This window comes from Artibeus jamaicensis, unplaced genomic scaffold, assembly GCF_021234435.1.
Source record: "Artibeus jamaicensis isolate MK-2021 breed Jamaican fruit bat unplaced genomic scaffold, CSHL_Jam_final contig_786, whole genome shotgun sequence".
NCBI lineage: Eukaryota > Metazoa > Chordata > Mammalia > Chiroptera > Phyllostomidae > Artibeus > Artibeus jamaicensis.
The window spans coordinates 3,296,164-3,365,669 of NW_026521971.1; the positions used below are offsets into that span (position 1 = coordinate 3,296,164).

Below are 69,506 nucleotides of genomic sequence, written 5' to 3' on the forward strand. Positions count from 1 at the left end.
AGTAGAAGTTAGCGCGGCCAGCTCCGAAGAGCTGGGAGCAGGGGCAGGCCACCCCTCCTGCCGGTCGGGCTCCTGTCCCCGCTGCCCATCTCCCACCCTTCCTCATGTCCGGGCCCCGCCGGCTCCTGCGCCTGAGCTTGTTCCCCGGGCCGCTGAGCCCTCCTCTCACCTACCCGAGCTTTCCCAGACCCCAGGATCTTTTCTCCTTGTCCATGAACTCTGCCTGGGAGGCTGGCTCGGAGCCCTGCTGACGTCCTGCCCCCCAGGCGCCTGGCATTCCTCCTCCCCCCACTCCGAACCACACCAATTAGCCCTGATTACAGAATGCACGCATTGTTCTCTAAGGGCCCCACATGTGCCAACCCCAAATCCTCAGCTGGGGAATGGGGACGGGCTGGGGGTGGGGGTGGGGAGGGGCCTCTGTGTTCCCATCTCTGAGAAAAGGAGATGGAGCCACCCCCCACCCCAGCCCCTCCTCGGCCCTGAAGTGTAGGGCCTGGGGGCTCTGGTCACCAGGAAAGAGAAGTGAAGACAGACTCTTCCCTACCAGCTTCCTCTCTTGGGCCCTCACGCCCGCCCCCACCCCGGAAACCCACTCCCACCAACCCCGGAGGGAGGTCGCAGCCCTAGGCTTCCAGCCCCAGCCCACCCCCTGCCACTGAAAGGCAGTGCTGGGCAAACATCCTAAACCACGGAGTGCTTCTAAAAATACGGTGTTTTTGTCAGCGAGCAGCCTCTACTTCCTTCAGACTTTTATCTCCACGCAGCCCACGGAGGAGGAGACACGGTGACAATAACAGCTGAAAGCCCTCGTCTTCCTTTGGGGGCTACCTCTCGAGGCCTTTGAAGCCCCAGTGGTGGGGTGGTACCCCGTGGTCCTTCTGAGCATGCTCAGATGGTGGGAGCCACCCCTGGGCAGATCTGTCGCCAGGGAGAAAAATCCAGGACAGAGAGGCCACCAGGACACAAACTGGCCACTGTTTATGAGGCCCTTAACTGTCTCAGATTTAGAGAGTAATTAATGCTACAGGACAGGGTGGAACAAATCAGCACTCAAGGACAGAAGCGGGCTGGGAAACAAGAAGGGAGAGGCAAACCCCCGTGCGGGGCTCGGACAGAGGAGACGCTGTGGGAGTAAACACTTGTCGAACTGGCTGTGAATGTTTCTGACTGGTGCCCAGGGCCCTGGAAGGGTGCTGGCGGGCGGCGATGGGGAACTGAGGGATTTCCTGGCAAAGGAACAGCACGGGCAGAGGCTCAGCCACATACTGCACAAGAAACGCACACAGTCACACCATATTTGGCAGAAACAGGGCTCTGGAAACTCTCCCGCCAGCTCGGCAGAAGCATGAGCTGCCGCCACCCTGCCGGAAACGCGGGCATGGGCAGAAAGGACGGGGACGGTGATAACAGGATCCTCCCGAGCACCAGTCGCACGCCAGGTGCCATTCTAAGGACATGCAGGTCCTCCCACCGTTGCCGCCGTCATCGGCGCTGACTTTTTCCCTGCAGGAAAACAGTCTCAGACAGGGGAGGTCTGTTAGCCCAGATCACTGACGGAGCTGGATTCGAACCCACGAAGCCCAGCTCCTGGGCTGAGCAGCCTCTGGTCTGATGTCTCTACTCAGGCAGATTTTGTGCTCTCCCAGTGAGAGCTGGCCTTCCTGCCTGGTCGGGTGCCCACCCACTCAGGCCTCTGAGGGGCCGAGTGCTCTCTGCTTGTTACCTCCTGCAGCCCCCAGCGACCTTTGAACTAAGTGCTGGTGTTGGTTACCAAACCCAGATGAGGAAGGCAAGCCTTGGGGCAGCAAGGGATTTGAACCCAGATTCAGCTGACCCCAACTCCTATGCCCCGAACTTCCTCAGCAGCCTCTCTGGGTCTCGCCCCCTGCCTGGGAATTCCAGACTATGAGTAATTCAAACATGTCTGAAAAAAAATCAAAATCACTATAATTTCCTAAAGACTTTAATAGAGGCAGATCTTACTTCAAAACAAAAAAAATCTATCAGCAAAACTGCCGAGGGGCTCTGAGTCACTGTCTCGGGCTTCTCCCTGTTTGGAAGAGGGACTGTGTGGGAGACGACTCCCAGGCAGGGCCGGGGCCTGGAGTCCAAGGCTGGGTCCTGGCTTGGCCCCTCACGTGCTGTTCAATCTCGGGGCCGTGTCTTCACCTTTCCGGCCCATCTCCTCATCCAGAAGATAGGCGGGTTTCTCTGGGGGAGCGCCAACGCTGACTTCAGGTCTCTCTGGTCCGGGTTCCCCTCGCCGACCCCACTGCCCCCGCCCCCAGGGCTGCAGGCCTGTACCGGTAACACAGGCAAACAGTCCGGTACAGCCACTACCGGGCTCGGGTTAGCACAGGTTTCCATTCGAGTCTCCTTCCTCGGTCGCAGCCCTCGCCTCTCCTCAGGGACCAGTAGAACTGCTGGAAGTCCCTCGTCTGATGGTTCTCAGCTCCGACCAGGGTTTGCCGAAGACTCCAGCTGAGACCTCTTTGGAGTGAATGCATCGTCATCTTTCCCAGGGATAAAGGCGGTTTATGGATTCCTGACCCTGAGTCATAAATCCGCCAGAGACCTGCCGTGGCCGGGAGCAGCCACTCCCCCAGCCCGTGGCCGGCCTGCATGTGCTCGTGAATCATCGGCGCGCAGGTGCAGCTCACCTGATAGAGCTGGACCAGGCCCTGAAGAGTTAGGCGTACACGGTGCCCGTTTCACATGCCCTGGGGGAAGCCACTGGCTCCTGTGCTGGGCAAGATCACCGCTTATTTTTAATCAGGCCTGAGGTTCTGTATTGGGAGCACGGAGGCATAGTGACGATGACACACTTGTGGCGGCAAGACTGACACACTTGTGTGTGTGTGTGTGTGTCCTTAGCACGACCATGCATGTCCCATGGAGCCGTGTGCCCACAGCGGTGCTCCGGTAGCCCTGCGGGTAGGCGCTGTGTGTCCACAGGAACACCGGCCAGGCCTCGGGACTCTGGGCTGAGCGGGCTGTTTCTACACGAGGCAGAGCCAGGAAGCCCACCCCAGCCCAAGCCCATCGGACCCGTCGCTGCGCAGCTGGCTGGCGCTGCCTCTTCGCAGGGCCTGACCGGGCCTCCCAGGAGTGACTTCAGATTTCCGGAGGTGGGAGAAGGAAGCGTTCCAGATTCCCACCAGCATCCCTCGTGTGAGACTCGAAGCAGTGGGCCGGGGAGGAGAGCACAGGCCCGCACACAAGGCAGAGAGTTCTGGGAGGAGCCGGGGTGAGAGCACTCCTTCCTGCCGTCCAGAGGGGACTGAGCCTTCCCCCGAGGGGAGGCACTGCTGGGCCGCAACCCCCCAGAGGGGGACAGAAAGCACAGCCCTCTCCCTCTGGCCATTCCTTTTCTGGGGAGTGCCGCGAGACAACTCTGCAAGGCCCACCCGCCGGAATTCCCTGCCCATCTGGAGAGTAACTGTCACCTTCCCGACACCCACAGCTCAAAGCCCATTGTGGTGCCCCATAGGCTGTGTGACCCAGGACTGGCCGGGTCAGCAGCCTGAGGGTGGACCGTAGCTGCCCCACCACTTGGGTTAAGGCCAAGGTGGACAGGGCTGAGCGCTGCCTCCTGCTATCAAGCACAAATCTTGCTGGTTGGAGCTCTTGGATCCTGCTGCAGGGCAGCAAGTCCCAGCCGACTCTGGGCCTTGACCTCCAAACTGGCCACCTGGACAGGCGGAAGGGGCACCTGACAGATACCTGCCCTGCCTCCCGCCGCCCTCCACAGCAGGGTCCAGCTCAGACACTGGAGTGACAGCAGACCTTCTCCCAGGCCATCCTCAGTGGGGGGTCAACACCGTGAAGCCTGAAAAGACGTGAAAAGGGGCAGCTGCCTCTGTACTCTCCCCCAAGTGGCCCATGTCCCCATGTCCTAAGGCCAATGGGCAGAGCAGGGTGGAGCTGCCATGTCCGGGGCAGAGTACACAGTGATGAGGCCCCAAAGGCCCCTGACTCGGGGCTCCCGCCCAGGCCGGGGAGGGCTGGGCCACCGCAAGCCCATGCTCTGGGCCAGGCAGCCCTGGGCCTAGGTGACTTTTTGTAAGTGGTGCACTCGTGTGAGTGTGAGGCAGTCCCCATGGCGCACCACCTTCGGGTGAACGGCCACATCGACCCCTGGACCCCTGGTACCGGAGGTAAAAGCCTGGTGAGCAGCCCTGGCTGGTGCAGCTCAGTGGATTGAGTGCGGGCCTGGCCTGCGGACCAGAGGATCGATCGAGGTTCGGTTCCCAGTCAGGGCACAGGCCTGGGTTGCAGGCCGGTTCCCTGCAGGCCAGTTCCCAGCAGGGGACGCATGAGAGGCAACCATACATTGATATTTCTCTCCCTCTCTCCTTCCCTTCCCCTCTAAAGATAAATAAATGAAATCTTAAAAAAAGAGTTTAAAAAATGCATATATGGCTCTGGCTGAGTAGCTCAGTTGGTCAGAGTGTCACCCCGATGCACCAAGGTTGCAGGTTCAATCCCCAGTCAGGGCACATACAAGAATCAACCAATGAGTGCATAGATTAAGTGGAACAACAAATTGATGTTCCTCTCTCTCTCTCAAATCAATAAATAGAAAAAAATTTTTAAACCCTCCCTCTAGAGAAAAAATGCATATATGCAGGAAAAAGGTCTGGAAAGAAGTCCTCCAAATATTTATCAGGATTTACTCTGGATCCAGGAATTAGAGATTATTTTTGTCTTGTTTTCTACAATGAATATGTATTGTGTTTTAATTCAGCGGTTCTCCACCGGGGGTAATTCATCCCCAAGGAGACATTAGGTGACACCTGTGGTGTTGGGGGGGTGGAGGCATGCAAATGTTACCTGCCTCAGGTGGGTGGGGGATCGAGGTCGGCGACCTTGCCAGACATCCGACAGTGCGCAGGGCAGCCTCCATGACGAAAAGTCACCCAGCTAAAAACGTCCACAGTTGCCAAGATAGAGAAACCTGGAGAAAAACATCAAAACCCGTTCTGATGGGGAGACGGGACTGGGGAGGTGGCGGGCCCTGCAGGCAGAGGTGCCTGTTCCTTGGCTTAAGAGACAAGCCCTTCCCACCCACACCTGGATGGAGGTTTACGGGTTCACCAGCAGGCACACGGAGGTCTGGCCAAGGGGCCTGCAGCCCCCTCTCAGGAGGACCCAGCCCATCACTGAGGTTCACGGTCCCCAGCACACACCCCAAAACACATCACCGTCTGAGAACAAGACACTGACCCAGACTGGTGCTGGCTGTCAGGCCACCATCGCTGCCGCGGTGAGAGCCCCCAGGTCCCCAAACACCATGTCCCCAGCACTTTGACAATGGCACCCTCTTTTCTTTCAGAAAGAAACACGGATCAGAATGATTAAGAAATACAGTCATGATTTGACCTCAAAACTTGGTTTCAAAATTAATTTACAATAAAAGAAAAAGTCCATGCTAAATAATCTAATTACAAGTTCAGGGCCCAGAATGGAAAACATTTGGGAACACAAAAGGCCCACCGAGAGCTTCCTTAGCTCTGTTTTGCCTCCGAAGCGTCTCTATGGCAACTCACTGAAGGGGGGGAGGGGCTGCTTTTAAAATCAGATCATCAGGAACTTCACCCAGAATTGCCACAACACAAAACTCTTTTAAATAAAACTTCAGATGAGGAAATGGGGAGCACTTGCTTCCAGCCGCAGGTGAGCCAGATTCTTACTCCACGGGCTTTCCAGGGCCTGCCATTCAGGCCGCCAGGCAAAGCCAGCCTCTGGCTGGGCCTGGCCTGCTCTCTGGTCACCATAGAATGACCCCTGGATGAGAGGGGCCCTTGAACTTCTCAGAAGTTAAGCCCTCCGCTTCTCAGGGATGTGGTGAGGGGGCTGGGGCCCATGGCGTCCCTCTCATCCCCTTTCTCCCCATTGGCTCCTCTTCTCACCTGCACAGCCTGGCACAGCCTGGCACAGGAGGGCATCCTGTCTGCAGTCTCTAGGGCCCCTGCCAGGTGTGAAACAGCCCCCACACTCTCTCCAGAGTCAGCTATTCCCAGTCCCCTTCCTGGTCTCTCCAGAATCCGTGGTCCAGGCCCAGGGTTGAGGCTGAGGGGGAGGGGAGCCACTTATATCTCCCAGGCTCTGCTGGTACCTACAGCCCAGCCCTGAGGCGGACCCTCGGTCCATGCAGCAGGCCCTGTGTGCCCAGCCCTGCACAGAGGGCACAAGTGGGGAAAACATAAGTAGCTGAATGCTTTTTATTTGTCAGTTTAGACTTTCCTCCATACCCACTTGTTAAGGCCTTTTGAGGCCACTTGTGGAGTCAGGGAGTTCTAAGCGCCTGGGGTGTAGACCCTGCCGGAGGCCCAGCATGTCTCCAGGAGGAGAAAATGGGTCTGCCTGAGGTCAGGGCTCTCCCCAGGGGGTGAGCTGGGTGGAACACTTTCTGCAAGGCACAGAGCCAAGTCCCCTGCACATCGTACCCACCCACTGGGCTCCAAGGGCACCCCCTTATTTGCATACTGTTTGCATTCTATTTGGTTTGATGCACAGGATAGAAAATCAGCCCAACACTGGGCCCCAGATTATAGTGTCTAATGTCTTGCTCCCACAGCGGCAGCGCCCAGCAGAGAGGAGGTCCTGCCTGGGGCCTGGGACTCCTGCCTCGAAATGGCAGCTGCCGTGAAGGTGGCGGCGGCAGCAGGCACAGGTCTCACAAAACAAGACTTTCACATGTGACTCACACTCCGAGGGCCAGAAGCAAAATTACAGTGTGAAAGCCAGAGCCTGGTGCGTCTTCTCTGGGGAAGCCCCTTGGGCCCCTCTCCCTGTGACTCCTGTAAAAGTCCTGGCACTGCCCAGCACTCTGGAACCCTCCAAGGAAGTGCCATGCTCCCCTTGCTAGGGTGGGCAGGGGCCGGGCCCCCTGCTACTGCCCCCCAGGGTTCCAGGTCTGGGAAAATCTGTTTGAGCAGAGAAATAGGCAGAGGAGGGTTCGTCCCTGGGGGAAGCCCAGCTGGGACTACTGAGCAGCTGCTGCCTCCCAGGCCCCAGGGGCGCTTCACGCTCCTCTTTTCTCAGCCTGGCCTCCTCCTTCCCCTCCACCGTGGGAGCCATGACACACTCTTTCAATAAACCCTTATTCTGCCCTAGACCACTGAAGCTGAGTTCTGTTGCCTGTGGGCCGGAATTCTAACCGGCACATCCCTAACTGTGGTGGCAGCATGGCCCGAAGCCCTTAGCAAAGGCCACCTTCAGCTCCAGACACAACCCAGGGTTTTAGCCCCCTGCCCCCCTTCCCACACAGCAGCCTGGCTCCAAGTCCCGTGCCCGCTGGCTACCAGGGGGCCAACCTCGGGTTCTGGGCCCCCAGCTTCCTCGCCTGTAAAATGAAGCCGTCAGTTGGCAAACACAGGGCTGGGGCGCAGATCACATGAGATAAGGGGGAGCCAACACGGGGACTCAGCAAACCTTAATTTCCTCGAATCGTCATATTTCTTTGTTATTATGCCAGCTTTCTATTAATTCATCCGACTGCTTCATTTCACTATTATCTTCATTATTATCATTAGAAGAATTTAGAAGAATAACATGGTACAGCCCTGGCCAGTGTGGCTTGGTTAGTTGGAGTGCCATCCTGTAACCGAAAGGTCATGGGTTTGATTCCCAGTCAAGGAACATACGTGGGCTGCAGGTTTGATCACTGGTCAGGGCGCATGTGGGAGGCAACCAATTGATGCTTCTCTCTCTCCCTTCCTCTCTCTCTAAAGGTAATGAAGAAATGTCCTTGGGTGAGGATTTAAAAAAAAAAAAGAAGAAAAACATGGTACACTCACACATTAGCAAAGCAACCATAATATTCTCCACTTTACAGAGAGGGAAACTAAGGCCCAGAGACAGAGTCACTGGGGGGGGGGGGCTCCTAAGTCAGACACCCTGGGCTCAAATACCATCCCCGCACTAATACGTGGTGTGACTGAGGGCCAGGTGACTTGCTCTCTCAGAGCCTCCGGGCCCCCCTCTGTGACGTGCAGGCAGTTAGCACACCCGCCTCACAGGCCGGTTGTTAAAAACCGCCCAGAACTATTACTTGCTTTTTTTTTCAGATACGATGATGGCTCTGTGGTTGTGTAGGAAAGTGTCCATATTTTTAGAAATATATACTAAAGCATGCAAAGGTGACATGATAGGATGTTTGGGACTGTCCTTATACTATTTAACTAAAAAGAGAGAGAATGTCAGTTGAAGAATAAAAAGGAGAGAGAAAGAAAGAGAGAGAGAGAGAAGGGTGCATGAAACAATATGGCAAAATCTTGATAACTGTGGAATCGGGATGATGGGTCAGATGGGGGTTCACTGTATTATTCTCTCTGCCTCGGAGATTTTCCATTAAATTTCCGCCACAGACCCCGGTCTCCCAGCGCTGTTGTGAGGCTCTGCCCACAGGAGGCACTCCATCAGCTCCAGCGGCGCCAATACTGCCGCTGTTCGCTCCTATCACCCTCCCAGCTGGTGCCCCACCAGGGCAGAGCCTGGATCCCTGACCCCCAAACTCAGGGTGTGGCCTCACCAGCTGTGCCACAGCTCTATCACTGACACTGAATGCACGGCTCAGGCAAGACGCTAAGGAACTCTCACGAAGCCTGTCACCTCCTTTAGGACCCTGTGAGGGACCTTATTCTAAAAGACCCTCTTCTGAGTCTCTGTTGAACCCACACATGTGGCTACCAGGCCTGCTTCAGAGCCCCGATGAGAACCCTGTACTACTCCATGATGACCGAGGGGGATAAGTTCTGTCAGTGACATCCATTGCCACCATCGAGTATGCAGTGGTGGCACCTGTAGGGGAGACAGGGACCCAGGGACCTAACAAGCATCACCCACCATTCCTCCCGTCCCTGCAATTCAGACACAGAGCCACCACCAGGGGGAGCCTGTGTGCGTCCCCAGTGGCTCAACCTGGGAATGGGATGCAACCCAGGACTGAGCTGAGAGTGGAGGCTTCCCAAGGAAACGCCTGGTCACGCGAGGCCAGGGTAGTGAGTGAACGGCGGCTTGTAATGGAGCAATCTCCCGAGCTCCACCCGGCCCGCAAGTTTTTATTTCCATCTGCATTTTAAAGATAACATTAAATGGTTTCTTTTTATTACAAAAGTAACTCATGCTCAATACACTAAGTGGGTACTTTGGATTTTTGTTCGTTTTGTTTGGTTGCATGTTCCAAGATTTCCTGAGCTTAGGGCAGATGACTTTTAAATTCTTGGCACTGTGGAGTAGAGGAAGGAGCTCAAATGGCCTCTGAGACCCAGGCAGGTCCTGCCTCTTGGGGCCTCAGTTTCCCCTGTCTGCATGTTTGGGGATCCTGGTGATCTCCTGATCTCCTGAGACTGAGCTCTAGCAGCTCAGGAGATCAGGAGATCAGGAGATCTGCGGGAGCCATCCTGCATACACGTGACCTCTTCTGGACTGTGGCCTGTAACCAACCCTAAAAAGCAAACGCTTCTTGGGTAGGACCCTGCACCTGTCCCAGAGTGAGCCCCGATTCACCTTCTCCCGCCCTCTTCATCTATGGCCATTGTCAATTCTTTCAAAACAACTGTTGGACAAAAAAGGTTGACTCCCACCGGCTGCAAGTCTTTCTAAAAGAAAGGGTTTATTCAGTCATGGCTAGCAAAAAAAGTAGAGTGGTCTTGGGGGGGTGGAGTCTAAACCCCCAGCAGCACGTCTGGGTGGGAAAAGCCCCAGGTCCATTGTCCTGGAGTTTTGCAAGTACTTTTTACTTACCGAGTAGGGGAGAAAGATGCAAGCTATTCTGAGAGGATTTACATGAGCAGTAGGGGGGCGGGAGGCGTGGGCTGGAGAAGGTGAAGTGGGGCTCGTCTGGGACCGTGCGAAGAGGGCTCACAGGAAGAGGCATCTTTCCCTGAGGATTAGCTGTGGGCAGCAGATTGGGAAATTCATTTGCAAATAGGAAAAGGAGGCTCCCGGGGCCCAGTGGTGCTTGTCTGTTCTCTTTTGGGTAATCTCAGACATAGCCACCTGGAAGTCGACCCTAAATCCCAGGAGATACACTGGCATGTGAGCAGTCTCCTGGCAGAGCTGGGCCACAGCGATGCACAGGCTACCTGTCCTGTCTCTTTCTCTCCCTCTCCGGCACCTGTCATTTAGGTCTAGTATATGGTTTTTCCTCGCCGAAACTTACATCTTTCTTCCTGCTGCTTGATGTATGAAGGAGCCTTTCAGTGCCTGGAGGAGGGGACATGTTGTCTTTCCCATCCATCCCTGCAGCTGGCAGTTTAGACTTCAAGCCCCAGGGCTTGGTCCTTACTAATATGACCCAATAAACCCTTCCTTTTACATAGAATTTTTTTTTAGATTTTATTTATTCATTTTCAGAGAGGGGGGGAAGAGAAGGAGAGAAACATCAATGTGTGGTTGCCTCTTATGCATCCTGTACTGGGGACCTGGCCCGCACCCAGGCATGGGCCCTGACTGGGAATTGAACTGGTGACCCTTTGGTTCGCAGCCCGCACTCAATCCACTGAACTACACCTTCTTTTAAAAAGGCTTTCAGCTTTGGCTGGGCAGCTCAGTTGGTTGGAGCAGTACCCTGATACACCAAGGCTGCAAGTTCTCCGCCCCCCCCCCCCCCCCCGCCCCCCCCCCCGTCAGGACACATGCAAGAATCAACCAATGAGTGCATGAATCAATCAACCAATGAGAGAAACATCAACCAATGTTTCTCTCTCTCTCTCTCAAATCAGTAAATTAAAAAAAAAAACAACAAATTGAGTTAAAGGCTTTCAGCCTTGGAAATTCAGATGCATGTTGAACACTACCTCCGAGGGCCTGTACAACCTCGCCCCAGGCACGTAATCACACCAGGCTCCTGCCCACATAGTGTAATTCTCTAAGTTCCCCTTCCCCCAGCTCACACATCGCTGGGGCTTGGACACCAGTCGTGAGCGAGACTGGCCCAGACCTCCTGCTCAAGCATCACCGCTCTGTTCCCGGACTAGCCTGAGAACGGGTGCCCGGGGCACCTGGGGGACTTTCTGTGAGTGCAGAGGAAAGGCCGAGGTAGCGTTTCCCACGCTGGGGTGCAGGCTGCTGTGGGCCTGTCTCACGTACAGGTTCCAGTAATAAAAGGGGTTTTAAGAGCTTTTGACTGCAGATCTGAATCTCACCTTCTAATGCAAAATGTTAGAGCTCAGCCCCACAAACAGGAGTAGTTCGGCATCAGCCGGGTCCCACCCCTATTCTCTTGTGAGTGGAGGAACTTGGGACTCCTGTCCTGCCCCAGTTTGGGTTCTGGGTGCAGGGCTGAGCTGGAGGCAGGGGCATCTCCCAGGTAGAAGTAGGAATTCAAGTGAACCTCTGAGACCTGGTGGCTCTCAGCTCTGCAGACCTGTCCTTCCAGACACCAGTCATCAAGCACCAGCCCCACAGTCAACACGGAAGGCCGGGGACCGGCCCAGCCCCGGCCCACGGCCAGGAATCCATCACAGCAGCCTGCTGCAACCAAGAAACCTCCACCCAACCAGAGGGGCTGCGAGTCTCAGAAAGGGAGTTTTTGGCCACAGACCTAGTCCCACAATGAATCAGGATGAGCAGAGGCCCCATCCCCCACCTTCTCAGTCTCTGCCAAGTTTCCCAGGGCACTGCAGGCCCCCCAGAGTGAGGTGATCTTCTTGACACAAAGGGAGCTGGATGTGCAGGGCTGAGGCACCAAAGTTCCCACTTCGAAAAGCACCCAGTTCAAAGGGGTGCACTACCCCTACTCCAGCCATGGGTCTGCCCTGGGGGTTCCCTTGGCCCTTTGAGGGCAGGGGCTAGATGAGAGGTTCAGGGGAAGTTGCTTTTATAGTCGCCCAACCTGCCTCCTGCTTTAGCATCTGCCAAAACCATGGGCTGAGAGGAGAAAGAAGAGAGGAGAGGAGCTCTAAAATTCTACACACAAAAGACAAAGCTTGACCAGCAGGGGAAAGCCTTGAAGGAGTCAGTAACAATAGAGCCGTGAACAAAGAGTAAAAAGAGCAAAGCTGACGAGGAAAACCGCAGTCGTCAGCAGGGGCCCACCAGCGACCCGAAGGTGCAGAGAAGCACTTTCACCCCCTGCAGAATGCAGGCTGGCTCCTGGCTCCGCGGGTCCCGAGCCAGCTCAGAGCCTGGAGGGGTGGGAAGGGGGCGTCCCCAAGAGGCCACTGGTGCTCGGTCTCCAGGAACCAGAGTGCCGCTCCCCCTAATGAGGCAGAGCTCCTGTGCCCTGTCTCTGGGACTGAGACTTGGACCCGCCCACCCGACAGAGAAATCCTAAGGGCCTGGTCCTCTCTGTCTATCCGGGCTCCCAAGAGGCTGGGAAGAACTTGCTTCCTAAATGAATGACCCTCAGCACCCTGTCACCCCTCTCCCTTTAGAAGCCCTGGTGGGTGTGTCTCTGCCTCTTAACCATTTCTGAGGAGCACTTCTGGGCTTAAAGAGGCCATTGGTGGCCTCTGCCAACTCTGGGTTCCTTCCGCCTCCCCTGCAACTGTCTGCATACAAGGATAGGGGAGGTGTCTCTGGGGGCTACAGAGCTAATCTGGAGCCTTGAGACCCGGCTTTGAGCTATGTGACCTTAGGCAAGTCATTTCCTCTCTGTGGGCTGCAGTTTCCTCATCTGCAAGATGGGGTTGAAAGACCTTCCTCTCTCTCAGGGCTGTTGGGGGAATCCGACGGGATAACAGACGGGAAGGACGTTTGTGAACAGTGAAGCCCAGTGCTAGCATCTGGAGACATTCTCGAGTCCAACACGCATTCATGAAACATCCGCTTTCTGCCAGGCCCTGGCTCAGTCCAGGGGACCCGGTCGCGGGCAAGACAGAAGGCTCCCGCTGGGACAGAAGGGATGGGGGCAAGAAGGGCACCCTAGGCCCGCAGTCCCCCGCAGCACACACACACCCAGAGAGACTGTAGGGAGCCCAGTTCCCGGCACTTGTCCCTGGGGCTGTCTGGGGTGGTCCAGCTCCCTCAGTGGTGTCACCGCGGAGGCAGACATAGCCAGCCCTAGAACACTGGCTGCCTCCAGGACCACCCCCTCCCCCCCACCATGCAGATTACTCAGCTGGAGGAAGCAGGACTGCAGTTTGTAATCGGAGCCACCCAGCAACATTGCCACAAATTAGTCAGAGAAATTTCTCCCAGGCAGACGGGGAGAGGGGGCTTCCAGCCTGAGTAAGTGGGGGTGGGGAGAGGGGGTGGGGCTTCACTGAGTGCCCCTTGCCCGAAGACCTGCTGTAGCCTTGCTCCTGCGAGCACTTGACCTCCCCAGAGGTGCTGGGGCAATCTCCGGGGGCTGGGAGGGGGGCGGGCGGAGGGCAGTGCGGAGTGGCTCAGGGAGTCGGAGTCCAGGACACCGACCACCCTGAGTTTAAACCTTAGCTCTGCCTCCCACCAGCTGTGTGATCTTGGGCGAGGAACCTGACTTTCTCGGACTCATTTCCCTAACAATAGTATTTTCAAATTCATTAGGCTTCTGTGAAGACTCAACAAGGTGGTTGATGTAAAAGCCCCTTGCATATTAACAAGCTAGGCATAGATGAGTTGTTCAATTCATTTTTGTCTATTTAACAAATATTTATAGGGTACTTACTATGGGCCCAAAACTATTTATTCCAAGTACTTCACAAACACTAACTCGCTTAAGCCTTACAAGAACCCAGTGAGATGGGTATTACCATCATTCCATCTTACAGAGGAGAGAGCTGAAGCCCAGAGAGGGAAAGTGACCTGACCAAAGTCACGGAGATGCCCAGTGGTGGAGCCAAAATGGAAACCTAGGCTCTTTCCTCTCCCACTTCCTCCCATCCCGCCCTTTCCAGCCTCTGACTTTGGAAGTTGAAGCAAGCGAGAGGAAGCTGACTGAGGAACGGGCCCCACCCCACCGCCGAGCTCTGTCCTCCCCGGCCCCGCAGGCCTGAGCAAGTGCCCGGGCGTGGAATGGGCTCCCGGTCCAAGCCCCTGGCCTTTGCACTAAGCTGCTTCCCCAAAAGGCGATGCCGTTATTATTAACCTCCCTCCCCCATGTGATCAGCCTGTCACAGAGACCCTTCCCCCAAGCCCCCAGCTCCAATTTGGAGCCAGAGATGGACGTTCAAGCCTTTGCCCTCACACTCACCTCACAGCCGGTCCTTGCTCAGACGCCTACAGCAGCTCAAGTGGGCCCAGTGTGGGTAGAGCCACACAGGAAGTACAAGTGACTGCCCACAGCCTGGGAGAAGCCTTGTGATAGAAACCCCACCAGTGGCTTCCCTCCCTTGGGAGCCCCTGGCCTCTGCTCTCACACCTCTGGTGACAGGGAGTGCAGGGCTTCTGGTGGAGGCCTGGGGGGGCCACGGGTGGCCGGCTCTGACTGGTAGACCAGCTAGATGAAATTGCTCCTTGGTGTCATTTCCTCCCATTAGTCCTGTCTTTGCCCTTGGGCCCCACAGGCCAGCCACTCCCTCTGGCTGGCAGACATCTGGAGATGGCCATTGCTTGGCAGGAGTCCCCACTTGGCCTGAGTACTTGGTGGCCTCAGCCTGGTCTCAGAAGGCAGGGTTCCTGGTGCTGAGCCCCACTCCCGCCCCTACCCCGTCCACCCCATGACCAGCAGGGCTACAGGAATATAGGGACCACCTCTGCTAAGTGCTTCTAAGGGCCTGGTCCCAAGCACAGCCTCGCTGCCAGGGAAAATAACCGACATTGGTCACCACTTAGCAAGTGCCTGCTCTGCCCTGGACACCGTGCTCCGTGTTTGACCAGCAGGGACTTACCCCATCTTCCCAGCTCTCTGAGACACGTATTATTTTTGCCCTCATGTAAGAGATGAGGCACAGAAGGCTCCCAGAGGGAGGTGACTCGCCCAAGGTCCCACCCACAATTAGTAAGTGGAGAAGCCCCAGTTCACACAGAGACTGTGAGGCTCAAGGCCAGCTCTTGACCCTCAGCCCACAAACATAACAGTGGAAGAACAAGAGACTCACAGGAAACAGACTGAATTGCTCACAAAGTTGAGTGGCTCCTACTCCAAAGGCCACGAGAGTTGGGGGGCGAGAGACCCCTGTGGACGGAGAAGGCAGCATGGCCCCCCCGGAGGAGGCAGAAACCACATATGAGCCTTCACCAAACAAGGCGTCTCAGCCACCGTAGGGTCCCCAGCAAAGAGCCCCCCTGGGAAGAGCCGCGGAGCTGAGCTGGGTTGACCCATTACATAAGAGCTCCACCCCAGGGGCAGCATGCGTGGCCTGTGTTGGCGCTCGGCAAGGGTGCAGGTAAAGTTCCATCATCCCAGGAAGCTGCGAGTCCGGCAGGGCCGGGGCGAAGCCTCACTACGGCTGTGATGACCAGTGTGGAAAGTAACGCTTGCTAATTTTCTCCATATCAGAGACACAAGCCAGAATGCATTCTGGGATAAGGAAAACTCGTCCTGCCTCCCGAAACCAGGGGTATCAGCATTTCCCACAAGGACTTTCGGAGGAGCCATGTTCTTTGGAAAATTATATATAGAAAAACAGTTTCATGGTCAAATACATTTTGGAGGTACTCGGCCGAAGGAGCCGAGACAGGATTTCTCTTGGGCAGGGCTTCTCAGAGCCTCCACTGGCTGTGGGCATTGGGCGTGGCAGCAGCCGCGGCATCCGGCGCAGGTCCTCTTGGGAACCAGGATGCAGGCCTTCCGCTACCAAGTTCCGGGGAGACCAGTGTGCCCCCGGTGGCACGTGCCAGCCATTCCTGGCTTGCCTTTGCTGCTGACGCCTTGGTGCCTTTGACTCCAGGCCCTTTGCCGTGGAAACCCAGGGCTATTCATTTCTCTGGTGAGTAAATCCCAGCCACATTCATTGGGAACATCCTAACGAGCCCTCCGAAGCTGTGGGGTAGCTCTCTGTCACCTCTCGCTACCAGCACCCCTCAAGCCAATTTGGCCAAACTCCCTGGGGTTTCATCAGGGATAGCTAACATCTCACTTTATTATTAAGTTTTTATTTGAAGAGCAATTCTTGGCTATGGCACAAAACCGGGGGCGGGGTGGGGTGGCTGGTAGGGGAGAGAGCCCACTGAAGACAATAAAGAAAGGTGACCCCAGTCCTGGCTGGTGTAGCTCAGTGGATTGAGCGCGGGCCTGGGAACCAGACAATCGCGGTTCAATCCCCAGTCAGGGCACATGCCTGGGTTGAAGGCGGTTCCCTGCAGGCCAATTCCCAGCAGGGGACGCACGAAAGGCAACCATACATTGATGTTTCTCTCCCTCTCTCCTTCCCTTCCCCTCTAAAGATAAATAAATGAAATCTTAAAAAAAGAAAGAAAGAAAGGTGACCCCAAACCCTTCCTGCTTCATTGTAAGGCAGCTGCCCAGTCCCAGTGGGGGCATCACAGCAACTGTGTGTCCTTGCCACTCTCAGGCCAAAGCCACCCACACGCACACACACGGAGACACACACAAACATGCAGTGAAACGACACAGAGTCTCCAGAGAGCGAACTGTGCTTCTAGTAACAAACCACAGTCTGCCCCTGGGACGCCTGACCAGCCTGTGCCCTGAGAGGAGGCTTCGCCGCAGCGGGCGCCCCTGCCCCCGGCCTCCCGGCCTCCCGGCAGCGCTCGGCAAGCCCGGACAGGATGCCCGGCTGGCTGGTGGGCAGGGCAAGACACCGCGGGGAACCGCTCCCCGTTGTAATTTACCAAATCCATCTGGGGCTCCTTTGAGCCATTTTCTGGAAATGCTACATTTCAAGGGTCTCCCTGTTAGAGAAGGTCAGAGTTCATGAGGGCCTTTCATGTTAAAGGAACTTGAAAGAAAGGAAATGTATATTTTCAGCTTTAGCTGTGATTAAGAGGGCTCAGGCCATGAGAACACTCAAATGATTTACATGACGTTACATGAAGAGCCAATTAGCCTAACAACTTCCGAAAAACTTCTAGCTCAAGAGCACCCATTTATTAGAGCACTCAGAATGTGCCAGGCGTCATGCTGCTGAGTTCTTTCCTGGGGTACGTGATGCACCTCCACCTCACTCCCCAGGGGGAGGCAGGCTCAGGTGTGATGCCCATTTCACGCATAAGGCAGCAGAGCCTCAGAGAGGGGCAGTGATTTGTCTGGAGCCCCCCCAGCTAGTAAACGGCAGGGCAGAGGTGCAATCTCGGGTCTGCCCAAATCCAAAGCCAGAACTCTCTTGTTCCAGCCCTCAGTCCGTGAGAGCCCTTCGTCCGGCATCCAGCATCCGAGGATAGCACAGGCCCGCCTGGTTTATCTGCATGAAGATGAAGCTGGTGATGCTAAATCTCCAGCCCTCCCAAATCTTCGCAAGTCTAGAAGACTCTGGGGCCTCCCTGCAGCTGGCCCTGGCCCACACCTCGCAGGTTCCATCCAGGGTGCAGCCACAGCAGTTCTTAGTCACCTCTCTGTGGAAGAATCCAGGGCCTATTGTCTCATCGCAGCATCTGAGTCAGTGCCCTAAGCAGGCAGTCCAGGGTGGGCCCAGCAGGAGCTGGTCCACATTGAGGCTGCTCTGACTCAAGGGAGGTGCTCAGGACCCTCTCACCCAGCGAAGAGCTGGAGCCACCCCATCCAGACTAGCCAGGGAGATTCTCCAGTTCCTCCTTCACGCAGCATGAGTCACTCGTAAAGCACAAAATCTATCGGTGACCGCTCACTCATCAGTGTTTGTCTGCCGAGACCACAAAGTAGATAAGGACCCCACTGAAACTGTAGAGGTCAGAATGGAACACTGGTTAGGGTGTGTGCCCCGACTGATGTGGCTCAGGGGGTTGAGGGTTGTCCCACAAACGGAAGGGTCACAGGTTCAATTCCCAGTCGGGGTACATGCCTGGTTTCCAGGCTAGGTCCCCTGTTGGGGTCGTGTGCGTATGGACTCGAGAGGCAACCAGATGATGTTTCTCTTCCCCTCTCTCTCCCTCCTTTCCCGTCTCTCTAAAAATAAATAAAATCTTTAAAAAGAAAGAAAGATAGAAAAGTTAGGGTGTGGGCTCAGGAGTCAGACCACCTGAGTTTGGAATTCTGATAACCTCGCTTCTGAGCTGTGAGACCTTGGGTGACTCATTCAATCTCTCTGAGCTTTGGTTTCCTCATTCATAAATGGGCATAGTCCCTATGTCATAGGGTCGGTGTGATGATTAAATGCGATAATGTGTGCAAGGCTCTTGACGTGATGCCTGGTACATGGTGATCACTCAGTAACAGGAAGCCACTATGTGGATGACGATGACAGAATCAGTGCTCACCAGACAAGGGGCTGCTACAGGGCCCGCACCTGCCTTGTGGGGACGAGCCCAATCTCCTTTTCCTCGGTTTTTCCTCTCTGCCGCTCCAAGCCCTACATCGCCTTCCAGGCCCAGATGAAGTCTGCCTCATCCAAGAAGCCAGCCTGACCCCTGGATCTCATCGAGCCTGAGCTCCTTCTGCCCAGGGTTCATATAAACCAATCCAGAAACAAACTTGGCTCTAACAATTTCTCAGCTTCTCCAGCAGCCAATGCCTCCTGGAGTGGCCTCCTCAGCCCCTCCCCTCTCTACTGCCTGAGCTCCGGGTTAGGTACTCGGGCCTTCAGGCTGATGTCAGTGTGGCTGTGGATGTCTGAGACTCAGCCCGTCTCTCCCTCCCTTACCCCTCCCCACACACCTGTTCTCCCTACTTACCTGCCCCCTCCCTGGTTCCACCCGTAAGGGTAGCGGTTCCCAGACTTTGGGATTTCAGAGCCCCAAAGAAATTTAGGGGCAGGAAAGTGAATGGAGAGTTGTCAAGTTTTTCTCTTGCCACATAAGAACATTAAAAAAAAAAAAGAATTCTCACCATCATTTCAGTATAGAAAGGCTGTTTTCACATCAATAAAACAGAAGGGTCATAACCTCTGATTAAAGGCTAATACTTTAAGCTGAAAAACACTAGCCCTCTTAAGAAAAACAAACTCACTCACTGTTGCCCTGACTTCTCTCCTTTCTCCATGGACTGGAGAAAACTTCAGCTCCCTCTGGCCTGTGTCCCCTGGGACCTCACAAGTCTGGGGAACTTGGTCCTGTAAGAGGCTCCATCCTGCTACAATAGGGTCACCTGAAGAGCGCAGAAGACTCCCAAAGCCTTTGGATTAGGCAGATCGGTATTCCCACTGAGCTACAGCAGAGGAGGTTTATCCCAATGCCAGACCTTACAACTTCAGGGGCTGAGGTGGGGGCAGGCCAGGACCCCTCCTCTGGCACTCTGCGGAGGGACTGGGCCACGTCTGGCTAGAACCCCTCCCCCCACTCTAGAGGGGATGAGATGAGCCGGAGCAGCAAGCTCACACCAGGAAAGTTGCCTGGGGGAACTTAGTTCGTCTGGTCTTCCCCACCACTCACTCGCCAAACTGAGCACCAGTGCCCACCTCTACCATCTCCACCCCTCCTCCTGACCCCCCCTCGCCCCCGGAAGGGAGGAGAAGAAGGCACTCCAGCCTTGAGGTGGGGGTGGGGAGCGGACCGAGGCGCAGATACGATCTGAACGCGGGGAAGGACGGCCGGGCCTCTTTGATCCGCAGCCAGCCAGGCTGGGCCCAGACGCGGAGGGGCGGCGCGGCTCTCTTCCGGCCCGACTTTGCACCGCAGCCAGGGGTCCTGAGACTCTGAGTCGTAGAAGCGTCCAAGACACACTCCCCTCCCAAATACCTTCTGTCCCGGTTGCTCTCGGGAGAGGTGGGATCGTCTACACTGAATCCAGCACAGGAACTTGCTGGGGGCTGCGGTTCACTGCACAGTGATCCAAAGGGGCCTAGACTCCGTGGTTGAGCTGAGGCCAAGCGTGCCGTAGAGGCCCGCGCGGACTCGACCCCGGGTGCCCCGTAGAGGCGATGGAAACTGGCGGTTCCTGTGCTCCTCCCGGACTCTCACGCCTGGATTTTGCGAGGGCCGGCTTGGGACAGACCCACAGTCAATGGGCTTCACGGGAATGCGACTTCCCGGGTTAAATTGCTTCGCACGACTCAACCCTCATCGGAATCCCGCGGCCCACGTGGCTGACCAAAGCCTGGCACCACCGGGCCGCAGGATCTAGGTGTGGAAATGAGTTGGAACTGTCATGGGAGGGAAAGGATGTGACTGGAAGATCCCTATGGTGGGAGGGGGCGGGGCGGGGTCTGTCCTCCAAGTCCTCTAGGCTGTGTTCACGCCTCGGAGCCACCACATGGCTGAAAGGCAGTCACAAATGTGATGTATGAGCCCCATATGCAACAGGCACTCAATAAATGTGTGGCGGGTATATGCTTATGTCCGTGCTGTGAGGGGGGGATCTGACCGGCATAGGTTTGGAGAATGGGGCTTTGAGGAGGCCTAATACTGCCGGCCCGGGGGTGGCCTCTGAGCAGTTCCAAGCTCTAGGAAATCCCCAATTCCAAGCCCAGAACGTCCTGGGCCGGGGGGCACAGAGGCAGTTCACACCTTGGCTCCAGTTCCAGGACACCCAAAGAACCTAGGGGACTTCTAGGCGCGGGGCGGGAATCCCCTAGTGAGGAGGCAGGGTCGGAGTCTCCTTTAAAGTCCCCGCATTTTTGGAGATGGGTGATGCTTTTCAAAGTCGTCCAGTCCAACACCTCTCTCTAGTTACAACAGGGAGAGCGAGCCCTTTAAGACTATACCCACTGGGCGTGTCCCCGCCGCTCCCTTGAAAGGAGGGGCGGGGCATCTGGGCCCCGCCCATCACCCTGGCCCGCCTCCATCGCCCCGCCCCGCCCCCCGCACTCAGCCGGCGGTGCCTTTGATGTTCGGACCCGCCAGCTCTCCTAGCCGCTGAGTCCGGCGCCCGCGCCCAGCGCCCTGCGCCCGCAGCCCGCCCAGGCGGAGTCAGCCCGCGCTCCGCCCGCCGCGCTTCGAGCTCGGAGGTCCGGACTCCGGGCTCGCCGCCTCCCGGGCCGGCTTCGCGCCCCTCACTCCTGCGCCCCGCGCCCCAGCGGGCGGAGCGCACCATGCCGCAGCTGGACTCGGGCGGGGGCGGCGCAGGCGGCGGGGACGACCTAGGCGCGCCCGACGAGCTGCTGGCCTTTCAAGACGAGGGCGAGGAGCAGGACGACAAGAGCCGCGACAGCGCCGCGGGCCCCGAGCGCGACCTAGCCGAGCTCAAATCGTCGCTAGTCAATGAGTCCGAGGGCGCGGCGGGCGGCGCGGGGGTCCCGGGGGCTGGCGCCGGGGCCCGTGGCGAGGCTGAGGTCGGGGCCGAGGTGAGCGCCGGCCCGCACCCGACTCCTTCCCCGGGGCCACGGCCCTCGAGGTCCCCGTTCCCTGGAGCCCCGCTTGTCCCTAGCCCCGAGTCCCCAGCTTTTCCTGCGCCCCTTACGGCCCTTCTTAATCTCTCCGCAGGCTATCGGGCGGGAACACACTTCGCAGAGACTTTTCCCCGACAAACTTACAGAATCTCTGGAGGACGGTGAGTTTCCGCACTGCCCCGCTCCCCTCCACCCGCTAAGGCCCAGTCCCCCGTAGGAGGGAGGGAGCCGAGGGGCTGCCTCCCCCAAGCTGCAGCTCCGGGAAGCGGTAAAACCGAGGGGGTGGGAGGAGTGGGGGCGGGTTTCCCGGGCGCCTCCGGGCTCGAGTCACTTCCGGTGCCCTGACCTTTATAGGAGTAAACAGACCCCCGCCATCTCTGCCTCCCCTCCTGCCCAGGTGACTGACTGATCCCCTGTCTTGGGGAGAAAGCGTCGGCCAAGGTTCCTTGGCCGGCTGGTGGGGCGGGGGTCGAGTAGGGGTCGCCAAGAGGAGGCCTGGACTCGGTTCTTCATCAAAACTTGGCACTGCGGGCACCCCCATCCTGGTCTTTCTCAAGTCACGAACTCGAAGGGGACCCCTTGGCAAGTCTTACTTTTCTCTAGAGAGCAGACAGCCAGCCTTCAGCCCGAGCCATCCGGCTGGCGAGTCTGACCCAGCTGTGGTTTTTCCAGGCCTGAAGGCCCCAGAGTGCGCCAGCGGCATGTACAAAGACACCGTCTACTCCGCCTTCAATCTGCTCATGCACTACCCACCCCCTTCGGGGGCCGGGCAGCACCCCCAGCCGCAACCCCCGCTGGTAAGTGGCCCCAACAGCTCATCCTGGTGCCTGCTGCCTCTTTGCCCAGATGTGTGAGGCAGGGGCAAGAAGTAACTTTTGCTTACAACAAAATAGATATATGAGAACACTGTTCTCGTCTCTTCCCCATTCCTGCTCCGTAGGATCTGAACCAGATGAGAACTTAGCTGAAGTCAGGGGGGTGACCCTGGGCACCCCACTTTCTGCTACCTGTTGGCTTTCATCTTCCCAGGGTGTTAATGGCAGGTGCGGCTCCATCCTGGTGCCAGGTGATGCTGGGGTGGAGTCTGCTCGGAAAACTTCTGAGCTGAGACCCACCGTCTGGCTCCTACAGTGGTGTGCATAGAGTGGTCTGAGCCGTGACCTTGGTAGTTAGTCTTCTCGCTAAAGCCCAGAGCCCCGAGCCTTGGTGCTTGGAGGAACCAGCAGGAAAGCTGCTTGGCCTCAGATCTCCCAGTTGTGGGTGTTCTGCTCACTCTGTCTGTGAGTGCACCATTAAAGGCCCCGAACACCATGTGTGGAAAGTGGGTTTTCATGAAGCTGGCTTGGTCTCAAACGCACCATGAAGGGTTCAAGGGTGGTTCCGTCCTGTTGGTAAGGGGGCTGTTTAATGAGGTTGCAAATTCGGTACATTTAAGCATCCAGTGCTTTCAAAAGATTTCATGATCATCACAAACCATGCTTTTCTGCCCATTGGATCAGATGACCTAAAGTGTGAATTTTGAGTACTTTGGAGCAGTTAAGCCGTGCTAGTGTTTAAAAAAATTCAGATTCATGTTTCACTGGCCTCAGCTAGCCTAAGGTAGAGTGAGGTTAGAGCTTCTAGAGTACATGAAAAGTTGGGGGGACTCCGGTGGACGGGTGTTGGGTGCAACTGTAGGCCCAGTGTAGGTGGGGCCGGCCAGGGGGAGGCTCACATGGCTAGTGGTGGGGTCGCCCAGAGGCAGGAGGGTGACTGCCTGGCTGTTTTGGATCCGGAATGGGGAGAGTTGTTTCCCAGAGCAGTTTCATGCCGAAGGTAGTGGGAGGTGAGAAGACAGGTTGAGGCTTCTCTCCAGAAACTCAGGATGCAAAACCCTGTAGACAGTTGACTCAGAACATGAGCTCCTTGCCCTTTGGACCCCCGTTTCCTTACCTGTAGAAGGAGCGTGTTGGATGAGGGTTCTGTCGGTCTGACTTTCTGTTCTGGGGTGGCTCTATCTAGATGTTTGCTTCCTTTCAAGTCTAGGGGGGAGGAGGCCTGACCACTGATCTTGCCACCTGGTGCGGCAGCCCTCCTGAGGGACCTCCACCCCACAGGAGCAGATGCTTAATAAAGATGTTTTTGGGTCCCCCGGTAGGAGCAGACCCTTTGATTTTGGGCCACATCGACTTAACCCACCACTGCCAAACCACTGGCGGGTGGGTGAGTTGCTTGCTTGCTCGCTCACTTGGTCAGGGTCTGGAGTCACTGGTAGCGATGACTAGACCAAAGGCCTCGGCCCAGAATGGGCCTCGCAGAGCAGGCCCCCCTCCTACTGCTTGTGATTCCGCAGTGGTGTGAGGAAAAGCAGTGTTCCTGAGCTCCTCTCACGGCCTGGAGCGGGAGGGCCTCATTCTCTGTAGGGGCGTGGTGATGAGACCATTTGGTGTCTCCTTCACTCCTTGCACTAAGGATGGTGGGGTTGGGGGTGGGGGGTCAGATGGAGCGCGGTGCAGAGGGACAAGCACAACACCCAGGCCCAGACCATTTCTTTTCAACATAAATAAGGACCTTTCCCAGCGCGAAGCAGACGCATCTGTCTGCATCCGTCTCTCCTATACGGGCAAGTCCCCTGGTTCTCCACCCCACTCAGTGGCAGCCTCCGTCTGCTGGGCCTCTGGGAACTCGGGGAGGGCAGGCTCTGGGGCTACTTCCAGTGCCCCTGTGCCAGCTGTTTCAGGGGGTGGGGACAAGGACAGAGGCAAGTGCCTAAGTAGGGTGACACTGGGTGAGGAAGATATATGTGAGTGTAGTGGAGCTTCTTTTAAGAAAACTTGATAGTAATAAGCAAATAGCAAGTAAGAGTAGCTCCTTGCATTGCCTGAGTTATATAGATGTTTAAACTATGGTCGGGTTTTAAAAAGCAAAATTAATTGTCCCGATGTTTTGGGAGCACACTTATCATTGTGACTCAGGGTTCACACGTCTGGAATCAGAAAAAGCTTCTCTGACCGTGGGTCTGGAGCCCCTTGCAGGGCCCGGAGGGAAAGCCGCCTTTGGAGGGTTTCTTCAAAGCGGGGCTTTCGTGAGCCGGTCTTCACCGCACAGATGATGCACTGCCTGGTCCTCACAGAGAGAGTCCAGGTGGCTAGCAGTTGTGCCGAGGGGCTCACAACCAGTCCCTTGAGTCCTTAGACAGTGGGGAAGCCCATGCTGGGGACCCCCGCTGCCCGTGCGTGGGTGGACCATCCATGTGGCTGCCACACCAGGTACCTCGAAACTGGCAGGCCTGCGCCTGGCCAGGAGCGACAGGCCGAGTGCCCACCTCCAGCGCCGCTGCCATGGGGCAAAGAGAAAGAAACACATCCCAGAGAGGTGTGTTTCTTTTCGGTGCTTGGCTGCTTGTAGACTCTGTTGGGGGAAGAGGAGTCAGGTCACAGTTCCTCTCGTGGCTGGTGTCCGTCACGCATCTCCTGTGGGCGTGCTGGCCTAGGGCAGTAGCCACTCCTTCTGTGGGTTGTGTTTTCCCTGCTCTGAGACCTGGGGGTGTGGGGGGGGGCGGGGAGTTGGTCCTGGGCCAGACTCTGAGGGGCTCTAGGCCGAGTGAGGCGTCATTCCTAGGGGAGCCCAGGCTCCTGAGTGTGGGGCCTGACGGACTGGTGCAAATCCTCATCCCGGGAGGGGCACGGCACCTCGCTGCTCCCGTGGACACTTTCCACAGGCTCCACTGGAACCTGTGGCCTGGAGGGCTGCCGAGCCTCTCACCGTTTGTTTTTATCCTTACCCGAGGGTAGGTTTCCGTTGATTTTTTCAGAGTGAGAGGAAGGGCGGGGGTGGAGAGAGAAGCATCGATGTAAGAGAAAAATATCAGTTGGTTGCCTCCTGTCTGGGCCCAGACAGAGATGGGACCCACAGCCTAGGTGTGTGCCCTGGCTGGGAATTGAACCTGCAATCTTTTGGTTATGGAATGATGGCTCTAACCAACTGAGCCACCTGGCCTGGGCGAGCCTTTCGCCATTTAGATGAAAGGTCCAGAGCAAGCAAATCTGCAGGGACAGACAGTGAATGAATGGCCGTCAGGGCCTGGGAGAGGAGGTCTGTGGGAATGACTCTGTAGGGATTGGTCCTTGTGGGGATGTGTCTGTCCTGGGGTTAGTGGGGAGAGTCGTAGACCCCCGTGAATATACTAAAAGCCACTGAATTGCACGCATTATAATGGAGAATTTTATGGTACATGAATTACATTTCCATACAGGAGAGAAAAACTGAGGCTTTTGGCTCTGGTGGGGCCTTGGCACTCTTCGCCTGTGTCTGAGCTCCGCAGCGTTGCCACACCTGGGCGTGCCCCAAGCCGGGGGGTGCAGGGGGGCAGCAGCTCCAGGTGGAGGAGCCCCGTTGAGGCAGGGGGCTCCCGCAGGGGCTCCTGGCTAGAGGTTCACGTTTCCCGACTCCAAGGTCTGAGGTTCAGGTGAGGGCTGTGCAGACAAGCCCTGGGGGAGCAGGAGGTGAGGATGTGAGCAAGACTCAGCAGAGGAAGGAAGTGCTGCTGACACATGGCCAGCCTATCCACGGGAGCTCTGCAGAGATGCACCCCCCAGCCCTGCACACCCCTCAGACAGAGCACGGGGCCTTGTGAAGGAGGGTTACTAGTGCTTCACACCGGTGAGGATGTGATCACCGGCTCTGGTTGGAGTGAAGCCTGTTAGAAGGGAGGCTGGTGCCAGGCTGGGCATCTAGATGGACCAGAACCAGCATCTGCCTCTGGGAGTGCCTGGCCGAGGACCCCCGCCTGGCCGGAGGAATCTTGTCACAAGAGGCCCAGCTGGGGGTGTGCTGGCCAGAGCTGGCTCAGGAGGAGGGTCTGCTGAGTAGCCTCCCAAAAAGGCACAGTCGTCTGACAGGTGAAGATAGGACTGGCAGGCGACTGGGCTCCCCTCCAAACACCCCAAAGTTTCAATTCTCCATTCAGTGGCCACTCTCAAGCTCAAGCATCGCCATCCTGCGTAGAGGGTGGCACGACAGCCTCCTCCAGGGTCCCCCTGCCCCTGCCCCCTCCCTAGCACCTCCTCTAACCCCCATTCCAGACTCCACAGAGCAGCCAAAGGGGCCCTTTAAAAACAAATCAGGTGCCATCTCTCACCTGATCAAACCCTGGAGTGGCTTCCCATGGCTCCTGAGGGGAGTGCAAACCCCCCCACAGCCTGAGTGCTTCGGGCGGCCAGCACCTCTGACCACCCGCCTTGTCGGCACCGGAGTCTTCTCCCCAAATAGCAGCCACCTCTGTCACTATAGGAAAGGCCAGCAAGACTCTTACCCACCTCAGGGACCTTTGCATTTGTCCCCTTGGCTTGGAATTCTTTCCCTGCTCTTGACACAGCTGCCACCCCTCACTCCTCATTCCGGGCTTAATTCAGAGGTCCTCAGAGAGACCCTCTGGCCATCCAGCTGATGGCCTCCCTCATGGCCCTGGGCTCTGGCTGCCCTGCCCACCCCCACGGCTCCGCCCTCGGGCCCAGGTGGTTGGCCCTGCCTCAGGATGCACCTGCCACGCTTAGACTGAAGAAAGCCCACGTGTCCTAGGTGTCCCAGGCTTGGTGTCACCTGCACAGTGGGTGTGGCGAGCCCTCCTCCCAGCGTTGGCATGAGGACAGGAGGGCAGAGGTGCCAGGGAGGTGCCCAGGAAAGTGCTGGTGTGGCCTGGGTTGTGCATGGCCAATGCCGTGTCCCCTGCTGTTGTGACTCCGCAGCAGGCCCGCGTGGACTCCCGTCTGGAGGGCTGTATCTCCACTCGGGGCCACAGATGCCTGGGGATCTGAACCCTGGGGGCCAACCCAAGGGCGGGGACCCCGGTTCACAGGCCCCGCCTCACTGCCCTGCCTTACCCAGGGGTTCTTGGAAGCGCTACTCCTGGGGCCCTCAGTTTACCCTGAGAAGCCTCCCCCACCACCCCAAAGATTTGTCTGACAGAGGCCGCCTTCCCCAGCCAGATACAACCCCTGCACAAGGGTGATAGGGGCTTAAGCGATTGTGTAAGGGAAAAAAAGGGAAGAGGTCCACATGCTCTTTAGCTTCCGCACTCTCCTCGGGCCTGTCCTCACGTGGGCACCCACCTGCAGCCCGTGTCTTGCCCTGACACTTCCCTTGGTGTGGGGGTGCATGTTGGCGGGCCCCCAACAGTGTTTGTGTACAGCATCTTTGTTGATCTCTCGTGCTGACTACTCCTCGTGGGCTGCCTTCTGTACCAGCGAAAAAGGCGCATTGCACAAATCACTCCTTAATTGCCATTTTGTGAGTTTTCCTGGAGTACAGCGTTCAAGGGCAATTACAGACCTAGAGGGTCTATGTGCCGGAGGATCCAGCATTGGCTTTGCTGTGGCCCCAGCCCGCTTCAGGGTCCTTGCAGGGCCTGAGTGCGCATAACTAATGCGGGTGTTTCTCTTTTGTCATTCATTTCGTAGGTTTGTGGTGGGCAGCAGGGTTTGGAAGTTATTTTGACTTGCATTTCCCCCCCTCCCCGTGGTATTTGGAAAGCCTGCAGCCCCCCACCTCCACCCCACTCAGCTGCTCCCAAGGTCAGATTTCCCTTTCCGGGTGCCCCTTTGACACCTCTCAGGGCCAGGAAGGTCCATCTTACAGACCCTGCCCCACCCTGTCTTCAGGGGCCGCCACGTTAGGGCCACCCTCTAGCTCGGCAAGGCGGGAGGGCTGTCAGAGGGCCCTGGGTAGGTGGCCAGGACCCAGGTGTTCTTCCTGGAGCCCTGCTGTAGTTGCACCAAGCCGGTTTCCACAGCTAGCAGATGGGGACATTCATGCCAGCTCTGCCCACCTCCCCAGGTGCCCAGAGACCCAGGTGTGAGTGGCCTTGAAGGGGGGGTCTCAGTGGTCCCCTCCCAGAGGCTGCAGGCAGCCCATGCCCTCCCCCTGGCCCTGCAGGGAGGGAGGCTTAGCTGAGCGGTCAGAACGGGCTCCAGGGGCACTGGCTTCAAGTCATAGAACTGCCCAGGTGAGACCAGGTCAGGGCGGGCACAGAGCCACATGGAGGGGCCTCCTAGGGCGGCTGCGGTCTCGAAGACACAGTCACACTCCCTCGTACCTTGTGACTGGCTGCTTCCTGCCGCTGTGTACAAACAAGACTCGTTGGAGGAAACAGGTGTTTTATCAGGTCACAGGGCCTCCGCCCCCAACGGTACAGTGCCCAGATCCTCGGGTAGCGACCCTCCTTCTGCAGGTGGGGACAATAAGACCAGGTCAGGGGAGGGACTAGGCCAAGGCCCCCTGAGTGTGGGAGATCTACCCTCAAATACATCTGCCATATCTTGGCTGAGTGGCCCTGGGTAAGTTACTTCACTCCTCTGGATCTTCGTTTCCTCATCTAAAATCGAGGACAAGGAGGGTTCTGCCTCCAGGGATTACTGTGGAATGGATTGAAAATGGGTGTGAGGTCCCTAGCACATAGTAGGTGCTTCATGAGCGGAAGCCACTGTGGAAGGGCTTGTTAACACTGTGTTAATGGCCCTGAAGCCGAGACTGGACTGGAGTGCGTGATGCTGTCCCTCGGCTCAGCTCCCCCGGGTAGTACGAGGACAACCGTTCTGCCCACCTGGCCCTCAGGCCCGCAGCTGGCCCCTGACACAGTGCCCACTGGATCTGGAATCCTGGGCCCAGACCCCTGCTGGCATTTCCTGAGCCCCTCCCCCCACATGTACGCTTGGCCTTGGCTCAGCACTGAGAGCCTTTGCCCCCCCAGAGCTTAGTCCTGGAGGGGCAGAGAGCCTCCCTGGGGCTCAGAATCAGCTTTGAGGTCCTGCCCACACTGGATAAAGGGCACTGAGGAGGGACAGAGGCCAGTGGGGCAGCCAGAAAGGGTTCCAGCTGGCCAGGAACCCGCACGGGTGAGTGGGGGAATACCGTAAGTGGGAGAGACAGCTTGAGGAGAGGGGCAAGGTGGAAATCCGTACCTTCCCAGTCACTGGGAGGGCGACCCGAAGCCCAGGTCTGACAGGGCCATGAGGTGCATGCAGCTGGAGGAGAAGGGCCAGCACCGACGGCCTAGCCTGCAACCTTGGAGCCCAGGCCATGCTGGTTCCAGAGCCTGGGAATGGCTGGTGGGCACGTGGGGTGTGTGGCAGCACAAAGGGCAGGGTGGGAACCACCAGCAGATGGTGTGAGTTGTGTGGGGAGGGCGAGGCGCTCAGAGCCTGCAGCTGGCACAGGGCGGGCGCTGGTGGGCGCGGGGCGACTGCCGCGGGAACAGGGCCTGGGGCATCCGGGCGTGCTGGCATGTGCAAGGAAGTCTCCACTTGGTGTCCTTGTAGCTGACTGTTTCTCCAGAGTCACAAGCCCGGGGTTGTGTCCCCGACTTACTTACGGGAGCTGAACCCCAGAGGTCAGGGCCCATGCATCTGTGGTTCAGCCAGGGTGTACAGAGCACCTCTCTGGTCAGCATTGTCTCTAGCAGGACTCGGAATGGCGGGGGAGTCTCTGAGAAGCCAGGACATGGCTGGCTTCTTCCTTTGGGCAGTTTGTTGCCTCAGCTCACAGACCTGTGATGCTTGGCATTGGGAACTGGGCACTTCCTCCCTCCCTTAAAAGGTGTGAGCAACACCTCCCTTTGGGTACAAGAAATCTCAGCTGTAGCCCGGTGGGTTCGTCCCAGTCAGAGGATTTGGCCCCTTCTGCTTCCGTTGGAACATGGAGCTCTCCTGAGCTCAGTTCCCCAGTGGGTGAAGAGACTGTCCCTTGCTGGACGGAGACCCTGGCCTGGAGCGTGGCCCCTGGGGAGGCTGCCTATGGAGCCTGTCCCACCCCGGAGACTGCCTGCCTGGGCCGTGTCAGCGGACACAGCTTTAAAGCCCAGAGGGGGACAGTGACACAGCCTACATGCTGGCCAGGGCTGGCGTCCACAGCCATAGCTCCCTGGAGATCGGAGGGAGTGGATGCTCTGCCAAATAAGCTCCCCCCTGCCCCCCTCATCTCTTGCATCAAAACAACGAACCCCTGTCTGCAAGCACAGGGAGCTGTCTGGGCCCCACTATCTGCTTCTGAATGAGTGATGGGTGTGCGGCTGTGGCCGCAGGCGTGGACAGGCAGGCCGTGGCCCCAGGGAGCAGTGGGCCCTGGGGTTTGCAGTTAGGGCTGCGTGCTGGGGCTGGCGTGTCCAGGGGTGGCAACTGCCCCTTCCTGTACAGCCCCATTTGCCTGTGAGCCAGGGGCCTGTGATGGGTAAGGAGGCCAGGGGACCAGGGCCCCCTTCTCTCCTGGCTGTATGGCCCCAAACACATCTGTTAACCTCTCTAGGTCCATTTCCTTCTCTAAAATGGGGGCAGAGACCCCTGGCCCTGGAGGATGTCTGAGGTTCAGAGTGCTGGCTGGAGAGGCCTGCTGCTTGGGTGGGCCTCGCTGGGCCCCCCAGGGGCTACGCTAGGGCTGGCCTGGCCATCAGACAGGAAGGGGTCCTGGGGGGAGAGGGACAGGTGACGGGAGTCCCGGCTCAGGGTGTTCTGACTAACTCTGACCTGGCTCTGGTGGCGGCAGGCGCAGCCTCCTGGTCTGCGGGCCGCCATCTGAAACGCATTACCGATGCTTTGTAAACTCCACATCACTCGGCCACATGAAAGCCTGGGAGCTAAAAATAGCCACTCCCAGAAGACGCCCCGCATTGGGGAGGCTCAGCTGACCTCTGCACGAACACCCAGCACCAGACCGCCTCCCTTGCCAGGGAGCCCCGACTGGCAGGGCCACACCCACCCATGCTCCCAGCGTGGGCAGCCGCTGCCCGGGGCCACTCTATCTGGGCACAGATCTCAGCTGGTCAAAGCTTCAGGCCCCAAGGCCTCACCCAGGGCAGAATGTCTGGAGGAGTCAGGCGGACACAGTGGAGGGTGTGTTGGTGGCCCTAAGAACCTGTCCCCAGCACTGTACATGTCAGGGACGTCCACAGGGAAGCTCGTGGGAGAGGCATCGGAACCCACCCACAGATGAGGACAGGGGCTTCTGTGGCAGGGAGCGCAGAAAAGGGGCCCTGGCCCTTGTCAGATGGCGGACAGGAGGCCCCCGGCCAGCGTGCTGGGGCGAGGGGGCTGGGGCCCGCCCGGCTTCCCGTGGGGTGGCCGGAGGGCCTGCTGCAGCAGGAGGGGCAGGCAGGCGGACAGCTGTGGGTCTTGGGGCCGCCGGGCTTGACTCTTTGCCCTGCGTTCTGTGGGTTCCCTTTCCCAATGGTCTCCATGACCAACTGCAAACCGCTCTTTTCCCTAAAAATAAACACGCTTATGGGATTGGGGGAAGCTTTGTAGCTATCAGAGGAAATAATAGGGTGTTTAAGAAAATTACATTGCGTTTTAAATAACCAGCATGAAAGTCATTAAGTTTGAAGTTTCATTCAAATCAGATGGCTCTGTGGCTGGTCCAGTGGCCAGGCAGGCAGAAGGTGGGTGGGCCCTCCGGGACCCATGGGGCAGCCTGGGGAGGGCTTTGCCGCAGCGGCAGTGAGGTCTCTGGCGAGTGCAGCCGGGGGTCCAGGCGGCGTGGCCACCACCCCGGAGCTTGCTGGCAGGCTTTAAGTCGGCGTGCAGCCTGGGAGCCACCCAGCTGTGGTGGCAACCCCATGGGTGGGGCTGGGGTGACCACAGTCCGCAGGGTGTGGGGACAGATGAAGCTAGGATTGCTTAGGCCACAAACGTTGTTGGTTTTGTGGAGTTGGGAGTTTCAGGGATGATAGTTTGGATCAAAAAGGGCCAAAGAGGACCTGTGGGGCCAGGGCCACATCTGTCGTCTTCAGCGATGGAATCTTCATGCCCCACATGACACCTGGTGCACAGTAGGTGCTCAGTAAACAGTTGTTGAAAGAATAACAGTAGCAATAATGCCAGGAACTTTTAATCCCAATATCAAGATCTTTACAAGAAGCTAAGAAAGTAGGTACTATTATTGCTCCCATTTTGCAGGTGGGCAAGCTGAGGCCCAGAGAGATTAAGAACATGCCAGTACCTGGCAGAGCCAGGACTTGGGCTCATGTCTGTTTTCTCTCAAAGCCCATGCTCCCCGCTGCCCTGCCCCTTTGCTCTTGAGTGTGTGGAGATGGGGCATTGCAGCCTGAGAAGCTGAGTGTTTGCTCTGCTCCTGTTGGTTTTATGAGCCGGATCCCCCTGGATGCCTCTGGCCCCAAAGAAGGGTCTGGCCTTTGCCACCCCTGCTGCGTGGGACCTCACAGCTCTGGGCCTGGGCCCGGGCTGGACCCTTCCCGCCCCGGATGGAGGCCTGGCAAGGGCAGGACTCCCAGGGCCGGAGGGGCTGTGCTTGTTGGTTGGAGGCAGAAGCCCGGGGGTTGCACAGTGAACGCTCCCTGGAAGAGCGTTTACAGGTGACACCGAAGAGTGACTTGGGTTCGGTGCATGGCGCGAAGACAGGTCCTGGCTCAGCGTGGAGCTTGCTGTTGGACCTCTGTTGGCCCAGGCATCCTCCTCTGTGTGGTCCAGGGCTGGGCTGGAGGGTTTCCTGGACGCTGAGTCACTGAGAATTGTCGGATGAGGACGCTGAGGGTGTCCCTGAGTGTGCCCCCACCCCCAGTGGGAAGCTGCTGGGGAACCGGAGCCAACTGCCAACCCTACTGGGGAATTCAGAGAGCAGTTTCTTCTCTGCCGCCCGGCCCCTGGCCCTGGCGGCCCAAGGCCAGTCAGGGGCTCAGCAGTCTGGCCCAAGAGCAACCCGGCCACAGCCCAAAGGAAGCAGAGGGCCAGCAGCCCTGGCCCATGCAAAGGACAGCTTTCCTGAAAAGCCCTGGTTTGGGGACGTGTTTGCCTTTGTCATTATTAGCTCAGTCCTGACACCAGTGCAGTGAGGTGTGGACATGTTCCCTGAGGCCTGGGGGGACCTGTACCTTGTAAGTGCTGGAGGAGGGGTTTGAACCTGCCCCGTGCAGGTCCCCCCAGGCCTCGAGGGGCACCTACCCCTGCAGTCACTGCCCTTAACCACCACGCTTCCTTGCCTCTTAGACAACCTATCTCTCCACTCATTTTGAAAAGTTGGATTTTATAGATCCAGCTGTGTCCCCTTGGTGCCCTGTCTCACCCACCCCACTCCTCACCCTGGGAATGTGGCCTTTCGCCTTCTCCCAGGTATCTTTATACGGCTCCATGCAGGTGTGTATCTGTAAGCTGTTCGGTGTGGTGCGGGACCCCTAACTCAGCCTTGTGAGGGAGCTCCGCCGAGAGAGGCCCCTGTGGCAGCTAGCGGCCCTGCCCTCCTCCCCCACTGGCGCTGCGCACAAGGGGCTGGGTGGCAGGAGCACACAGGGGCCTGGAGCCTCCAGCAGGTCCTTCCACTCCTTGCTTTCTTTCCCATGGGATAAACCTCGAGACTGAGTCCAGGCAGTACCTCATGGGCCCTTAACGGGCAGGAACTACCAGGAGCGAGACTTGAGTGAGCTCTCTGCCTGCGGCCCCGAGGCAGGACCGTCCTCCTGGGGCTGGCTCAGGCTGGGCAGCGCCGACACCCCATCCTGTCCTTTTTCCTCAGCAGCTGGCTGGGATGAATCCGGGGCTGCTGGGGTGATATCTCCACGTCCCTCCCTCCCACCCTCAAGGAGGACCTGTGACACTGGCCTCCACAGGTCCGGGCCCAGCTGTCCCTGCCAGGCAGCCCTTCCCCTGAACAAGTCCTGTAGAGAGCCACCGCAGCTGCTCATGGCTGTTCCACCCTCCTTGCACGTGGGGGGAGGGCACAGGCCGGACCCTGTGGGAGGGGAACCTCCGGTTTCTCCTAGTCGGTTATGACAGAACCAGTCATCTCAAGGACAGCTCGGAGCGGGTCAGAGCCATGCTGCCAGCCACTTTGTTCTAAGAAAAAATCTTGGCAAGGTGTTGCTGGCAAGATTGGTGGTCCTGGCTCCCCAGTGGACTGGAGACCCAGTGTTGAGGGGAGGGGAATCTGGGACTACCGGCTCCTTGGTCCCCATGCTGGCACGCTGCCAGCTAGCCCTGGGGGTCCGTAGCCAGGTGATAAAGATCTTTGGCCTGGAGTCCCAAGGGGCTGGATTCAAACCCAGACCTGTCACTGCTGGCTGAGACCTTGGGCAAGTCCTTTAACCTCTCCGGACCTCCTCCTCCTCTTCCACAGAGGGGCGGAGAAACCTGGTGGGGTCCTGGCGGGGGGCAGAGCTTTGCATGCCATGCGGTAGGCCTGCAGCAGCAGGGGCTGCCGTCTCCACATCTGCACCTCTGCTGCTTTCCTCCTGGCTTTCCCACAGAGCCTTATGGCTTTGCTCCCAGGGGCACAAACCCCATGGGCTCCTCCAGCGCCCCCTTCCGCAGAGCCTCGCCTTCCCAACAGCCAAAGACAGGCTGAGCTCCAAGGCTGAGCTCCTGGCCCGGGCTCTCGGACGGCTGGGCTCCGCATGAGCGGCTGCCTGGGGAGAGGGGGCCACCTAGCCATGGGGCTGCTGCAGAATCCCCAGGCAGTGTGTCGGTAGCACCAACCGGCAGCTCTGCTGCAGCAGCTCCCGGAAGCTTGTATTTTCCTCTAAAAACATCCTGTCCTGAGGGGCGTTCACCTCAAAGAGGAGGAAGGAAAACACAAACGAATGCATAGAAACCACTGGAGGCCGTGGGCCAGGCCACTCAGCTCAGCAAGGCTCAGATAGCTCTGAGGGTGACTAGGGGTGGGGCTGGGTTTAGAGCAGGCCTGTGGTTTGCCAGGGCTGCATGCAGGGGCTCCCGCCCTCACCTCTGCTGTGGCGGGCCCGTTATCTGATGTCGAGGCCAGGCAGCTGGTGGACTGGCCACACGCACCTGGCAGGGCTCTGTGCAGCCATGGCAACAGTCCTGGGCTGGCGGGCAGGACCAAAGCCTCTGGTCCATGAGGGTGTGGCCCTGCCAAACCCCAGCCCTCCAGCATGGCCATGGCCCTGTGTTCTGGGGTGGGCGTCTGGCACAAGGTGTCCAACATGCTGTGGGAGGGAGCTCTGGGCCGTCCTCTGAAGAGCACCATGTCCTGGGCAGCGGGGCTCAGCGCGGGCGCTGGGGGTGGAAGGGCACAATCCCAGCTTAGGGTGTATCTGCAGGGGTGGGGCCTGCAGGAACCCACACGTTGAGACCCATTTGGTGTGCAAGCAAGTCTCCTCTGGAAGCTTTTGGGGGGCCTGCTTCCCTCTTGTGGAAGTTCACTTTTATGGTCCCAGGCCTTGGGGGAGCTTCCCACTCAGTAACTGGCCAGTCTCCATAGCACTTAAGCACCACTGGTGCTGAACAGTGGGTGCCAGCTCCCGACACCAAGGCCGAGGAGCTGTGGGGCTGCCTGAAGGTTGCTGGAGCCAGGAGAGGAGCCCGAAGGAACTGACCGAGGCCAGACTGATTGGTGCGCAGGGCCAGCATGTGGATGGGGCCTGGCTCAGAGCTGACAGGCCTGGCTCCTGGCAACATGGGGAAAGGGAGGACTGGAGGGGGCCTTGAGCAGGGTTGCTGTGTGGGTGGCATGGGGAGCTGGGCCAAGGACCTGAAACCCAGCCTGCACTGTGCTCCCCCAAGCCATGCATCCTGGCATGGGCCTGGCTGCCTGTCCAGAGGAAGGGGTACTTTGTCTAATGTGCACAAAGGTACCATTTGAACGAGCGGCGACCCTGGCTTTGTCTGATCATCCTGAATCCCAGAGGTAGGTACTGCAGGCAGGCAGAAGGCAGGGTAGGAGGAGGCTCAGGGTCCTAGGTGCCAGGCAGGATGTCCCTGACTCTGAGCAGTGGCTTTAGCTACCCCCAACCTACTGCGCGCTGCCGTGACCCTATGGCCAGCCCTAGCCAGGTGCTCTGTTCAGTGCCGCCACATCTTTTTCTAAATATGGGCTGTCTGGCCAGGCCCCGCCTACCCACACTGCTAGGGACTCAACTCTGGGGATCCAGCCCTTGTGGATGTAACAGAAATAGTGCAGGGTGCAACCTCAGACCTCAGTGAGGGCAGGGAGACAGAAGGGGACACACAGCAACGTCCGCAACGCCGAGCCAGGGCTACAGTCGGCAGGCCTTTGGGGCGGGGTGGGGAGTGCTCCTGCTCAAACGGGAGAGTGGGAAAGGCTTCCAGGAAGAAGTCTCATTTGTGATGACGCCTGAAAGATGGATAGGAGTTGGGAGAGCTCTGCAAGCAGAGGGGACAGCATGGCCTTCGGGGCTGGCGGCCCTCCATGGCTGGCTGGAGCCGGGTGGGAGGCAGGAAGGCTGAGAATGGCTGTCTGGCATCACTGAGGACAGAGAGCCCACGGAGGGGCCCCTGGCACAGACCTGATGGGGGGCTGTGCGGCTACAGGTGACTTTCTCAAACAGGTGATGCCCAGATTGGTCATCACATGTGACATTTATCATGCTCTTTCACCTCTGTGCCTTGGTGGAGAGAACGGTGATTATCAATAGCCCACCTTTCTGTCCGGTCAGGCCCTGCCCCAGAAGAAACAGAAGCTCATGGTGTGGATCTGCCACTCCTGGGGGCTCGTCCCCAAGAGCCTCTCCCTCGCTCCAGAGCAGGGTTGGAAACCCCCAGGGGCCAGGAGCTGAGAGACAGGTCAGCTTCTGGCAGGTGAGTGTGGGCGGCAGGCAGTAGCGCTCCACGCTGGGGGTTCTGCAGACCTTCTTTCGACAAGTCCAGGGACTGTCTCAGGACCTGGACTGGCAGAGATGACCGATCTGCCGGTCCCTCCAGGACCCACAGGCTGACCTCTGCACCTGGTGGGCATCTCTGTCTGCTAGGCCGATGGAACCCAACGGTCATGGTCCTTTCCAAGGAACTGGCCCTTAGACTGGGGTCAGCACGAGGAGCCAGTATGGCAGGGAGCCAGAGGAAGTGTGGAAGGCTGTGAGGGGATGGAGCTGGGGTGGGCAAGGTGCTGGGAGGGAGCTGGGCCCGTGACCGGAGAGCTGGCCCGTGTGGCTGGGCCCCTGCGAGCAGGGCAGAGCGGGGCTAGGTGCTGGGAGCCGTGTCTGGTGGTCACTGACAGGCAGGCAGAGGGTGTGGCCAGAACACTGGTAATGGGGGTCCAGACCTGCTGGAACATTTTTAGGGTCAGGGAAGCCCTGGCTCTGGTAGCTCTGACCAGCCAGGCTGGAGAGGGAGAGAGTGGCTACAGGACAGGGACCCTCTCCCTGCTGCCCTTGTCCTGTCCTGGCCATGGTGACTGACCACAGAGCCTTTGCAGCAGGGATGGAATCCCAGTTCCGCCTCTGACTAGCTATGTGACCTTGACCTATAGATCCTCTCTGTGCCTGGCTTTCCTCGTGTATCGAATGGGCATAGTGATTGTTTCTACGTCACAGGTTTGTTTTAGGAGTGGGAGTTGAACTCTCTGAGGTGCTCAGAGCTATGCCTGGCACAATGAGCTGTCATTAACAGATGCTGTTCCCTCAGCCTGGCACATAGTAGGAGCTCAGTCTGGAAATGCATACTGATCGAGTGTGTCTGCCAGTAGCAACCAACTGAGAATCCTGGTGTGTGTGTGTGTGTGTGTGTGTGTGTGTGTGTGTGTGTGTGTGTGTGTGTGTGTGTGTGTGTGTGTTGGGGGAAGCTAGGGGGTGGGTACCTCTCTCCAGGCACAGTCCCCTGCCCCAGGGAGGCCTTCTTCGGAGGGCCTGGTCAGGCTCCACATGCTCCCTCAACCCCAGTCTTAAGGCCAGAGGAAGCGACAACTTTCTTCTCTGGGAAAGTGTTGTGGGGCTCAGGCGCTTGGGGGTTTTCAGAGTCAACCGTCAGAGGCGAGGGAGTTTCTCCGCCGGCAGTGGCAAGGGCTCTCAGGGCGCAGTGAGCAGACCGCTGCGGTCTGCAGGGAAAATGCCGACGGTGTTTATTTTTCACCTGAGCCTGCAGGAAGTTGTGGGGGGGCTCTGAGGAGGGGAAGGGGGGCGGCCCAGCCAGGCCTAAGCTCAACCTCAGGGCAGAGCAGACCTGCCTCAGGAGTCCCTCCACCTGCCCAGCCCTGTCCTTGGGCCGCTGCCTGGCTGCAGCCTGCTCTGGAGGAGGCATGCCAGGACACCGCAGTGAAAAGTTTCCAGCCATGGGCCAATGGGAATATCCCAGAAGGACGAGGAGCACCTCTGGGATGGTAGATTTTGAGTGCGGCATGGGAAGAGCAGTAAGAGCCGTGTAGCAGCTCCTGGCCCCTGGCCCCAGGCTCTGAGTCCTAGACCCATCCTGGAGTGGGGGGGGAGGATGCAGAGATTCCCGGGGACGCTGCAGGCAAAGGCAAAGAGCAGGGGTCCTGGTCAAGGCGTATGGACTGCCGTTGAGTCTTTCATTCATTTACACACCCCTCCGTGCTGTGAGCACTTAATGAGTATCCAGCTCTGTCACTCTGCCTTCAGAGTTAAAAAAGGTGGGGTTGACCCTGGCTAGGGTGGCTCAGTGGGTTGGGACCAGCCTGCAAACGGAGGGGTTGCCAGTTCGATTCCCAGGTGGGGCACCGGCCTGGGTTGTGGGCCTGGTCCCCAGTAGGGGGCGCATGAGAGGCAACTACACATTGTTGTTTCACTCTGTTTCTCCTTCCCTTCTCCTCTCTCTAAAAATAAATAAATAAAATTTAAAAAAGAAAGAAAGAAATGCTCAGAGCCTGGTGGGGAGAATTGACCCAGGCCTCCTGACCTTGGAGGCTGGGCAGTCACCGTCGGGGGAAGCGGCGGAGGGGCGCTGCCATCACTGGGTCCCCCGTGCACACACCAAGCCTCAGACAACCCCACCCTGTTGTCTGGGCAAACTGGCCCTGGGACAGCCTTGTGCTGAGTCCATGGAGCGGGACGTTCCACCGGCGGACGGGGGTGTGGGGCGCTGGGCCCTGTGCCAGCTAGTTCCCCCTGGCTACCACCACCAGGCATGGAGGGGGCTGGGGAGTGAGGCTGAAGGGCAGCTGGCACAGATGTGGGAAAGACTGGTCAGGTCCTCGGTGCCCTCCCTGCTGGCCTGGCCTCCTCAGGGCCTCTGGCTGCCGGCAGGCCCTCTGCTCCCCCTGCCTACCTGGCACCTCTTCTTTGTTTTGCCTGCAGACTCCTGTTTAATGAGGCTTTTCCCCAGTTCCCAGGGAAGGCTGGTAGACAGGGTGAACCCTTTGTCCACCAGGCAAAGCCTCACACCCCACCCCACTGGCCATCACCCACATACCTGCTGGGCCGGAGGCTGGAGGCTGAGCTGAATCCCTCTGTTTCCCAGGTCTGGCCAAGGAGGGTCACCTCTAGCCCTCCATCAGGGCATCCTGGCCAAAGCTAGCTCTTCTGGGGTAGGGGCGATCCAGCTGAGAAACCACTGAGGAGCCAACACCCGCATCCTCCCCTGGCCCTGCTCCAGGCAGAGTGGAGCTCTGGGACTGTCTTCCTGCAGCTGGCACTGTGGACCCCTGGCTCTGCTGCTGAGGTTTCCCAGGGCCAGAGGCGCTTACCTGGCAGCCAGGCGTATGGCCGTGAGGGCCACGGTGCCAGAGCTGCTGAGCACCAGGGTCTTCTCCAAAGCAAGAGCTGAGACTCAACAGTCCCCTGTGGCCCAGACGGACCTGTGGAGGGTGTCAGTGCCACCTGGTGGGCCAGGGCTGCAGGCGTGTGGCCCTCAGGCAGTAAGGGCCCTCAGTCCCAGGTTCCTGAGGCAGAGGACCCTGAGGCTCAGTCACCCTGGCTGACACTGGCCGACACTGTCCTAGGAACCTATGGATAAAGTCTCCAGAGGCTTCCAGGAAGCTTCCCACCTGCATGGGCCCTCAGCTCCTGTTCCCAAAAGTTCTAGGAGACGAAGCAGGACCATTGCATCTGCGACCAGTGAGGTAGCCAGGGCTGGCACACTCATTCTCACTTTATAAGGGGCAGACTGGCCCAGGATCCCACCGTGGAAAGGTCAGCGAGCCTACATCTGGGCTTCCCAACTCACTTCTCATCGCAGCCCACTTGAAATCACCGCTGGAGTAACTACAGAGGGAGACTGGAGGCTGCAGCGCGTGGGAAGTCCTGGGCACAGTGAGCAGGAGGACAGAGCGAGGGGCTGGGGGCCTGGGCCTGTGGAGCTTTGGAGGCCCAGGTGAAGGCCAGTAGAGGCTGGAGGCAGGGGAGTGCAGGGACCTGGTTTGGGGGACTGGCTAGGGGCGGGAGGTGGCTGCAGTCATCCAGAGAAACGTGGCTGTGGCTTGGACCAGGAGGGAGGGGGAAGTGGTTGGACTCTAGGTGTATTCTGAGAACAGAGCCACTAGGACTTGCCAACAGAGTGGCTGTGGGGTGTGAGGGGAAGGAAGAGGCAAGGATGACTCCGAGGTATGTGATCCGGGCCACCAGGAGAAGGGGCTGCCGCTCATTGAGGCAGATGCAGAGGAGCATTCAGCAGAAGGCAAAGGTTCTGCCTCGGCCATCCTGAGTCGGGGTAGCGTTTTAGGCCTCGGACTGGCGTCCACGAGTGAGCCTCTGGAGAGGGGAGTTCCTAGGAGAGGTGGGCACTGGAGACACACTCGTGGAGCCATCAGATGAAGGCCCGTAAAGCCAGGAGCCCAAAGGACAACACCCTGGGTGGGGGCCAGGGCCCAGCCAGCACATGGAGAGGGCGAGGAGACAGAAGCAAGGCTGAGTAGGAGTAGCCCGTGAGGACGGAGGAACATTGGCGAGTGTGGTGTTCTGGAAGCCTAGCGAAGGACCCATTTCAAGGAGTAGAGAGAAATCCATCATGTCCACTGCTGCCAAGAGGTCAGGTCACGTGCAGACTGAGAACTGACCGCTGAGTTCAGCAGCATGGAGATCATGGAGACCCTGATGAGAGGAAACCTGCGAGTAGCAAATAACTCCCCTAGCTCGCCCAGGAAGCCTGACCTTGGAACAGCAACAGGGCGGTGACAGCGCCAAGGCCTGGGGACGGCAGGGTCCTGTCCTTGCCCTCTGGCACCGGTGGTGCTGCCAGTGGGCTGCCTGGCATGCCTGCATCTCAGCCAGCCCCCTGCCTGGCGTCCTCAAGCCGAGTGTGTGGCCTGTGGGCGGCCCAGCAGCAGAGGGCAAGGGAGGCGCGACAAGGGGCTCTAGGCGGACAGAGGGCTTTCTGCGCGCCCCTTCCTCGTCACCCGACACTGAGTCGAGCTCTTGGGTGTTGTCTGGCTTGCTCCTCGCACCTCACAGCCTTCAGAGCATCTCCATCTTGTAAGGAGGCGGATGCTCAGATACTGCAGTGAGTTCTTGGAGAGCACATGTGTCAGAACTAGGGTCTGCCCCTGGCCAGCCTGCAGCTCCTCAAGTTCATAGTGGAGAGCCTTCTGAGGGGCTGCAAAGGGAAGCTCACCTGCCCAAGGAGGCCAGGTGGGCGCTGGCCAGAGGGGAGGTGTCGGGCTCCAGGAGGGGCTGCGGTGCCACATGCACTCCAGTTGCAGGGGAGCGGCCACCACTGCTGGGACGACAGCCCCTGTCTGCCCGATGACAAAAGGAAGGCTGATCAGCCCTGTTTGTCAGGCTGCTCCCCCAATCCCTGAGGGGGAGGGTGCAGCCAATAGCTCGGCCTCAAGCTCCCCTGGGGCAGGTCGTGGGAGCCCGTGCCCACCTGGTAGCCTCACCTTTTGGCTACCTGCAGTTCATACTCTCCCTTCTCTGTAGCCTCACCCTGGACCTCCAGCAGCCAGTGAGGGACCATGGGCCCCAGCCATTACACAGAACAGAAAACTGAAGCCCAGAGATGTTGTGGAGTCTGGTTAAACGCAGCAAGTGGGAAATTGCACCCACAGGGTGGGAAGGAGCCCAGGCAACGACCTCGTACGACCGTCTCACCCCAGAGAGGCCACTCATCTATGCTCAGACAGCGGCACCTGCGCCCCTGGACTTAGTGGGTGGGAGCCAAGCCTCAGTGCAGACGTCTCCAGGGCCGCACAGATGTGCCCTGAGGACAGGCAGAGCGGGGCCTCGGCCCTGAGCAGCAACTCTCTGTGCCTGGGTCCCATGGGGAGCCCCCTTCTCAGCCTGAGTCACCTCATGACACACTGGTGTGACTGGTGTGAAAAGTAAGAGTCCTGTGGTGCTGAGGAAACAGGAAGTGTGGGGTTGGGCGGGTTGGCCCTGGAGGGAGCCTGGCCCCTCCCCCGAGTTAGAGGGTGGAGGGGACTCTCCTGTGTTCCCAAATTCTTTTAAGTCTGAGACAGGGGGTGGGACAGGGGGTCAGACTCAGGATCCCTAGTCTGGGGGCTGCAGCAGGAAAGCAAGCTCCTAGGGCAGGGCAGGTCCTCTGACCTTGTCCTGATGTGTATGAGGCTAGAGGCTCTGAGCAAGTCAGAGGGCCTCTGAGACGCTGGGGGCCCTCTGAAGCACAGAGGCAGGAAGAATCCCCCGGACAGGGAGGTGCGCCTCCTGGAACTGAGTGCACAGAAAGACCAAGAGGCTCTCTGGGAGGTGCGATGGCTGGGGCCAAGCCTGGGGGTGGGGGCAGGAGGGCTGGACCACTGGACACAGCCTGGCTTGAGTGGTGCCCCCTCCTGTGAGCCTGTGGTTTTGACCGCCCCCATTTTACTTGACAGCTGGGCTGCCCACACACACAGCTAATCAGGGCTCTGCCTGCACGGAGCCCAAGGCCCGTGCCTGTCTCCCTCGGGTCCCTCCCTACATTCACCCGTCCTCCTCACTTTTCAGCACAACAAGACCAGCCAGCCTGCCCATGGCGTCCCCCAGCTCTCCCCTCTCTACGAACACTTCAGCAGCCCACACCCCACACCTGCACCAGCTGACATCAACCAGAAGCAAGGTACAGACCTGGGGTGGGGAGGGGCCCAATGAGACAGGGGGCTGGCCCTTTTTACAACTGGAGAACATTGGGCTCTGCAAAATCGGGAACCCCTCGCCCCCCGCAAAGTTCCAGAAGCCTGGATCAGGGGGCCAGAGGATACCAGAGGGTTGGGAGAGGTGGGGCCCGGTGGAAATCTGAAGGCTTCAGGTTGAGGTGGGAACCTCCCAGTGCAGTATGAGAGCAGGCGTCTGTGTGAAGCTGATAACTATAAAACTTGCAGGCGCTTTCCCTCCCCCAGTGAGAAAATGGAAAGTGGTGGTTGTGATGGCTGATTCACCTCGGCCTCAGGCAGTCATTCTGAAATCAGCCACTGTCGACTGTGGGAAACCTGCTGACTCAAAGGGGGGTGAGGGGTGGTTTGGAACTCTGGCTCCACAGGCCAGGTTACCCCAGACTAGGGGCCCTGGCAGAGAGACTCCAGTTGCAGACTGGTGGTGGCGAGGCCTGGTGTCCCATTCCAGAATGGCTCCAACTCTGCCAGTGGCCTGCCAGTGGCCAGCCAGTGTCCTTGGGCATACCGCCCACCCCCTCCGCCCTGGGTTCCCTAGCCTGTGGGTGAAGTACTGCTGCCACGCTGGGGTAGTCCTGAATGGAGCAGTATGTCTGGTACTCTTGCAAGGCGGGTGGGATCTCAGAGGCCCCCCACAGGAGGCTCTAGGGTGCAGGAACTAGCTAAAGGGGCTTCTGAGTCAGGCTACTCACTCAGCCCCTCTCCACTGCAGTTCACAGGCCTCTGCAGACCTCTGACCTCTCTGGCTTCTACTCTCTGACCTCAGGCAGCATGGGACAGCTCCCCCACACTGTGAGCTGGTGAGTGTGGGCCTGATGGGAAAGGGGCACCTTCTGCTGACTGGACCCAAACCTGCCCTTCTGTTTTCCTCCTCCATCCTGTGCTGAGCACCGTCGCCAAATCTGTATAGATACCAGGGCTGGCCAGCAGCTCTAGCCATTCCCCTGGTAGCTTGGCATTCTCCTTTCAGGAATACAGGAGATTAGGCTGTGGTCTCAGCCCTGTTGCCCTCGAACTCTGCTTCAGTGTCTGAGACAAATGAGAGAACCCTGGGCTGCCCAGGGCCATTATGAGTGAGGAAGAAAAGGGAGGCCTGAGCAGGGAGGTAACAGCAAGAATGGCCATAGCGAGGCTGTGGCTTCTCGGCCACGGGCAGGAGGATACTTCCTATTTGCCTCAATGCCTGCTGCTGGCTGGTCACTTCCTTGGCTGAGCAGCTTGAGGGGCAGTGTCTCTTCCTTGCCCCTATGGTGGCTACTTGAGCCCAAGCCCCTAGCCATGAAAAGCTGGCCTGGATGGACCCTAAGTCAGCAGGCCCAACTATGGGGCCAAAGGGCCTGTCTTCAGTTGGAGTTGGTCTAGCAGGCTAACTGGCCCTTTGTCAGCATCTGCAGTGTGAGACTTGAGCAGGTCTCAGCCTCTCTGGCCTGGGGCCGTCACTTCACAGCAGGAAAGCCTGGCTTCCCCAGAGGGCAGGGTAGGCCAGAGGCCCAGCCTAGGAGCCTACCTGTCCCTTTGCACTGGCCCTTTACTCATGCGTCCCTCTATGTCTAGATTCTCTTTGAACAAAGCCACTCTGAAAATCAACCAGGGCTACTCCCACAAGTACCCCCAGGTTTGAAGTGTGCCAGGCAAGGATCTGGGCACCAGAGCAGCACTGCTGGCGCTGGCTGATCCTAAGGCCCCCACCCTCGCAGAACTCAGTCTGTGCCACCCAGACAAGGGGCTAGCCAGTGGCAAGGTTCTGTTAGCAGGGCTTTGACTAGGGACTGTAGGAACCCAGGGGGCACCTCATCTGGCTCGGGATCCCAAGGGCTTTGGGGAGAGAGGGTCATTTAGGGTAGCCAGGGGCTGACGCAGGCAAAGTGGGACTGGAGCACAAGCCTGATGGTGTCAGTAGAGGGTGCAAAGGCCCTAGGGCAGGTATCAACTCTGTACTGACAGGGACATTTCATTTCAGGAGACAAGGCTGGCAGGGACCTGGGGGCCCACTGAGCCGGCTCCTGGGAGAGTGGCCATTTCTACTCCTGAGGCAGCAGTACAAGCCTGTAGAAGAAAACAGGTGCAGCACAGGTTGCCCTCTGGTGGCAGATGCTTCAAACACACTGGAGTGGTCTAAGCACAAGCTGATTTGCCTCACAATCTAGGGCCAGGCTGGAGCGTGGAGGGAAGTCCTTCCCCACTTATGGCCAGTAGCAAGACTGCTAACAGCTGTCTCTCCCAACCACAGGCCCAGCCCTCCTCTCTACCCCCTGTCCCCTTCCTGCGGATATAGACAGCACTTCCCTGCCCCCACTGCAGCCCCTGGCGCCCCCTACCCCAGGTGAGTCCCCTTCCCTGCAGCCAGGCTCCTGCTTCCTGTTGCCCAGGCTTCAGTGCCCACACAAGGCCATGCCCAGGTCACTGCTTGCCCTGTGCTAGTCGTTTGTCCATCCGTCTGTTTGTCATTCTGCAGCCTCTTGCTGCCCTGTGCCTAAGAATGAAGCCAGTGGGACTGCAAAAGGCCTATAAGCCCAGGCCACACTGCAACAGAGCACCCCAGAGCAGCCAGGGACAGTGCATGCACACACTGCTGTTCTGCATCCCTGCTGAGGGGAGGGCCAGTCCGGACTTTCCCTGAGCTCCGCCCAAGCTGAGGCAGCATTTTTACATGTCTCCAAGCTCTGGCTGGCTTAGGGACCCCACACCTGTTCAAGCAGCAAGGGGCAGAGTGGTATCCATAGGGACAGAAAATGAAGTGGGAGGTGTGGTATGGTGTATGTGTGTGTCCCTTTACTTAGCATGTATCTTTCACTGAGGGAGTGAGCAAAGTATGGAAGATGGAATTCAGCAGAGTTTTCCAGCACTGTGCAGCTCGCCGGGTAGGAGCACCAGCAGTTGAATGCAATGTGGGCATTGGGGAGGCCCCAAGGAGACCCCAGCCAGACCTGCTGTGTCACAGAGCTTCTTGGAAAGGGTTAAGATCTCCTGAGTGAGGGGGGGACCAAGGGAACATCAGTAGCTGGGGATGGCTGGGGTGGGAAGTGATGGGAAATGGGAAAAGATGGGGCTAAAATGTCAGCAGAGATGGTCAGCAGGGCTCTGGGCAGTGGGAGAATTTCAGCAAAAGCAGCCAGGAGCACTCGGGTGCTGTTAAAAGGTTGTGTGAGAGAGTCCTAGAGGAGTCCCATCAGAAGGGTGAGGAAGCCCTCAAGGCAGGCACAGGCTCATGAAGCTGAGCTGGAAAGGGCAGGTGACAAGGGGTGAGAGTCAAAAGATATTTTAGGCCTTAATTTAGTCATCACCTAAATGATGTATAAGTAGATTTTTGCAGTATTGTCTGTGTAATATGTTGGGAGCAAGTATTTGTAAGTGTCGGTGTTTGTATGTGGGCCAGTGGGGCTGGGATATCTGTTCACCTGTCCTCGTTCACTGTGCAGGGCCTCTGTGTGTCCCAAGATCTGGCCTGTGCACACCTGGCTCAGAGTTAACTCTCTTCCTGCTTCTAGGTTCACCCACCCATCCCTGATGCTAGGTTCTGGCGTACCTGGTCACCCAGCAGCCATTCCCCACCCAGCCATTGTGCCCGCCTCAGGGAAGCAGGAACTGCAGCCCTACGATCGCAGCCTGTGAGTGAAAAGGCAGATAGTGGGGAGGAGGGAGGAAAGCAGGTGAGCAGATCACAGGCTCCCATCTGTCCGTCGACCGGGATACACATTTCTTCTACTAGGCTGAAGACCTGCTGCCTGGAAGCTCCAAGGACTACCAGAGAAAGCCTCCGGCCAAACTGGCTTTTGCCACTGACCACTGTTTTTTTTTGAGCTTCAGAAGCAGAAGGGAGTAGGGGGGGTGGGAAACCAAGATTTACTTTAAGCCAAGATGGAAGTGGCTGAGAAATTCTTATACATGCTTTTCTTACTTAGTTGCAATATCCCTGTAAGGAACTAACTCTGTTCATCAATTTTGGAGAAGCTTAAAAAAAAAAAAGATTCCATTTACAAAAGTCAAAGTATCCATGCCCTTACCACATGCACTGGATATAGTAGAGGAGGGTGGTAGCATTAGGTGGGCATTGAGGGGGCTCCCAAGTGATCTGGGTGTGCATCCCTCAGGAAGACGCAGGCAGAATCCAAGGCAGAGAAGGAAACCAAGAAGCCAACCATCAAGAAGCCACTCAATGCCTTTATGCTGTACATGAAGGAGATGAGAGCCAAGGTCATTGCAGAGTGCACACTCAAGGAGAGTGCTGCCATCAACCAGATCCTGGGCCGTAGGGTGAGGCCACGGGCAGGTGGGCTGGCAGGGGTGGCCCCTGACCACCTTCATTCACCCTGGTGCAGCCTGCCCTGCTCACTCCCTGATGCACTCCCTCTGCACCCCCTTCCCTTCTGCAGTGGCACGCACTGTCACGAGAAGAGCAGGCCAAGTATTATGAGTTGGCCCGTAAGGAGAGGCAGTTGCACATGCAGCTATATCCAGGCTGGTCAGCGCGGGACAACTACGTGAGTGGCCAACAACACACAGTAGGGGATGGGTCAGGGAACCTTTCAGATTCCATAGCCCACGGCAGTCTCAGTAAGGAAAGCAGGACTACTGTCCCGAAGGCACAGAGGAGGGGAGGTGGTAGGCTGGAGGGGTCTGAGGCCTCCCACAGCTAGCTCAGAAGTGGGTGGGGCAAGGGGAGCTGCCGATAAAGGCAAGCCCAGGTCCTTTTTTCCACCCAGGATCTACCCCCACTCCATGCGGGGCTATTGCCCTATATTTGATTTGGGCTCATAAGCAGAAGGGAGGAAGGGGCCTGGAAGTCACCTCTTCCATTCAAAATGGAGACCAGTGTGGGAAAGAGGAGGAGCCCCTGATTGTCTCATGGTTTACCTAGCAAGAACTGCAGTCAAGAAATGCTAGGGTCCCCAGGTAGAGATTCTGTGCCTGGAGTCCAGTGTGCCAGTGGTAGCCAGGCTAGGCAGCTGACTGCAGCTATCCCAGCCACTCTCTCACTGGGGTTAGTGGCCACCTCCTAGATCTGATGATTCTCCCCCTTTGTTCCCTGCAGGGGAAGAAGAAGAGGCGGTCCAGGGAAAAGCATCAAGAATCCAACACAGGTGAGACCTTCCCTCAGCAGTAGTGAGGCTCCTCTCCAGCTCCCCACCTGACAAGCATCACTAGTCTGGCACAGAGGGAAGGGCCAAGTACTTAGCCACCAACCTTCAGTGCCTGGGCCCTGGGCTCTCTGGAAACACGGCCTGCACCTGGCAAGTCAGATCCCCACTTGAGGAACAGCTATACTAAGTCCTAGGGAAGACCAGCAGAAGCCAGTTCACATAGCCATGGTGTGTAGGCCCACCATGTTTGCTACCCTGTTGTGCTCATAGCTCACCTCTGCCAGGGGAAGTGAGTGAGGAACTAACTGTACACTCCACACTAAACCCAACACTGCATCCTGGGGGTTCTGAGGTGGACAGCCTGCTATCTACATAGAGACTGAGCCAGACCCCATGCCTACGCCTGTGGTCACACAGCCTGCTGGCTGGTGCCTGGCAGTTTACCCCCGCCCACCATTTTTCATGGCAGTGCTGTGTAGAGGATGGAGGGAGCCCACACTCTGCTGCGTGTCCTTCTGTGGGTGGATTCCTGTCCCAACTCTGATCCACATTCATGAATGACTTTCTTGGTTGTGCTGCTCCCCCACACTCCAACTGGGGCAGGGCAGGCTTCAGCCCTTTTTCTGAGGCTGAAAAATGGGTTTTATTTTGCATCTGGAAAAGTGTGTAGAGTAGGTTTCAGCCACAGCACAGAGGGTATGGGTTAGGCAGATAGGGTGTTGGCAAAAATGGGGGAGGGGAGTAAATTGGCAGAGAATTCAGGGGTAGAGACAGACCTAAAGCAGAGGAGGCTAGATCTGGATCCCCAAGAGCTTCCCTGGGTTCCTTCACAGCTCTTATGCTGCAAGAAGCCCCACGAGCCAGAGGAGCTAACATGATAGGATCCTCTCTCTTCCCCACCATTCTTCCCACTGCCTCTTCTGCCCCCCTGGGTGCCGTGCACACCTTTCCTAATACTTTGGCTGAGCCCTAGGGCTTCCCACTGGGGCTGGCTGTGCCATGGAGAGGCCCTCTGCCTTTTGGGGCTGTGGGGTACCTGTGACTGGCTAACACTGATGTTACCTCTTCTTTCTGGGCCCTGCTCTGCCCTGCTGCCTGCCTGCTCGCCCTCTGCCCTGCTCTGCCCCTCTGGCATGGCTGTGAGCAGACCCTGGCTCGCCTAAGAAATGCCGTGCTCGCTTTGGCCTCAACCAGCAGACGGATTGGTGTGGTCCGTGCAGGTGGGTTTGTCCCCACCACCATTCTCCCTTTGCTTCAAGCTGCTTCCCTGACTCTGCATATGTTCTGCTGGGCTTACAGCCTTCCTTTGCCCACCCCTACAACTCAACCCCCTAAGACACCTGCAGATTGTGGAGCCCATGCCTTTTAAGAATGGGAGGGAATACTAAACAGTCTGTAGGGAAAATCTCTTGGGTCTAAGTGGAAGGAGGGGAAGAGACAATGTTCTAGAAGGGAAGGGAAGGCAGGCTCAAGAAGGTAGTTCTGATGCCTGCAGTCCTCAGGTAATGATGGTTTGGTGCTAAGCAGGCTTAGCTGGTCCTCAGTTGTTAAAAAACACCATTCAGGTGGCCTCAGCCCCTGGTCCCAGGCCTGAAAGTCATAATGGCCAGCCAGTTCCATCACTTCTAGTTGGGATCTCTGCCTGAGCCCTTAAAGCTAAGGGGAAAAAAAGACGACCATAGTAGAAAGTACCATGAACAACCTGGAGGCCAAGTGGCAAAGTAAGTCATCATTTTTTACCTAGAGACCAGAGGGCTGGAGAGGAAGGGAGAGAAGAGCAGGTCTTGTAGCAACAACTCTGTTCCACCACACAACAGAAAAATGCTTGTGTGTGTGAAAAGAATATCTACCAAGTGGCTAAAAGTTGCTTAATTCAGGTTCACACCAGGCCTCGTAGGCCTGGGGCTGAGGCTACTCCAGACAGCTAGTTCACTGACTCTGAGTAATGTCTGTCCAGCCCCTCAGGTGGGCTGTGCACCATGCTCCCTACCCAAGGGCAAAAAGGAATCAGGAGGAATATGTGTATGTGTGTATGAGTACATGGTGTGAAGCAACCAACCCTATCCTCACAGGAGGCCCTCGTTCTACCCATCCTACACTACTCAGAGACAGACTGTCCCAGAGAACTCAAGATGGTTAGAATGGATGAGAAGAATCATTGTCCATTTTTCTTCCCCTTCTCTGCCACTAACCTAGCTTTGAGCACTAGGATTGTTCAGCCCAAGAAGTGACAAGCATTGCAGCACCCCTGCCTTAATGCAGATGTGAACCCACAGAAACATATTAAACAGGCTCAAAGGCCCAGACCAGGATATGGCTCCCCTGGAAAACAAAGACAGCCCACAGGCCCCATCTACAAAAGTTCCTGTGCCACCATGTGGCTGTGCTGGGAACCGCACCTGTCCCAGGTCTGGCCAGGCCCAGCACAGTAGCAGAGCTGATCCAGTTCTGAAGACATAAACACATCATCCATGTCCTGGGGAGAGGGGACAAGAGGTCAGCTAGGCCTGTGCAAAGACAGCATTTTTTGGTTGTGGTGTATGACTATGAATTCACCCTCTGTTTACAGATAACTCTCTTCACTATTCCTAGGAGGAAAAAGAAATGCATTCGGTACTTACCCGGAGAAGGCCGCTGCCCCAGCCCCGTTCCTTCCGATGACAGTACTCTAGGCTGCTCCGGGTCCCCAGCCCCCCAGGATTCACCCTCATACCTCCTGCTGCCCCATTTCCCCACAGCACTACTTGCTAGCCCTGCGGAGCCAGCGCCTACATCACCAGGTCTGTCAGCTGCTCTCAGCCTCCCAGCCCTGTGGGCCCCCACAGGCCCTCAGCAATGCCCTGCAGAGTACACAGGTACAGCAACAGGAATTCTGGAGACAGGCAGCCTAGCATGCACAGGACACCTGGTCTCCAGGGACCCAGTCTTGGAGAAGCACCGACAGAGCCCTACAGCATGTGGGAACCAGCCAGGGCCCCGGTTAACTCCTGAGGGTCCAGGTGCTGATTTCAGAGGCTGCACAACTTCTACCTGAACCTGGGGCCATGACTTCAAACTGCTCCGAGTGGTGCATCCCATCTGTGTCATTACCTGATTAAGGGCCTCTCCTGTGCCTCATGGCAGCTTACATCTGTTCTTTTTGCCATCATCTTGCTAACCAGATGCCCCAGCCGCTTACCCTACCCTGCCTCCCTAGCTCACCTCCCCACTCCCACCACTGCCCCCCCCCCGCCCCCTCCCTGTCACTTCACGGACCAGGAATGAGCTGGTTTACCAAATGTGAGCCTGGCACAACCACAAAGCTCAAGATGACCATGCTTTCTCTTAAGGGCCTAGAAAAGCCACGTTTTACTGAAAGCTAGCTGCCGTTTGTACGCTGGACCAGAGAAATCCTGCCACATCCTCAGGAGCTTATGAGTAGAGGGGATGGAATAGGTTAAGTTTAGGCCTATCACCCTAGGCAACAGAAAAACCTGACACTACCTTGATCAGGCAAGTGTGGGTGGTAGGGATTATCTGGCCGTCTGGTTCAAATTACTTGGAAATGGTTCCTGAGAAACTCAATCACCTAAGAAGCCCTGATAGCAAAGCCCCAGACCTGTCACTAGTGGCTGTAGTCAACAGTTCAAAGAAGTCATGGCCCAAAACCTGGTTTGCATCCCTCCCCATTCTGAGAGGCTTTTTCACAGATCCATTTCCAGCTTATCCACCTCAGTCTAGCCAGCTCTTCGGCAGCGGTGAGAAGCCAAACAAAACCAGGCCAGCTTCAGTTTCCCTCTAGGGCACTGGGAAGAAGGACCATTACAGCCAAAGCAAGGAGCCCAGAAATCCTCCAGTGGTAGACTGGGCTTTCACCACAGCCTAATTAACCCAGTTCTGAGCCAAGCTTCAACCCTGAGCCTTAAAAAAAAACAAACAAAAAAAAACAACCACCTTTTTAATTTAACTTGGGTTTTTGGTGCCTCCTCACTGTATATATAGCCTGAATCCAAAGAAAAAGGGCTGTCCCTATACCCACACATACTCTCCAACAAAAGCCTTTAGTTCCTACTTTACCTACTGGCTTCTCTGATTCCAAAGATCATATATTCTAGTGTAGTGTTGCAGGAAGTCTTGCGAAAAAAGGGCCATTGTAGTATTAAAAATATTTTTGTATTGTTAAAGCATCATCATAGAAAAAAATTTTAAACATGAGAATAAAGATACTTTTTACTGTTTTTTTTTTCCTTGAAGCTTGACCCTGAGAAACGCTGTTTCAGGAACAGCAAGATATCCTTTTCACCCCAGCCATGAAACTCGAGGTTTATACGCTATTATGTACACATTGGACTTACGACCTGCAGAAGCCAGGGATGACTCTCACCTCCCCTTACAGGGCTTTGGGCCCTGCTGGGCTCACACTGGGCATAAGCTCCCAATCCTAACAATTGATCAGGCACAGAGCAGCCTCCCCCCCCCCATTAGAATGGGTTGGAAACTGCTACCCACAGACCCTATGACAATCCAACCAGAAATGGGTACACCTGACCACTAGGCTCTGTTTTGAGGCCTGAGATTAGATGGACCCTTCCGTCAGTATCCTTATTTTCCTCATATCCTATTATGAGGAAAATAAGTCTTTGTATACTGGTACGAAATCCAAAAAGGTATTTGATAGAACCCTTTCCTCCCAGAGACTATTAAAGTGATTGAAGTATATTGATATTTTTACGTAAAACCTCTGAATTTGATCAACCTCCAACCTACGTTCCACACAGCAGTTTCCACCGCACTGTGGAACCCACTGCTGACTGAGGCCCATCATGAATGTAGAAAGTGTCAGAGGTGCCCCAACAGGCCTGTTAGCCACTAGATGTACCCAAGAACTGCAACAAGCAGCCACTGGGCTGCCATCGTGCATTGTTAATTTTCACTGAGTTATATTTTTATGTTTAAAAATATTTATAAATAAAGTCATCTTCCAGAGGAGTGTCTATTTAAAGTAGGCCATTGGAAGTTGTAATCCTAGACTTTTTTCTGGAAGGGTACTAGAGACCAGCCATTCTCTTGACATCTGTCCCATTTAAAGAATTCCGCTCTGGCTAGTGGCCTAGATGTTTCAAAAAACTACATTCTAACCAAGGTTTATGCAAGACTGGGTTGCTGCATCTGATTAGGTGTCTTATTCAGAGAGTACACTGGGTACATGAACAATGTACTCTTTGTGTGAGGGTAGAGGAGGGGGGCTTTGGCCACATCATTAAAATCCAGCCTTAAAAAAATGATATCAAAGAAGAAACTCTAACCCTCCCAGGTCACACCAGTGCATTCCTATGAGGTCTCGGTGGCCTGAGTGCAGCCCTCACTTCAACTGGATACCACACCAGTCCCGGCTGACAGCCAAGAGCCAACCCTATTTTCTGAGATGTAACAAGTTACCCCAACCTCCCTTACACATTCCCACACAACTGGCACGTTTGCTTAAAATCTAGATCTTGAGCCATCTCTGGCTGCTGCCATTGTGCTCAGGATATTGTGACGGCTCAACCTGGCAAAGTAGTGGAGACTTACCAAGTCTTCCAATTCAAAAGGTGTTCTGCATGAGTTTCTAGAAAAACATCACATAAGGAACTTGCCAGGCCTAAACATGAAAGTAGAACATTTGAGACCAAAGAATAATTCATAACATAAAAACAATTGGCTTTTGAGGTTGCTTTAGCATGACTTTCTCAGGTCTCTTCAGAACTGTTAGTTCACTCCAAGTCCTTGAAACTGAACTTCCCAATGCAAGAAGACCCTGGTTCTTAGGTTTGGGTCTACTCTCTATCACTTAGATCTCAAATCACCATGGGACTCCACTTCAGGCTGCTGGACGCTCCACTGGTCTTGTCCACAATGGGCATGGTGGTCTGGGAGGAGTCCTAACTTCATGTACTCAAACCACAGTTTAAAATCAACGGATGGGGATGTTCCCAATGTTCCCTAGAATAAAAACCCAGCTTAGGTCAGGGGAGATTTTTGAGGTTAAGTATGGGGCTGAGCACACAGTTACCTGGAAAGGGCAAATGCTGCCCTAAAGTAGGAATGGTCCTCACCCTAGCTGCACTCATGAGTCGGGTCACTAGTAGTACAAGGTCAGGGACATTTTCAGCAGCCGTGAATTTTATGGGGGACAGTTAACTAGTAGTTCTAGTTGACACTTACTTCAAAGTTCACCAGAGGTTCACCATGAACCAGAGTTTACTTTTTAATTCAAGTGTTCTCTCCTTTTTCTGAAGTCTTGTTTCCTTCAGATGTGCAGACGATGTCAAGAGAGAGAGGAAGAAATATGGAGGAGGAGGAGGAATTACATTTCATTCACCACCCTCCAACCCACACCCCAAAAGCCACTCTGGAAACAACTCTTGAATATACAGGGCCTGGCAGAAGGCCTGCTTGAGTGTGGTTGGTAGGGTAATAATATGAGTGTAATAATTTAGAATTTTAATTTCAACATTTCACCTAAAATGCCATATGGTATGCTTGAGTGTGATATTACTATGTTACAGAATTACATGCTTGTGATTTTGTAATAAGGGGGGGTGAGGCAGTGTTATTTGTACTGGACCCTATAGAGATTTCTGAGATTGTAGCTCTTTATTCCCACCCCGCCTGGAATTCTGAGACAGAAATCTCTGCAAACCATCTGAAGCCAAAAAAAAGGAGGCGAGGCTGTGAAATGACACACTCGACATAGAAAGGACACATGAATTTGGCCTGTATAGGTGAGAAGCATTGAGAGTGAGAGGCCTTTTACAGAATAGGCTGCTCTGAGAGTGAAAGAAGAGGTTGGTATATAGCAGGTTAGATGCTTGGTAAATACTTCCTGAAAATGTTAAGCTCACTGGTATCGGAAGGTCATGAGAACTAGAGAAGAGGAAGTAAATATTGTGAGCAACTGTTTCTCCCACAAAATGTATCTCAGAGTTGCCAAACAGACCAGTCGTATCCAACAGTGCAAAATTCTCCAAGACAGCAGTCAGCCTTGAGTTAATCACACAAATGAAGTCCCACATTGGAAATCTGTCAAAAAAAGGCACCTTCAATACCTTTATGCCACCAACAATGTTTGTAACTACTGACAACTCAATAGGAAGGACCAAGTGTCCAAATCCTGCATAGGTGTCCTGATGGCTCAAACTTGGGTCAAGGTACATGTTCTAAACTACTTACACCATCCTTTGTCCTGATATGTACATTGAGTTCTTTTTTTTTTTTTTTTAAGATTGTGATTTTTAACAACAATAAATAAGGACTCTAGTTGTAAGACCCCCAATATTCAGAATACTTTAGTAATTAAAAAATACTTTCAGTTCTAACACTCAAAAAAATAGCCATGCCTAACATGAATCTGATACTCTTCCTAAAGTGTCATAAAAACTGTCACCAATCTGGCCTGTCACTTTCCAGCCTATATTTGCCAGCAGACTCACCAACACCCAACCTTCTGCTGCCCCCTCACCTTGGCATCCTCCATTCCCAACCAAATCCAGCTCCACTTCTGAAACTAGTTTTTCCTCATGGAACATTTTCTAGACCCTTTCAGCCCTGTAACCCCCAATTTGCTCATCAATCCTGTTCTGTCCAGGAATGTTTTTACTGAAGTTATTCATCCTTTCCCAGCTTTGCCTCAACTATTCCAAAAGACACCAAGAGGGCAACCGTGTCTTATACTTCCTACAAAGGATAAGCCAAGAGCCACACTTTAGGTAGTCAGCCATTTCATACGCTTTCCCTTTACTTACATTATCTTTTATTCTCTTCTTTCCTAGCTGGAAATCAGTTTTCACACAAATCCAGATAATTGAAGATTATCATCTTTTTAAAGCTCAGGCAAATTTGTAGGGAAAACATTTGATTCCTCCCCACTTGAATATATTCTGAGATTTAGAAAAAGAAAACTCAGATCTTCGAATGGAAGTGGTGGCAAGGAAAAGTTAAGTTTTGAAAGATGAGTGAGATCCTGAAGGCTGTGCATAGGACAAAGGGCATTCAGCGCAAGAGATGTGCTGTTCTTAGTTCTCTCTCCCAGGGGAATACCCCTTCCTATGTCTCTTCAAACTGCTATTAAGAGCCTAGACAACCTACCTACAATTTCTTCTTAATTTACCTGTGGGTCACAAAACATATTACAATATTGGCCCATTTTTAAGTAAATTAAGAGATCATGCTGTTTGGAATATCTGCCTGCCCTGAGTCACGTGCCCATAGTGGCTCACCATTACTCTCCTCCTCCAGCTGATTCCAAGCTAAGCTCGGCACTGCCATGACATCATGTTACAGGGCTGCAGCCCCAGGAGTCCACTAAAAATTGTTAATATAGATTTAGTCCTAGCAGCTAGAATAAGCGAATCACAGTTTTATCACTCAGGCATTTGTAACTTAAAGAGATGCCTTTGTGAACCTTTGGAAAAATATAAAAATTGTAAAGCAATACCTACCTTGTACGCTGTTAAAGGTAGACTTCTGAAGGCAAGCTAATGAAATACGGGCATTACTACAATAAATAATGTAAATGTAAAAAAAATATGGGGATACTCTGGGATACTGCAGGTTTGGTTCCAGAGCACCACAATGAAGTGAGTGTTGCAATAAAGCAAGCTGTAATCTTTTTGTTGGTTGAGGTTCTTACCTTCAACTAGTAAAACACTTTTCTGTTAAATGCCATAAAACAAAATACAAGGAAATGTGGTCTGGATAACCACATCAAAAGAGGTAACTTACTTTTATAGTTTAAAAATTATTAAAATCTATTTAAGGGGCGTCATCCTTAGTCCACAACAATTTCAGGGAGAAAGCAATAAGGAGTCTGGTTTACTTTTTGATCACAAGTGACATAAGTCAATGAAAAGCTGGAAAGCTGAAGGACTGTCACAGAGGAGTCTTTGTCTCCAACAGCACCACACTGCAGGTAGCTACTATTTCCAAGTTATCCAGGCCAGTGGGCACTAAGAGGCTGAGGCAGACATGCCAGTATTGGTTTAGAAAAGTTTGGAAGTGAGAGGACAGGCAGAGGTGGGTGCATCTTTGAAGACAGGTTTGGCTTTTATGGGAAAGGGCCACTCACTGCCTGGAAGAGATGAGAATGTGGAAAACTCTTGGTAAATATAGTAAAGGAATAGCACATAGCAAGGGAGAGGGAAAAGAGTATACCTGACAGCTTGAAGGGTCTCTTAATACTGTGCATGCCTACAATTTAGTTGGGTACACAATATCCACAAATTGGATGAGCTGTCAGTTATCAGGACCTATTTGTTTGTTTAAAAACTAGGGTCATAATCTATAGAAAGTCAGGAAGGGAACACAAATTTGAACTACTGCATTGTCTGTCCACTCAATCTCAGCTATTCAGAAAGGACCCAGTATCCTTTACATATGGGTAGTAAGGTTCTTCAGTCCTGCGATCCTAACAGTTTGGGGGCATTATATGGATCAAGAGCTAATAATAAGAAGCTCTTGTTTCCTAGAAGCTGTCACTTCATTTCCAAATTAAACACAGCATTTGCTAGTAATCTTAGACTTTCAGTAAAGATTTGTGTTTGGCATGGTATTACTATATTTGGGTATACTTGGGGTGGTTAAGCTTTTTGTCAGAGCTGACCATTACAGCAAGAATTAGCAGATGAGACACTCCAGCCATGATGAAATTCTGCTACTTTCCACACTAAAACCAGGATAAATGGAAAACAAACTTTATTCCCTGAGAGTAAAAGGTATCGAGAATTCAGGAGCAGTCACAGGGGTTGGCAAACTTTCTGTGTAAAAGGCCAGAGAATAAACATTTTAGGCTTTTGGTCAAATACAGTTCTCTGTGTAGACATTTTTTAAACAATCCTTTAAAAATGTAAGAATCATTTTGAACTCACAGACTGCACAAACCGGCTGTGAGCTGAATTTCACCCACACACAAGCTGTGGTTTGCTATCTCCAGTACAGCCAATAAATGGGGATTCATGTGATACAGCAAGTGGGACTTTATTACATAAAGTAGATTTGGGGGCAAATAAAAGGTGAAGTAGAGTCAAACTGCTGTCAATAATCTGAGCCAGAACAGCTCAGAGTACATACAGAGAACACAACAATAAAGCTACATGTGAATACAGATGATACTAACTGGGAAAGGAAGAAAAAAAGAAAAAGGAAAGGAAAAAAAAATTTGTGTGCCATCTCAAGCCATTGAGAAAACACTCTGCTGTGGGGGGAGGCTGGAAACAGTGGCAGCACAGCCTGGATGCCGCACACCACGTAAGGACTGAAACCTGCTCCAGCCACCCCTCCAAAGACATCACAAGAGACAAAAGTCTATGAAAACCCCATTGTTATGTCAGCAGTCTCCAGTCAGCTAGACTGCAAGCTAAACCACCAGCTTACAGCTAAACCACCGTACATAAATTTAACTCCTTTAATATTAAATGAAGAGACACATTTAAGTACACAAGAGCAAACCGTTTGCTACCTACTATGTAACTTACTTTTTATTTAAATTATCTTGCATTCATAATGGATGCTTTCTGGGTTTTGCCACACGTTTTAATGTTAAAGGTTAAAACTGTTTTACATGCAAGTACTGTGAATAGTTTTCCCCATATGAGATCACTGATTATAAAAAGATAACATACCACTAGGGTTGTCTTTTCTAATTGAAAAATTAACAACTAATTACATTTCCTCCAAAACCACAAACTGAGTAGTAACTGAGTCTCTAGCCAACACATTCAAAGCTGAGAGGATTAAAAACGCAAAAACAAGTCCTCAGATCCCATTAGGGGAGCCCTGCTACACACGGGCCAATCTGTATCAGTGACGCTCCTTGACTCCAGGAAGCTGGAAGACATCCTAATAACCCAAATCGGAACATTTACCTCAAGTAGCCTTTTTCCAGCCTCCAACTCATGAATAAAGATAATACATTGTTAATTCTATTTCAGAAAAATTTTGCAAGTTGTTTTATTTACAATGCCAACTTTTAAAAGGTCACTAAACTAAAGATAACTGGACAATAAACTAAGAAGAAATCGCTTTACAAAAAGAGGAAAAGCCCAAAATGCCACTTACCATAGAGAACCCACAATTCAGTTTTATTTAGAGCAAAGAGAAAAACTTTTTGATCATACTGGAAGAAAGTCAGCCATAGGTTTGGAGTCTGTACCCAAACTACACATGCAATGAGGACAGTACTCTGCTAATACAGTTGAATTGCTGCTGCATTTGTCTACTGTTTGTCTAATATTAACAATTATAAACAGAGCAGTGCAACTAGTATTTGGAACAATCCTTACAGTGTTACAGTGTCAGGCACAACATTTCACTTCTCTTCACACCACTGGTTCTCTTTGCGTACCTGAAGAGAAGATGAGATAGGTGTAAGAAGTACCTTAACTTTAGTCTTTCCTAATACTACTACCCAATTTCATCAATAATCTTGCTAGGTGGGTCTAAAAGAAACAGAAAACTGGAAAAACACGAGGTTAATAATAAACTTCCTAGTCACTCTTCTTTTCCCCACCAGGTTTTTATTCTGCCCTGTGGAAATTATCAAAAAAGCAAAGGCAGTGGGTGAATTACAGTTTCAGGGACCAGAGCTAATGGAGCAAATTCAAACAGTTTATTCACATCATTTCAGTTTGTAGCTGTGTCAACAAAGTCATTCTGATCTATTCATTCATGTCTTCCCCATTCACTAAGTTGCTATCAAGTATCCTAGCATCTAACCATCCCTACAGTCTGCTTTTCTGAAGTCACTTACGGCTTGTATGTAAGGTCCCAGGTGCCAAAACTAGTAACTGCTAAGGAATGAGTATCATAGAACACCCTTGGTTGAAATGTAACTATTCTTACGTTAATAATAAAAAAAGCAGTATCAGCCCTGGCTAGTGTGGCAGTGTGGACTGAGTGCCCGCCTACCAACCACAGGCTCACAGGTTTGATTCCCAATCCGGGCACATGCCTGGGTTGAGGGCCAGGTCCCCAGTGGTGTGTGCACAAGAGGCAACCACACACTGATATTTCTCTCCCTCTCTTTCTCCCTCCCTTCTTCTCTCTAAAATAAATAAATATATATTTTTTAAAAAGCACAGTATCATTCAAGTATTTAGACTCATTCAATATATATATATTTATAGTATATAATTTATATATATGTTATACATCTCTCTCTCTCTCTGTCACGCTCTCTCAAATAAAGTCAAGATTCCTTGATACAGGCACTTCTTTTCCTGGAATGTTATGGGTTTTCTGCTCTTTTAAAAAGCATGTGATAAAGCCCTGGCTGGTGTGGCTCAGTGGATTGAGCGCCAGCTTGAGAACCAGAGGGTCACTGGTTCCATTCCCAGTCAGGGCACATGCCTGGGTTGCAAACTGGGTCCTGGGTAGGGGGCGTGTGAGACACACATTGATGTTTCCTTCTTTCTCCCTTCCTTCCCCTCTAACAATAAATAAAATCTTAAAATACAAACAAATAACTAAAAAGCATGTGATCAAGAGCAAGCTGTGGGTTACCTACCTGGGCTTCCTCTTCTTCAGTAAAGTCATTTTTGATGTTGAAGGTCTTACGAATCTCCTCAGGAGTTTTCCCCTTGATCATATTGGCAACAGTCTTGCATGTAACATCAAGCAAACCTTTGATGTCTAAATAGTTTGCAGCCTATAAAGAGATTACTGTTTTTATTAAAATGCATTTGAAGTTTTAAACTAAATCCAGAGTTAGTGGCTCACAATCCTTATCTAATTAAGCTTAAAATGCTAGTTAATTTAAAGAAATTAAATGGAGGCCCTGGCTGGTGTAGCTCAGTGGATTGAGTGCGGGCCTGCGAACCAGAAGATCACGGTTCAATTCCCAGTCAGGGCACATGCCTGGGTTGTAGGCCAGTTCCCAGCAGGGGATCCACGAGAAGCAACCACATATTGATACTTCTCTTCCTCTCTCCTTCCCTTCCCCTCTAAAGATAAATAAAATCTTAAAAAAAAAAGTACTGTTTTCTAAAAAAAAAAAAAAAAGAAAAATTAGATGGAGAAAAGTAAATCAGATAAGCTTTGTGAAAGATATTTGTACATCCCTACACTGTATGCTTCTGTAATACTACGCTGCCACAAGTAACCTACAAATGGCCACTATCTATACATGGTGTGCACATCTGAGTGTACGTGTCCAACCCTGACAAAACATTTAAAAAAAACATAAGCAGTTATGGCGTTACATTTTATTAACCTTCTGGAAAAATCAGCTTTTGGTTTCTTTGATTTTTCTCTACTGTTTTCCCATTTTCTATTGATTTCTGCTCTTTAACATTCCCTTTTTCTTTGGATTAATTTCATCTTTTTACTAGTTTCTTAAGGTAAAAGCTTAGATGACTGTAATTCCATTGTGATCAGAAGACACACACTTCGTGTGATTTGAATTCTTTTAAACTTGAGACTTGTTTTATGGCCCAGATCATGTCTACCTCAATAGTATATACTTCAATAGGCACAGAATATGTATTTTGCTATCATTAAATGTAATATTCTGTAAATGTCAATTAAGACAAGTTGATTAACAGTATTATTCAAGTTTTCTATAGACTTACTGATTTATCGACTTGTTTTAGAAATTATTTAGAGACAGGTATGGAAATATCTAAGTACTGATCACAGATTTGTTTGTATATTATCCTTTGAGTTCTATTGGTCTTTGTTTAACTTTTTTTTTTAATTTATTTTTTTTAACTTTTTTATTGATTATCCCATTACATTTGTTCTATTCCCCCCTCCATTCCCCTCCACCCTGCATACCCCTCCCCCACCATTTCCCCCTTTAGTTCATGAACACGTGTCTCAAATTCTTTAGATTCTGTATTTCCCCTACTATTCTTACCCTCCCCCTATCTATTTTCTATCTACTGTCTATGCTACTTATTTTCTGTACCTTCTCCCCCCTTCTCCTCCTCCCACTCCCCCTGTTGCTAACCCTCCATGTGATCTTCATTTCTATGGTTCCACTCCTGATCTAGCTGTCCTCTTAGTTTGCTTTTGTTTTAGGTGTGGTTGTTACTAACGGTGAGTTTGCTGTCCTTTCACTGTTCATCTTTTTTATCTTCTTTTTCTTATGTAAGTCCCTTTAACATTTCATATAATAAGGGCTTGGTGATGATGAACTCCTTGAATTTGGTCTTATCTGAGAAGCACTTTATCTGTCCTTCCATTCTAAATGAAAACTTTGCTGGGTAGAGCAATCTTGGTTGTAGGTCTTTGGTTTTCATGACTTGGAATACCTCTTTCCAGCCCCTTCTTGCCTGTAAAGTCTCTTTTGAGAAATCCACTGACAGTCTGATGGGAACTCCTTTGTAGGTGACTGTCCCCTTAGTTCTTGCTGCTTCTAGGATTCTCTCCTTTATTTTAATCTTGGCTAATGTAATGATGATGTGCCTTGGTGTGTTCCTTCTTGGGTCCAACTTCTTTGGGACTCTCTGAGCTTCCTGGATTTCCTGGAAGTCTATTTCCTCTGCCAGAATGGGGAAGTTCTCTGTTATTATTTGTTCAAATAAGGTTTCCACTCGTGACACTTCCCCTTCTGGTACCCCTATAATTCGAATGTTGGAATGTTTAAAGATGTCCTGGAGGTTCCTAAGCTTCTCCTCATTTTTCTGAATTCTTGTTTCTTCATTCTTTTCTGTTTGATCATTTTTTTCTTCCTTCTGGTCCACTCCCTTGATTTGAGTCCCAATCTCCTTTCCATTACTATTGGTTTCCTTTATATTACCATTCATTTCAATTAGTTTAGCTTCCATATGTTTCTCTAATTTGTGACTAAAATCAACCAGTTCTGTAAGGATCCTGATAACACGTGTTTTGAACTGTGCATCTGAAAGACTGGCTATTTCTTCATCGCTTAGATCTATCAGTTCTGGGGCTCTGAGTTGTCCTAGAGCCATTTTTGGTCTATTCGTGCTGTTAAGTAAGCGGAGCGAAGCCTTAGTTGTTTACCAGGACGGGGCGACCCAGGTCGCTGGTTTGTGACGCTGTGTGTGGGGGCGTGGTCAGAGAGGGAGCAATGGCGGTCCTCTCCGCTAGCTCAGTCCGTCCAGTCACCCCACTCGCCCTGGGCCTGTTTATCCAATCGGAATTGTGCGAGCCTGCAGTTGTGCGAGCCTGCTACCCCGCGCAGGCTTCCCTCCTCACTGGTTTATCCGCACGCAGATGTGCAACCAACCACAGACAGCCCGCCGTGCCTCTTCCCTGTGTGCTCCCGTAGCTAGCCCGCGATCAGCGCCTTCGGCTGCTCGCGCACGTCGCACCACCCATTCGGGGATTTTTTTCTTGCCAACCTGCTCCGCTGCTGGCTTCGCTCCTCTTACCGGTTTAGCTGAGCATTTCGTTGTCTTCGGACTCCATATTGTCGATTTTCTGTGTGGCTTGGTTGTGTTTATTGTTGTTAAAAATAGTTGTTCTTAGGTTTGGTTGTGCACAGAGGCAAGGTGGTTCCACCTACATCTCCATCTTGGCGGAAGTCCCTGTTTAACTTTTTGTTAAGTTCTCCATTTAAGGAGATATATGTTTACAACTGTTATGCCTTCTTAATAATGAGTTGATTCCATTATCATTATGTAACAACCCTCTTTAATCTTGGTAATATTCTATACCCTGAAATCTACTGTAATATAGTTATTCCAGTTTTATTTTGACTAGTGTTAGCATAATATATCTTTTCCCTCCTTTAAACCTAATGTGTTTTTAAAGTGAGTTTTTTGTAGAGAGCATAGCTGAGTCTTCCTTCTTTTTAATCCAATGTGACAATCTCTACCCTTTAATTGTGGTATACAGACCATTTACATTTAATGTAATTATTGATATGTAGATTCCTCTGAGTTCAGAGTATTATAATTTAGTAGCAAATAATTTAACAAATTTCACTCTATAAGAAGTGCTAACAGCTCTGAGGCTAGAGATATCTTATAGTAGTCATTAAAAACATACCAGAATAAGTTCAAAAAGTGTTCCTTGGTCAACTTTCAGGAATTCTTGGTCCCACACAGGGATATCATCAGTTCGTTTTTCTTTGTTCTCATCATCCTCAGGAGGAGGAGGGTCATCCTTGTGGTGGGTGCACCACTGAATGACCTACAACAAAAACGAAAGTTCATTCCTTGGTGGTATTTTGTCACAAGGTATTCGTTCCACTGCTGAGGCACAGTTATTACTATACTGGGTTAAGAACTAGCTAGAAGTTGACTTGAATAATAAAGTTAGTAGCTGAGCTTGAAAGGCAAAAATGAAGCTTGAGAAATCTTCACAACCCTTAGAGGGTGGAAGATCTTAGATAACAGCGAGTCCTTCAGTCAGATTACTGTAATTAACCACATTAAAAATTTTTTGTGCAAAAAAAATACACAAGATAAGGAATGGAAAATACCTACAACATGTATAACCAGCAATGAATTACCCTATAGTTTATAAAGTATTAAAAATTACTACAAAGAAATAAGCTAAAATATGAACAGGAAATCCACAAAAGAAATCTAAATAGTGAAACAAAAGGAAATGCTTAGCCTCATTACATGCAAAATTAAAATTAGATCCAACTAGTTTAGATTCCCTTTTGAAAAGGAATCTAGCACTACTTAGTAAAACTATGTGCGTATATTACCACCAAGCAATTCTAAATACTCAAACATATATGTAAGACTATTTAATGTAATAACAAAGCAGGAAAAGCTCAAATGTTCCCTTACTAGTGGCATGAACACAGTATAATTAAATTTTCAGGAAACTGATCAGCTATACTTATATGTACCCTGGTAAAGACCACAATCAGCCCCATGGTAAAAACCAAAATCAGCCCTGGCTGGTGTGGCTCAGTGGATTGAGCACGGGCCTATAAAGCAAAGGGTCACCAGTTCAATTCCCAGTCAGGGCACGTGCCTGGGTTACGGGCCAGGTCCCCAGTGGGGGGAGCACATGAGAGGCAACCACACATTGATGTTCCTCTCCCTCTCTTTTTCCCCTCCCTTCCCCTTTCTCTAAAAATAAAGAGAATCTTTTTTTTAAAAAAAAGGAGCAAAATCAAAACTTAAAGTATTAAGTCACAGAATCTAAGTGGAAGGCAAATGGGTGTTTGCTACATAAGTCAACTTTTCTGTATGATTAAACATATTCCATAGTTTAATATTGGGGGAAAAAATGTCAGAGCCAAGAATTTATACTGCCAGAATGCAAAACTGAGAAAGAACTCTTTCTAGAAGGAAAAGCCAAAAAGAAAAGGCTTTAGTGAAATAATAGGTTTTTAAGAAGTATTCCTTGAGCGCGGGCCTGTGAACCAGAGTATCGCGGTTCGATTCCCAGTCAGGGCACATGCCTGGGTTGCAGGCCAGTTCCCAGCAGGGGACTCAAGAGAGGCAACCACACATTGATGTTTCTCTCCCACTCTTTCTCCTTCCCTTCCCCTCTCTCTAAAAATAAATAAATAAAATATTAAAAAAAAAAAAGAAAAAAAAAAAGAAGTATTCCAACCATGTAAGAAAAACAGCAATTAGTATTTGCTTATATAGGCATTAAAAAACTCTTAAAAATATATATAATTAGGCCCTGGCTGGTAATAGCTCAGTGAATTGAGCGCGGGCCTGCGAACCAGACAATCACGGTTCGATTCCCAGTCAGGACACATGCCTGGGTTGCAGGCTGGTTTCCTGCAGGCCAGTTCCCAGCAGAGGATGCACGAAAGGCAATCGTACACTGATGTTTCTCTCCCTCTCTCCTTCCCCCCTTCCCCTCTAAAGATAAATAAATAAATATTTTTTTAAAAAATGTTTAAAAAATATATATAATTAATGTTGATTATTATTTATGGAGGTTTCTGGTCAGATAAGAGACAAAAGAGTTTTACTGTATATTTTCCATTTTTGGATCATGTGACTATTCGATATACTTTAGGTTTAAATATTATTCGTAAGTAATAATGCAAATAGGTTAAAAAAACTTATTCTCAGAAGTGGCCCTGTATCACCCAGCCCATCAGCTCTGACCTTCTTCACACTATCTCTTTGCTTCTTCACTATGTTCTAGCAACCTCAAAAGGTCGGGCATGCTCTTGTCTGAAAGAGGCAACGCACTTGCTCCCATTGTCCAGAATTCTCTCCCCCATATAGTCAGTCTTTGTTCGAAGATTATCTTCTCAGTAAGGCATTTCCTGACCATCTTCATTTTTAAAACAACTAACTATCCACCTACCAACCCACTTATAATCCATACCTCTTCCATCTCACATATTTCTTTGGTTGTACATTTCCCTCAATTCCTAAAAATTGTCTGGTATTTGAATGAATGCAAGCAAATTTCTTTTTAGAAGCATTTTACATTAGCATAAAGTAGAATGTTAATTACAAACAATACTCAGAAGCCAGAGAGGAGACCTAACTAAATAAAATACAAAGCTTCTAACCCATAAAATACTATGAATTTATATAAGCCAAGCAAACTGGTATAGACTACAAAATGGATGAAGCTTGAAAACATTATCCTAAGTAACGATATAAGCCAGACACAAAAGAACAAATACTGTGTGATTCCATTTATATGAGGTATGCAGAACAGACAAATTTACAGAGATGGAAAATAAAATAGTGGTTACACGGGGCTGGAGGGAGAGGGTAATGGGGAATTATCATTTAATGGGTTGAGTTTCAGTTCTGGAGATGGTTAATGGCTGATGATCACACAACAATGTAAATGTACTTTATGCTACTGAACTGTTTACTTAAAAAAAGTAAACCTTATGTTCTGTATTTTATTACATTTTCAAAAGATTTTATTTATTTATTTTTAGAGAGGGGGAAGGGAGGGAGAAAAGGAAAACTTCAATGTAGGAGAGATCTGTCAACAGGTTGCCTCTCACATACCCCCAACTGGGGACCTGGCCTGCAGCCCAGCCATGTGCCCTGACTGGGAATCAAACTAGTGACCTTCTGGCGTGTAAGCCAGCACACAATCCATGGAGCCACATCAGCCAGGGCGTACCTTATATATTTTTTAAAAGACCATTAGAAAGATGGACAAAGGAAAATAGACAATGTAGAAAGTATCAATTGCCAGTAACATGTAAAAAAAATGTTCAGACTTAGAGAACAATAACTTCTCACCCAGTGTAGAACAATTAAGAAGACCGGTGACAGCCAACGGAGTTAAGAATATGGAAACAGAGCCCTGGCTGGTGTAGCTCAGTGGATTGAGCGTGGGCCTGAGAACCAGACAATCACGGTTCGATTCCCAGTCAGGGCACATGCCTGGGTTGCAGACCAGTTCCCTGCAGGCCAGTTCCCAGCAGGGGACACACAAAAGGCAACCATACATTGATGTTTCTCTCCCTCTCTCCTTCCCTTCCCCTCTAAAGATAAATAAATAAAATACTTAAAAAAAAAAAAAAAAAAGAATATGGAAACATATGCAGTGCAGCTACATCTCATACCAGGGTCAAGAGAAAGCATAAGATGAAACTGCACAACACCAATGACCTTTGAAAAATTCTTTAGAAAGGAGCCAACTGGAATAAAGCTAACCTAGCCAGTTCTTCTCCCAATGTGGAAACGGGTTGCTATTTCTTCAAGTAAGTATTCAATTTAAATAGCTTGCTCTGTTAAGGAGCCATGTGCCCAAACTCTAAAATCCTATTTAACATGGAGAGCCATTTATGCTTAGACACAAAGTAAGGTGATCGACCGAGGAAGAAAAAGCCACATCTCTTGTTCTCAAGCTCCCTTTGAAGCATACCCATTCAGTGGACAAACTACAAAAAACTTCCTTTCTACTGATCACATATTGTTCTACTTAAGTAATTTAAGTGTGTTAATGAAAAGACTACCCCACTCAGCCCTAGCCAGGTAGCTCAGCTGTCTAGAGAATCATCCTAATACACCAAGGTACAGTGGGTTCAATCCTTGGTCAGGGCACATACATGAAGCAGCTAATGAATGTATAAATAGGAGGAACAACAAAATTGCCGTCTCTTAAAAAATCAATTCAAAAGAAAAAAACAACAAACAAAATGGACTGGACAACTCAAATATCCAAAGGGTTTGAGTAAGTAAACTACAACAAGTATTTAGAGTAAACCATACCACATAGGGTTTTGTTTCTTTTTTTTTTTTAAGATTGTATGTATTTATTATTAGAAAGAGGGGAAGCCCTGGCTGGTGTAGCTCAGTAGATTGAGTGCTGCCTGTGAACCAGTGCTGGAAAGCGTCACTAGTTCAATTCCCAGTCAGAGCACATGCCTGGATTCGAGCCAGGTCCCAGGTTGGGAGCACTCGAGAGGCAACGACACACTGATGTTTCTCTCCCTTCCTAGTGTCTATAAATACATAAATAAACAAACAAACCATCTTTAAAAAAACAAATCTTTAAAACAAGGAAGGAAGGCAGGCAGGCGCTATCTCAGTATCAATATAGAAAGGATATTGTTAAATGAAAAAAATACATATACAAGCATAGAGTTTGCTAGCTTACCTTTTTCAATATTGCTGCATTAACATTTGGTAGAGGAACTGGGTCATCATCGCCTTCATCATCCATTCCCAAATCTAACAAAAGCAGAACAGAGTTGCCATTATTTCTTAACTCCACTATAACATTTATACCAAACAAGGCTATTTCTCAAACAAGTATTTTGCATGACATGTTGTCTGAAAGAGTATAAAAAGTACTGTACTAAGCATAATTCTTTTAATAGCATTTAAAATCTGTGGTTCCTAACAAGAAGTCCATGAACCACCCAAAACTAAATGAGTGAACAAATATAGGAATATTATATCCAAAGAGTTCTAAAATAGGAGGAAAATGATTTAGTAAGTGTGGATTGAGATGACAGGGCAGCCATTTGGAGGCGGGAGGGAGGAAGCCAAACCCTTATCCTTACTCTTTCTCCAAATGACTGCATTTAGAAAAATAAAACCATAGCAAGTATCATAAGTAACAACCTCACACAACACATACAAAAGATCATGCAGCCACTGACAAAAACAAGGCAGGCAGCTTCATACATACTGGTATAAGTTGAAGATTAAAGTTTTTAAAAACCAGATATAAAAACATACATGTTATCATTACATATTTATATTTAAAATATCTCCATAAGGATACAAAAGGAACTGTTAATATGTCTAACTGTTGATATGTCTAGGGAAGTTAAGAAGAATGTAGGTTGAATGATTCAGTTTCAGGGTATACCTTATTATTCCTCACGTACATATTACTTATAATTTCTAATCCATAAGTTTCTCTGGTAAAAAGGTGTAACTTTCAGATTCTCAAAGTGGTGGGTAAACTCTAAAGACATAATTTAATTTTAAAATCACGTGGGTCCTTCGGTTTCTGTAAGACTAGAAAAGCTGCCAAAGAAAGTTACTGGGTTGGCCAAAAATCTCGTTTGGTTTTTTCCCCCATAAGATGACTCTAGTAGTATTTGGTTGTCTTGAACTTC

General features: G+C 53.0%; 2 protein-coding genes and 1 long non-coding RNA gene across 5 annotated transcripts in view; 1 reads left to right on the forward strand and 2 right to left on the reverse strand.

The window, feature by feature from the left end:
• Nucleotides 1–1,648: 1,648 nt before the first annotated feature.
• LOC119037609 (uncharacterized) lies at nt 1,649–14,541 on the reverse strand. The gene is made up of 3 exons (XR_005080246.2): nt 14,126–14,541; nt 9,754–9,903; nt 1,649–4,960 (listed from the first exon to the last, which is right to left on the reverse strand). It is a non-coding gene; the product is annotated as an uncharacterized LOC119037609 (long non-coding RNA).
• Nucleotides 14,542–20,726: 6,185 nt separating this feature from the next.
• On the forward strand, nt 20,727–52,260 carry TCF7 (transcription factor 7). Of its 3 annotated transcripts, none has more exons than XM_037129861.2 (11): nt 20,727–21,188; nt 21,328–21,394; nt 21,906–22,030; nt 42,799–42,910; nt 43,675–43,762; nt 45,193–45,285; nt 46,451–46,570; nt 47,054–47,216; nt 47,336–47,443; nt 47,995–48,043; nt 50,613–52,260. In XM_037129861.2, exons 1-11 carry the CDS (start codon nt 20,937–20,939, stop codon nt 50,633–50,635), a joined length of 1,200 nt encoding a protein of 399 aa, XP_036985756.2. In that variant the 5' UTR covers nt 20,727–20,936; the 3' UTR covers nt 50,636–52,260. The 3 variants fall into 3 exon arrangements, with proteins under 3 accessions (XP_036985756.2, XP_036985755.2, XP_036985757.2); XM_037129860.2 differs by having other exon boundaries at nt 50,636–52,260; XM_037129862.2 differs by lacking the exon at nt 45,193–45,285 and having other exon boundaries at nt 50,636–52,260.
• A 6,852-nt stretch (nt 52,261–59,112) lies between these two features.
• Nucleotides 59,113–69,506, reverse strand: part of SKP1 (S-phase kinase associated protein 1) — a 19,176-nt gene continuing 8,782 nt past the window's right edge. The window contains exons 3-6 of the mRNA XM_037129876.2: nt 68,534–68,607; nt 64,013–64,156; nt 60,564–60,704; nt 59,113–59,402 (exon numbers count right to left, since the gene is read on the reverse strand). Of these exons, the coding sequence (XP_036985771.1) occupies nt 59,367–59,402; nt 60,564–60,704; nt 64,013–64,156; nt 68,534–68,607 (395 nt within the window). The 3' untranslated portion in view covers nt 59,113–59,366. The remainder of the gene's footprint in view (nt 59,403–60,563; nt 60,705–64,012; nt 64,157–68,533; nt 68,608–69,506) is intronic.

Bases quoted from the DNA above. Each gene is read 5' to 3' on its own strand.
- TCF7 (XM_037129860.2), top strand. From the start codon at position 20,937: ATGCCGCAGCTGGACTCGGGCGGGGGCGGCGCAGGCGGCGGGGACGAC. The intron at 22,031-42,798 runs GTAAGTGGCCCC...CTCACTTTTCAG, and splicing joins CCCAGCCGCAACCCCCGCTG to CACAACAAGACCAGCCAGCC. The intron at 47,444-47,994 runs GTGAGTGGCCAA...TGTTCCCTGCAG, and splicing joins GGTCAGCGCGGGACAACTAC to GGGAAGAAGAAGAGGCGGTC.